At 38.1% G+C, this 72,089-nt stretch overlaps 1 protein-coding gene across 1 annotated transcript; it reads left to right on the forward strand.

The window, feature by feature from the left end:
- Window positions 1-10,745: 10,745 nt before the first annotated feature.
- On the forward strand, window positions 10,746-32,374 carry me1 (malic enzyme 1, NADP(+)-dependent, cytosolic; the record flags this gene model as incomplete). The annotated part of the gene is made up of 9 exons (XM_038270239.1): window positions 10,746-10,849; window positions 26,512-26,621; window positions 28,636-28,733; window positions 28,935-29,048; window positions 30,195-30,300; window positions 30,401-30,543; window positions 30,956-31,129; window positions 31,332-31,430; window positions 31,928-32,374. Coding segments are annotated over 9 exons (1,116 nt in total), but the record flags the coding sequence as incomplete, so codon positions are not given.
- Window positions 32,375-72,089: the final 39,715 nt, after the last annotated feature.

The following is a 72,089-nucleotide window of genomic DNA, read 5'->3' on the forward strand; positions in this document are numbered from 1 at the left end:
CAGTAATAGCAGGAAGATACGGAAACATTTTAAAAGTTGAATGGTGTTTCTAGCTGAAAGTATGCTGAAGTAGTTAAAGGGCAAAGTAGCTGAAGATTTAGCTGAATTTTGCTGAAATCTAAGAATTCTACATGCATTTCAATGGGACAAAAAAAACGCAGAAAAAGCTGAATATCGCGAAAACTACAAAAAATATCTTTACCAAAAGACATAGCAGAATTCTCCTGAACAAGCTGAACGTTTTGATACCAAAATTGTTGAAATCAGTTGAAAACTGCGGGACTAGTTAGAGTCGGAAAAATTAAAAGTGAAAAACAATAAGTGGGAATGCTTATGCATTCCCACTTGACTAGAAAAAGCTGTTTCGGAGAAACATCAAAGTGGGAATGCTTTTGCTGAATGAAAAAAGCTGAAATTACCTGAAGAACATATGAAAATGTGATAGGAAGTCATCAGAAACTTCAAACTGCAGAAAACAATTGAATCATCTGAAGATTTTGTAGGGTAGAATCATTTGTCAGTAAAATGGCAGAAAGAACACGTACAGCTGTAAGCCTTCTACTAACTGGTTGGCAACGAGGCTTCCGAGACACCGGCCACAATCAAACTTGCTTGCGAACCTTCCACCATAACAACCCCGTCTTAAAGATAAATGACCAATCACATTCACTTTATTCACTCGTTTAAAGTCGGGCACCACTCTGGAGAATTCGGAAATGCAACAGTTGGAAAAGCCGTTTCCCTACGACTTTAAACATGAAAATGTCAACATTCTATAAGAGACATTGTCCCGTCATGTAATGAGGAAAAAAAACACATTCAGTCTTTTTATATTATATTTTTAACAGCTAATATTTGGAGATCTAGTGATTAAATCTCAAAGAACCACTGGTATTCGTTAGAGGGAAGACGTCAAAGTCTTTCTGTAAATATGACTTTACGAGGCTTATAGTCGCCTGCTGGTTTGATTTGTGTAAAGAAGAACAGCGACTAAAAACTGTTGCGATGGAGATCATCCAGTGTACCCTGAAAAAAAACAAGTTTGCCAGGAGGACAGAAGTTGGTGGACTACACTGCCCAGTTTCTAACATAGCGACCAAGAGACCTTCACTGTTGTATTGAAATACAGTAACCTTCATGTTTAGCAGAAAGCCTGAAACCTCTCTGTCCGTTTTAAAGCCCCGCCCCCTTATGAATTGTCTCCACCCATTAAGCTACGCCAATGTAGACTCTCAATGTCTCACGATTATCACTTCCTCTTCTTTTCTTGGTCATTTTCTCTTCCCTACCATTGAATAGAGAGAGGCTAGTCCTTTCTTTATAGTGAAAAGAGCAAGTTGAATGATCTACAGTCATCTTTGCTTATTTTATAACCCTCGTCCACAGATTTCATATTAAGGTAGAAAAAACGTAAGGCTAACAAGTTTGTCCCATCTCAGCTACCATAATTAATGATGGAAACCCTGCCTATGTATTTAACATTAGACGTTGGCAGACTATGGATTTATGAGAGCAATATTTGATTTTTGCTAATAAACAGCCAAAGTAGTTCCACACTACCCATTCAAAGACTTCCAGCTTTCTGGTTGTAATTTAGAAAAAAATGAAAAAGTTCATGGTGTCTTTTAAAAGTTAATAAATACTTTAAAAAGACACAATGCACACATACATATGTCTGGTTATCTTTAATTGCTTATGACTGAGGTTCACAGTTTTCTGCCAAGCTGTAGGATGTTTCTTCATTTCTGCCGTTCTAAAGAGATGACAAGCTAAACGGGATGTTTTTAAATAAATGGAGCAGCTTTGCAAGCGTGTATAAGTGTAGCTCTAGTGGACTTTATAGAAAACAGGCTTGGCTGTGGCCTCCTGGTAACCTACTCCTCTCAGCAGAACCGACTCTGCAGGAATAATAGGAGAAGAGCAGGAGGGAGGATATTAGGTCTTGATGGCTTTAGCTAATTTTTAAAATGACTGTTATTACAGGATTATATTTGTCCTTGAGTTATTGCAGGGATAAATGGAGAGACCAAGAAATTCAAGAATTTAAGCAGACAAATCCCACAACATTAAATGTTATTTTCTTCAAACCAATAATTTATGGTCTTAGGACTTATTTACTTTTTTGGTTTTACATTTTATCATAGCAGCAATTGTAAAGTCAGCAGCTGGTTAGCTTCTGTAGCTTAAAAAACAAAAAAAAGGCACACAAGCTGGCAGCAGCCTTTTTTTTTTGCTGGTTCGAAAAATCTAATAGAGGATAAAAATACACTATATTGCCAAAAGTATTTGCTCACCCATCCAAATTATTGGAATCAGGTGTTCCAATCACTTCCATGGCCACAGGTGTATAAATTCAAGCACCTAGGCATGCAGACTGTTTTTACAAACATTTGTGAAAGAATGGGTCGCTCTCAGGAGCTCAGTGAATTCCAGCGTGGAACTGTGATAGGATGCCACCTGTGCAACAAATCCAGTCGTGAAATTTCCTCGCTCCTAAATATTCCACAGTCAACTGTCAGCTGTATTATAAGAAAATGGAAGTGTTTGGGAACGACAGCAACTCAGCCACGAAGTGGTAGGCCACGTAAACTGACGGAGCGGGGTCAGCGGATGCTGACGCGCATAGTGCGAAGAGGTCGCCAACTTTCTGCAGAGTCAATCACTACAGACCTCCAAACTTCATGTGGCCTTCAGATTAGCTCAAGAACAGTGCGCAGAGAGCTTCATGGAATGGGTTTCCATGGTCGAGCAGCTGCATCCAAGCCATACATCACCAAGTGCAATGCAAAGCGTCGGATGCGGTGGTGTAAAGCACGCCGCCACTGGACTCTAGAGCAGTGGAGACGCGTTCTCTGGAGTGACGAATCGCGCTTCTCCATCTGGCAATCTGATGGACGGGTCTGGGTTTGGCGGTTGCCAGGAGAACGGTACTTGTCTGACTGCATTGTGCCAAGTGTAAAGTTTGGTGGAGGGGGGATTATGGTGTGGGGTTGTTTTTCAGGAGCTGGGCTTGGCCCCTTAGTTCCAGTGAAAGGAACTCTGAATGCTTCAGCATACCAAGACATTTTGGACAATTCCATGCTCCCAACTTTGTGGGAACAGTTTGGAGCTGGCCCCTTCCTCTTCCAACATGACTGTGCACCAGTGCACAAAGCAAGGTCCATAAAGACATGGATGACAGAGTCTGGTGTGGATGAACTTGACTGGCCTGCACAGAGTCCTGACCTCAACCCGATAGAACACCTTTGGGATGAATTAGAGCGGAGACTGAGAGCCAGGCCTTCTCGTCCAACATCAGTGTGCGACCTCACAAATGCGCTTCTGGAAGAATGGTCAAAAATTCCCATAAACACACTCCTAAACCTTGTGGACAGCCTTCCCAGAAGAGTTGAAGCTGTTCTAGCTGCAAAGGGTGGACCGACGTCATATTGAACCCTATGGATTAGGAACGGGATGTCACTTAAGCTCATATGTGAGTCAAGGCAGGTGAGCAAATACTTTTGGCAATATAGTGTATTTACTTGTCATGGAGGAAAAGCTACATTTCCATCTATAGGGGGGCAGTTGAGCTGATAAGGTTGCACGCTGTGCTTTTAGGCAGAGGCAGGACATCCGAACAGGTATACAGTTACTTAAAGCTAACCTTGAAGGACACATTAAGACTCATTCACACGGCACAATTTTAAAATTGTCTGCTGATTTTCACAACTTAAAGTCGTAGGGAAGTCATATTTAAACGTCAAATCATTCTGGCTTAAAAATGTATATAAATGTACTCTTTATCAGACGGTATTGTCCCAAAATTTAGAAAATTTCTACTAAAAAAAAATCCTGTCTTAAAATCTGTGGGGAGTTTTTCCCCTTTTTCTTATGCAGGCCAGTTAGTTCTACGTCGGCCTGAACACCTAAATTCGGCCAATCATATATCAATGGTCATCTGTCAATCAAATTTTTTTTTTTTTAAGTCGCAGCTAATATACGCAACGGTTGAAATAAGAATAATTTACTTTACCATTGAGTTTACGTCCCAGTGTTCACGGGGATGGATGTCAACCTCTTTTTCTGAATCCGACATTGTAGCATGGCATAGACCAGGGGTGCTCAAGTCCAGTCCTCAAGAGCTACCACCCTGTAGCTTTTAGATGCATCTCTTCTCTAGCACACCTGAATCTAACACCTCAATTCCCTCACTTAGCTCAGGAGAGGCGTGGTAACGAGCCACTCATTTGATTCAGGTGTGTTAAAATGGTTGCATCAAGAAGTTGCAGGATAGTAGCTTCAGTATCAAGGACTGGACTTGAGCACCCCAGGCATAGACGATTTGCATTTGGAGTTTGAAGAACACCTGCTGGTTTCTGTTGATTTCCTTTAGCTAACCGATGAGTGTTTACGTTATATGACTCATCAATTACACTAGTTTTCACTAGATGTGGATGGCGCCAATGAATGTGAAATAAATATTTATAAACATTAAACTTAGGCCAAGAGTAAGGACTAACGTTTGTTTTAAAAATGTAAGGAATGGAAGGTACTGATACTTGTGTGAAAATGTAATGAGTAGAATTCAGAAGTAGGAGGAAAATTAAGTAATGGAGTAAAGTATAGATACCTAAAAAGTCTACTTAAGTACAGTAACAAAGTATTTGTACCTCATTACTTGACACCTCTGGTCTTCGGCAGGCATAGAGCTAACAGAACTGGCAGCGTTACGAGGCAAGGGCTTAAACATGTACGGCTGTACATCACTTTAGTGACGCCATTATAATGACTTAATACACGTCTGTTAGAAACGGCTCTAATCTACAGAAGCTGACTGACAGCTGGCTGCTTCTCATTGTTACACTGAATTACATTGTTTGCATTTTGTTCACACAGAAATACTGAGATAACACAGTCCTGCTGTTTTTGTTTTTATTTCTGAATTATTACGACGGAAGCCCGTTTCCGCCACATGAAAATAAAAAAATGCCAAATAGAAAGTCATAATTGTTCAAAGATTTAAAGTAATCATTTCGAGTTTCAAAGTCATAATGAGTTAAAATCCTAATTATGAGTTAAAATGTCATAATTATGAGATACAAAGTCATAATGAGTTACAAAGTCACAATTATGAGATACAAAGTTTGACTCATAATTATGACTGGAAGTCAAAATAATGACTTTGAATCTCATAATTATGGCTTTGAAAGTTGAAATTAAGACTTTGTATCACATAATTATGACTTTCTATTTGGCATTTTTTTACTTTCACATGGCAGAAACGGGCTTCCCTATATTACAATTGCAAAGTATATTTAATTCATCTGTTTGAAAAGCATTACTTATCAGCTTTATTCCTTTTTTCTAGCTTGTTCTATATAACTGCATAATGTTTAAAAAAAAATCTAATTTGCTTTATTGTTCTTTCATTACAAACAAAATACATAATCACATGTACAGTATTATATTGCAGCTCACTCCCATGAAACGCAACAAAATTTATATAATTTTTTTTTAATATGTAGTTCTTTTAATTAATTACTTTATCATTAATTAAAAAAAGATGGTATGTTTCATAATTGAGCCTCCAGTTGTATTTAAAGTTCAGACTAGTTGCTTTTATTATGGAATAAATTAGTTTTAACCTGGACACCTTTTTAGAGAAGAAACTAGAAATAATGACTATTTACCTTTTTTTGAGTACCGTTCCTAACTTAGAAAATATCCTACTGCAGCGTGCATCTCTGGTTGGTCAGCACAGCTACAGTTCTCAGCTGTTACGGATTTCTGGCCTTCTGTAACTCCTTCCTGAGATTACATTTATTTTGAATAATGCCTGCTGCAGCGTGTTTAACAAAGACCGCTTCACTACTAAAGCTTTGTCCAACAGCACAAAGAAAGTAGACTCAATGTTAATGATGCATCGTATCAATATCCCTAAATCTGACGTTTTGAGAAAAGTTGTGTAGAGCTTCGCCTCTCATGAGAGATGTAATGGCCTCTGAGAGAAAGAGGCCTGCAGAATGGCAGAGACAGCTCAGTCAATTAACAGAAGATAATCTAGGACAGAAGGACAACTCATGTCAACAGCTCATCACAGAGTCAATAAGATCAGGCCGCTTTAAAACCACTCAGGGCTCTTCTCTTTCAGCCATTAAACAGGTTTGGTCACTGTTTCCAAATGAACCCATAGAACCCACAGCCTTTCTTTGGGCTGTTTCTAGTCTTTCCTCTGCATCTTTTCTGTCTAATTTGTATCATAATCTCACAAGGAAACACAAGTTTTCTTGTGAGATACAAGGAAAAAAAAGGATTTCCTTGCTTTGCCTACCAATGAACTCGGATGAATTGTCCCTTTAACTATCCGTTCAGGACTTTCCAGGAAATGAGTTGTCATCTTTAAATAAATGTTGACCAGAATAAGCCCTTTGAGCTGTTCTTGGATGTGCTGACGGTTGACCATGCCATGGAAAGGTCGCTGTTTGTCTATCTTCATGGAAGCCTTTAATTTGACATCTCTAGAAATGAAATCTGTCCAGGCCAGTAGGGCATAACGAGCTGCGGAGCAGTTCACAGACCTCTGGAACAAAATGTTTATGTGAGATAAACCTTGGAAACGGTTTATCAAATGTAGGATACTGTAATCCCTTAAACAAATATTACAGGTTGTGAGAAACTCCTTCTTTTGTGTGTCTCACAGGTGTAAGAACTGTTCTTTTTTTTTTATCAAACTTTATATGCAACTTAAAACTGACACAAGCTACTTCTTGGATGTGCAATTAAATCAAAGCAATGACTGTATTTTGATTGAATCTAAAAAATTGTGACTTGCATTTATAATTACTCTACTCTGATACCCCTAAATAAAATGATTAGAAACCACCTGGCCGCAGAAGTCACCTCATTAGTAATTTCAGTGTAAATGAAGGTGTTATGTGAAGATCTAACAGCATCATGAGAAGACAGGTCAGGGATTAATTTATAGAGGCATCTAAAGCAGGGTTAGGATTTCAAATACCACCTTAACATTTGGATTTAGCTCTTGTTATTCTGTATTCAATACTGAAATAAAAGAATGGCACAGCTGCAAACCGACCAAGATATTGCTGTTCCCTTCAGTAGGCTATTTAAGTAGCAGCGTAGTGACCCTTGGTTACTCAGGAGTAACTGGAGGAAGAGTCTGTTGACTATCAGCCATTGGCTCCACAAATCAGGGCTTTATAGAAGACTGGCATGAAGAAAGCTGTTGCTGAGGAAGAAGCAGTTGGTTAAAGGCCATGTGGTGGAGACGGTAAACATGGCTTACATGCCAAGGATAGGCGTGGTAAAAGAAACTGTCGAAGCACATTGCACTGAGCAGACTTTCCTGTGACATAGCCAGAAAATGTTCTTAGGTATGGCCAGGCAGGGCACAAAGCACAAAGATCGCAAACATATAGGCGCCTGGACCAGTTTACGGTCAATCTACAGTAATCACACTATACCAACAGAAAAAAAAAATGAAAGAGTAAAATAATCATATTTTCCAAATAAATCACTGAAGAAAGACTAGAATTTTAATAGTGGACATAGTTCTATTGGCTTTGAGTCCCAGGGGGATTATCATAGGATGATTGCCTAATACTAACGCATGTGCCTGCACACTTCTAGTGTTTACTTATCCAGTTAGCTTTGGGTGTAGTGCTCCTAGTCTCACCGTTTCATTTAATAATGGCATAGAGTCACAAGAAGCAAGCTTTATTGTAATTTCATGAGAAGAAGAGGCAGGTAAAACAAAGAAATAAGTCCAAAGAGTATTTGGGAAATTCTTTCACACAAAGGTGGATTAGCAGGTAGGATGGTCTTACACATGTGCAGTTACTCAAAAAGTAGTTTGGGAGTTTCTTCAATAACTTTTTATAGTACTATATGTATGATACATACATTACCACGTACAATAAATGAGTTTAGTTATTACTTATCTATAATTACAGTATTTTCCAGACTATAAGCTGTTACTTTTTTCCTAACACTTTCAACAGTGTGGCCTATAACAAGGTGCAGCTTTTCTGTGGATTTTTCCTGACCTCATGAGGGGGAAGTCACAGTTGTAAATAAAAGAATAACGAGATAATTTTTATTTAGCACAATAACATGCTAGCAGTGAATAGATTGGGCTTAACTCCTGCAGAGCTGGAAATAAGAGCTGATGAAGCCCCATCTTTTAGTAGAAGCTCCTGTCACAACCCGATCCGTCCCAGAAGAACGATCCATCCTGTGCATGCGCGAACAGATATACATCCGGGTGTCCATAAATAATGTAATTATGGTACTAAAATTACTTATTTCTATCCTTAACTTTCTAATGAATGCTAATACATATCTTTAAAAAACGTTTTATGACTTTTGTGAGACAGTTATGCTTTATACATTTTCTTCGTTAAACTGCTTTTCTGACGTCATCATGGGACATGCTCAGAGCAGTCCGGCAAAATATGATTAAGCCATGTTAATCTGCATTTAGTTGTTAGAGCCATATAGAAATTATGTTTATCTCTACATTATATCTAATTAGAATTGAGTTATTGAAATATACTTTATATTTTATTAAGCATTTGGTTATATTTTGTGGTTGTATCACTTAATTAGGCTCCTTTTAATGTCCTGTGTTTAGTTAAGGTTGCATGCACAGTTTTGCTTCAGGGGTGTGCATGGCAGCGCTTTGGAAGTTTTAATAGAGCAGGAGGAGGAGCAACAGTTTTCTGACCGTTAAGGTTATTTGTAAGTTCAACTTTCACTACGGATTTAGTAGATTAGACGGAAAATCTTTTTCTTGTTTTTTGTAAACACTGAGTTTCGTTATAAAGATAATTTTTTGTTATCGCTTCGCTTCAGTTCTTAACAAAGGTTCACAAGTCAGAAACTTCATGTCCTGCAAGAGTGGCGAAGTAAATTTTTATTGTCAGGAAAGAAATTTAGCCAATACATTAGTTGTTTCTTTCTTTAGATTATGCTCTCTATACCATGAAAGGAAAACATAAAACTCAAAAAGACTAGATTTGTGTTTAAAGCCAAAGCTGAAAAAGTTAGCTCCCAGAAGTAACACAGGATCCCATTTCCGATGCAGATCGGGAACAGACGAGTGATCAAACAGAAAGGATTTTAAGGCATTTATTTTCTCAGGAAATGCATTATTAACCTTTAACACTATATACTTTAGTACGCTTACTATTTTTTGGGAGGTAAAAACGTCATTTAGTTCTTTTTAACAAAATAAAATCAAGGCCGACTCGGATGTATATCTGGATGCACATGCGCAAATGAACTGATGGCGCATGCGCAGGACGGACGGGACGGGTAGTGACAGGATTTACCGCAATGAGCCAATAAGCTAATGGGAGCTGCCTTTCTTCTGCATCCCTACGCTAGAGGCTATATGTAGACCCCCCCTACAGATTTATTGGCAGACAGTTCAGTTGATATCACCGGCTTATAGCCTGGTGCCGCCTATAGATGTACTTTTCGATTTTTTTAAAAAAATGTAGTCAGCGTGGCTTATATTCAGGAAAATACACTACACAAACAGAAGCTCATACCTTGCTTTGCCTTCTTCTTTGCCTTCTAAACAATGCTGTTATTTTATGGTTTATACCCTAACAATTAAAACTGCAATCTTGGCAGGTCTTTTTACTTAAGAGTATCACTGCTGCCACCCTATGTCTTGGAGTGGAGCTGCCTTTTTCGGAGGTGATGATTACATAGACATGGGACCAACATATCACTCATGCCCACCCTTGACCACCCATCTAGCTACGCCCTTCACAATATCCAAGTGATGGAGCTTAAATTTCTAAATCATTATGCAGTGTTGGCAACATTGTGCTACGGGGATGCTTTTGTTGAGAGGGAACACTATATTGGACTATGGATGGAGATAAACACAGGGCCATGCTGGAAGAAGAATATGTTGGAGGCTGCCAAAGATTTGAAATTGAACAGAGGATCCATTTTCTGAGAGGATAATAGGCCTAAACATACAGCCAGCACCCCAATGGAATGGTTTAAATCATAGCATAACCATTGTCTTGAGAGGCTCAGTCAAAAAAATGGTCTAAATGACCTTTTGTTCCACCAAAGTCAAAACTGTTGTTTTTTCTTTCCAGATGGTTCACAGTGGTGTCCATTTTCTATAAACTCCCACTCATGGTTTTGCTTTGTCATTCCATGTAATATTGTGATCTTCTGGTCAAAAGATCTCATTAATCTCCCCACCCACAGATTTTCTTTACCCACTTGGCTCAGTTTCCCCCCAAACTAAACTTTGTTTCCTACAGCTAAAATCTAGACACATGGTTAAAGTGATGCGTGGCCTTTTCAGAATAATCAAATATGAAGGATCGAACAGCTTTTTTAGTAATAGCCACACTCTATAAATCATGAACATATTGTTGGACCCAAGGATTTGCTTGAATCTGAGAAGTGTGTGCAGATTGGTGCGAAACTGTCCCAGGAGGAGCCTTTCAGCACCGTAACACATGGCTCACATTATCACAGAGGTCCAAGAACTGCAGAAACACTAGTCAGGGTTCATGTTGGGATGTTTTTTTCTTTTCCTTCCATCTTTATAGTAGGAAAATTGAAATAAATCATTAAAGGAATCACTGATTATTTGAGGCAGATGATCCGCTGTGAACTGCATTTGTTGAGTTCGGCGTGATGTTAAAATGTCAAAAGGGATTATACTGAGCACCCTCCTCTTATGTGTTGTTGTTTTTTTTTTTATTCAGGCACTGCTGAAGGACCCCCTTTACATCGGCTTGAGGCATAAGAGAATCCGAGGCCAGGCCTACGACGACCTGATAGATGAATTCATGAAAGCCGTTTCAGACCGGTAGGACGATCACACCGACTCATCATTTGCCCATTTCCTTCTCCTGTCTGCTATCATCATTTCAGGGCGGTAATCACAGTGGGGCCTTAAAAGAAAAATGTTAAGCAGTTTAGCAGACACCAATCATGCAAACTGTCCAGATGCTGTGGGATTCAGAGTTTACCTCAACACTAACTCTGTTTTACCTCCTTTTCAAGAAGTTTGACATTTTGGTTGCCATGAGATTTTATTGCTCTTTGCAGCTCAGATTTAACTTATTCTGTTTAACGTTAACATTACTATAGAATTGATTGTTTTTAATAAAACAATGGGTGGTGCAGCTAGCATTCCTTTGCCTTTCCTAACAGACCGACTTACACCCCTTGTTTTCAGACTAGTTAGGTTCAGACTCAGCCTAAAACTTAACAGACCAATTGCCATGCAGGAGGTGGAAATTCGCCTGTAGTGTAAGTTACCCATAATGCAACAGTGATTTTCTGCAACCATAACAGTCATGATGGCGATGTTTTAATGAGGCCCTTTATAATGTTCTAAATGAGCTGATATATCTTTAAAACCTCGACAATTTGATGCACTTTTTCTCTAAAAATCAAAGTATTTTTTGTCCGTTTAGTTTCTCCTGTGTCCTGGCTTTGTGATCCACGCTGTTCCCTTTTTAGAGTGATCCGCTGTATGTACAGATCAACTCAGTACAGTTTGCCTGGCTGGCATTCCTACCTGGGTATATCCTTTAGAGCAGGGGTCTGCAACCTAGGGAGTGTATGTATGGAGAGAGTTTTCTTCCATTATTGTTGGAAGGAAACAACATGTTTGTAAATGGAAATCTAGAATAAAAGCTTTTAATAAAATTTTCTATTTTTTTTTTATCCTTTTATTTTCATATATTCTTTTTTTTTCAAATTCCCCTTTCTGAACTTAATTTTTTTTTTTACAGATTTTCTATTTTTAAATTTTAAGTTTTTTCTCATTTCTCTTCTCAGATTGAGGCTTAAGTGAAGAGAATGCAATCTGTAAAACACAATTTGAAAAAAAACTATTTCAAAACTCAAAAGAGAAAATGGAAAAATTTTATTTTGATTATAACTTTAAGAAAATCTGAAAAATAAAACGTAACTTTGCATAAAGGATTTATCTCCAAGGTAGCAGTACTGTTTTTTTAAGATCAAATTTTCTTTCCATTAGATTTTACGCAAAATTATTTTTTTTTTCATCCTATTTTTTGCAAAAGAAAAAGAAAGTTTTACCTTTTTTGATTAACATGTTGGTTTTTTGAAAATGGAAAAACAAAAAAATATATGTAGAAAGAAATGTATATATATATATATATATATATATATATACAGGTGCTGGTCATAAAATTAGAATATCATGAAAAAGTAGATTGATTTCAGTAATTCCATTTAAAAAGTGAAACTTGTATATTATATTCATACATTACATACAAACTCATATATTTCAGATGTTTATTTTGTTTAATTTTGATGATTACAAATGACAACAAATGAAAATCTCAAATTCATCATATCAGAAAATTAGAATATTGTGAAAAGGTTCAAAATTGATGGCCCCTGGTGCCACACTCTAATCAGCTAATTAACTCAAACCACCTGCAAAAGCCTTTAAATGGTCTTTCAGTCTAGTTCTATAGGCTACACAATCATGGGGAAGACTGCTGACTTGACAGTTGTCCAAAAGACGACCATCGACACCTTGCACAAGGAGGGCAAGACACAAAAGGTCATCGCTAAAGAGGCTGGCTGTTCACAGAGCTCAGTGTCCAAGCACATTAATAGAGAGGCGAAGGGAAGGAAAAGATGTGGTCGAAAAAAGTGTACAAGCAAGAGAGATAACCGCACCCTGGAGAGGATTGTGAAACAAAACCCCTTCAAAAATGTGGGGGAGATTCACAAAGAGTGGACTGCAGCTGGAGTGAGTGCTTCAAGAACCACCACACACAGACGTATGAAAGACATGGGTTTCTGCTGTCGCATTCCTTGTGTCAAGCCACTCTTGAACCACAGACAGCGTCAGAAGCGTCTTGCCTGGGCTAAAGAGAAACAGGACTGGACTGCTGGTGAGTGGTCCAAAGTCATGTTCTCTGATGAAAGTAAATTTTGCATTTCCTTTGGAAATCAAGGTCCCAGAGTCTGGAGGAAAAGAAGAGAGGCACTTCATCCACGTTGCTTGAAGTCCAGTGTAAAGTTTCCACAGTCAGTGATGGTTTGGGGTGCCATGTCATCTGCTGGTGTTGGTCCATTGAGTTTTCTGAGGTCCAGGGTCAACGCAGCCACATACCAGGAAGTTTTAGAGCACTTCATGCTTCCTGCAGCTGACCAACTTTTTGGAGATGCAGATTTCATTTTCCAACAGGACTTGGCACCTGCACACAGTGCCAAAGCTACCAGTACCTGGTTGAAGGACCATGGTATCCCTGTTCTTAATTGGCCAGCAAACTCTCCTGACCTTAACCCCATAGAAAATCTATGGGGTATTGTGAAGAAGAAGATGCAATACACCAGACCCAACAATTCAGAAGAGCTAAAAGCCACTATTAGAGCAACCTGGGCTATCATAACACCTGAGCAGTGCCACAGACTGATCGACTCCATGCCACGCCGCATTGCTGCAGTAATACAGGCCAAAGGAGGCCCAACTAAATACTGAGTGCTGTACATGCTCATACTTTTCATGTTCATACTTTTCAGTTGGCCAACATTTCTATAAATCCTTTGTTTTTATTGGTCTTCGGTAATATTCTAATTTTCTGATATGATGAATTTGAGATTTTCATTTGTTGTCATTTGTAATCATCAAAATTAAACAAAATAAACATCTGAAATATATGAGTTTGTATGTAATGTATGAATATAATATACAAGTTTCACTTTTTAAATGGAATTACTGAAATCAATCTATTTTTTCATGATATTCTAATTTTATGACCAGCACCTGTATATATATATATATATATATATATATATATATATATATATATATATACATATATATATATATATATATATAGAGAGAGAGAGAGAGAGAGAGAGAGAGAGAGAGAGAGAGAGAGAGAGAGAGAGAGAGAGAGAGAGAGAGAGAGAGAGAGAGATTTTTTTTTTGTTGCTATTCATAAAATAGCTGTCATCTTCTAGAAATGTAAATCACATGTGCTGCTCTATAGAAGTTTATTTACCTAGACTAAGGGCAAGAGATGTTTTTTGCTGCCTGGTAAGTTTTAGTTTTAAAATTAGCCTTTTGGCAAAAATGCCTCATTTTCCGTGGCATCTGACCACCAACCCTGTCTTTAACATGTTGAGGGGCCAAATAAACACATGATGTGGTGAAGCTTTGTTTACGCTTCAGCTTTGGACTAACAGATTAGATTAACAATAGGCAGAAATGCCATTGGTTTTGTTTGTCCAACAAATCATAATTAACATTTTCGTTTCGTCTTCGCCTTGATAACGAAAACTCCTGCCTCTCCTCATTTTTTTTTTTGTCATCTAAGAGCAATGTTTATTTTGTCATCATCTCGTTATCATTGGGAAAACCAGCTTCATCAATTAAATGTTTTCATCATCATCATAGCTGACGAGAACAACTCTAAGGGCAAAAATGGACTCCTGGATTGTAAATACTTTACAGCACTGGTCCTTCTGTCTGGCATGTTACTTTAAAGACAAATGTTATAACTGCCAGCCTGAAAAACATTGACAACGAAAACCAACCAGTCCTGGGTTTAAACAGTACCCTGACGAGAACCTATTATTGTGCCAGGCTGTGAGCTCTGGTCCGTTTCACAGTCAGGGATGGGTTCCCATCGGCATGAAATGCTTTAGAAACTCTGGCTAGCTTAAGAAGGTTTTTGTTGGAAAAATGTTACTCCCAGGCAAAGAAGATCTATTTTATCATTCCATACCAATGCATCAAACTTTGCTCTATTAGTGATTATTTTTCTTTAATAAGACAGCACCAACCTCTATTAACAAAAGTTAGGATTAGGTCTAGATCAGGCTTGACCAAAGTCAGTCCTCAAAAGCGACTGTTCTGCAGGTCTTAGAGGTTTCCCTGCTTCAGCACAGCTGATTTCCATTGATAGCTGATTAAAAGGACTTTGCTGAAGTGCAATAATCAGAATCAGCTGTGCCGAAGCAGTGAAATCTCTAAAACCATCAGGACGGCGGCCCTCGAGGGCCGACTGAGCAGGCCTGGCTAGATGCTTATTTGTTTTTACTCCCATCTGTTTCTTTTCTTTTTGAGCTAAATGTATTTAAGACATAATGTCTCCTGATCTGATTGCTCTCTTCTCTGCGTTTCTTGCAGTCATGTTTTTGATTAGAACTTCTGTATACTCTTGCTTACCATGCGTGCCATCATGTCTGTGCCTGTTTGTCAGGAAGCCACGCATACCCGCACGCACAAACAGTGATACACATTAGCCCTGTTAAGCCTCATCCCAACCAAAAGAGACTGTAGTGCAGAGAAGAAGTCTGGGTCTGGGTCTCCTCCAGCTGGCAACAGGAAGCCACGACTTTAATAACCGGGTAGCTTCCCAAATGCAGCGAACAGAGATGCCTCGTTTTTTTTTCTCCCCACCGGAGCCAGATTGGCGGAAAATGAATAATTATGGGCTCAGGGTTTCAATGAATGATTAAAGCTCCAAAGTAATATTCATGTTTGGTTTTCTAAGAACTAAATGAGCTAAAATACTCCACACTGAGTCATCATCAATAACCTCAAGACTGGAATAAAATTTGTTTGAGTCCTTCAGTCAAAACATCCCCCTTTTCAGGATGAATGGTTTCTGATGCAGTTTCTTATTTCATTTAAGGCCTTCCAGTAAGATGACTACACAGACTCCCAGTATAGAGAAAACTTAGCCTTTCTGAAGTTCTGAAACTTTTCTCCTACTGTTTGATCCATCCCTTAAACAAATATCCCATGTATGTCAAAATCACACATAACACATGTTCCGCATGTGAAATTAACAAATGGTGTCAAATGTCAAATTAACATCTGTTACTAAATATGAAGCACATGTATACGTGTGGATTTGAAATGTTTTATGTTAAAAGCATGTGATTCACATGTGAAAAAATGTGAAACCATGTATATCGCATGTAAATCACAGGTGAATTATATGTGCTTCTAATGGGAATCACACATGCTTTAAATGTGAAGCACGTGGAACCATGTGCGTCGCATGTAATTCATGTTTTCACATGCGCTTTTATCATTAAACCTCCAAAGCCACATGAACACATGTAATACCATGTGCTACCACATGTACCCACTGCCATTAGACTGCTTAATGTTGAATAAAACGGGGGTAAAAAAACATTGAATGTTGGACAAACTAAAACATATCTCAGTGTTATGTTTATATTTGATCACTATGTTTACATTTTATCACTGCTGCACTTTAAGAAATGGAAATGTCTTGAGAAATTTCGCGCTGCATACACCCTGTGTGTACAAAATGACAACAAAGTTTCTCTAAGTCTTAAGTCATGTTGATTTCAAATGGGGTACCTGAGTTTCACATGTATTTTTCAGGTGTTAAATTCATGGGATTTTTGTATTTTTGAGTAATGGAATAAAGGTACTACACACAACCCATACTAATGATATTCATATGTGAAAAAATCTGTGGTGCACATGTGGAAACAAATTGTGATCACAAGTTCTCTCTCTATATTACAACAGAGTATTAGGACCAGGCTAGAGATTTTTTTATTCGTTATTTTGAGAATAAAGTCGTAACATTACAAGAATAAAGTTGTAATATTACAAGAATTAAGTCATCATACAACAAACCATTTAATAAAGAAAACCTTTTAGCTCCGGCCAACATATGACAGCAGACCACCAAAAACAGCAACCTGAGTCCACTTTGACATTCTGCCCAATTTGATGCTGGTGCTAAAGGATTTCCTTATTTGTAGAACCAGAGCCAGAGTTTAACTTCACATGATGCTCGATGTTCCTCATTTTAGGAAAGAAAGTGTTTCTTGTAAGAGTTTTCATAAAATACAACTTGTTACTCGTAATTTTAGGACTTTATTCTCTTAATATTACAACTTTATTCTCGTAATTTTATGACTTCATTCTCGTAATGTTACAACTTTATTCTCAAAATAGAAGGAAAAAAAATCTCTAGCCTTGCCCTAATAATCCGTCGTACTATATGATCAAAAGTCGAAAGAAACATGGAATACATAAGCAAAAAATACCTCATCATACATGTGACAATGGACCCACATGTGGAAGATCGTAATCACATGAAATTCGTCAATAACATGTGAAATTCAAGGGATTTTCATGTGGAAGATGGGAATCACGTGAAATTCATTAAAGGTGTAGGGAAGTCATATTGAACATGCAATTTAAGAGATTTTCATGTGGAAGAAGGGGATCATATGAGAACACGTGGAATTAGTGGTATTATTTTTAATAAGGGATTGAATCCGTAATCTTCCCACTGTTGGGTTGTTAGGATCTTTATCCTTCTTTATTAGGATATGGAGATTACATTTTTATTGGGGAAACAATTTCTCTCTAAATGCTGCTTTTCTCCAAACGGAATAGAACAGAATTGAAATTTTTTTGTCGATGGCAAAGCAGATACCAATTTTTTTTTATCACATGTTTCTAGAATAGAAACTGACAGATTGGGAGAGTTAGGATGAGGCAGTAAAGTGGGAGTCTTAATATGGTGCTTTCTGTAAAACAGTGCAATATTGTTGTGAAAATATTGAGATCATAATCACAGAATTATACAATAGATAAACTTAGTTTCTTTTTCTTGTTTCCTTTGTTAAAACTATACAGGCCCCAGATAACTGCAGATGCCTCATTTGAATCTAAACTACTCACCACATTATTTAGTTTCTACTGTTATCTGACACATTGTGCTGTCTAAAAACATTCCTGACATGATCATTGAGGCGTTCACCTGCTCACTGCTTGTGTTTGGGCTTAATGATGCCTTATTACTGCTTGGACAAGCCAAAGAAGAAAAAAAATCGAAATTATCTCACTTATTTCTGCTTCTTTCCATTCTCCTTCTGATTGGTTCAATGGCCATAGAGGGAAGCATATAGGGTTTAAGCCTTGGGAGTGTTTTCACTGCACAGATGAGTAATAGAGTGCAGGTGTGTGATACAGTCATTCAGTGCAGTGGGAGCGAGCAGGGACACTGTTGGTTTTCAACCTGCACTGCACAAATTATGAACTAAACTGTGCAAAAGCTGAGTTAGTCTAACCAAGCAGGACTAAACATTTTTGAAAAACAAAGCATGGAAATTATATTAAAGGGTTTAGTCTTAGTAGACTAAGACTAAGCTTTAGCTAAAACAACCACAGGGAAATTGTTTTAAACTGAACCCGTCATCATTAACACAATTAAACATTCCTCAAACCGTAGATTTGTTTTACTGTTGTTGAAAGAATAATGGTTCACTGCTGTAGAGCATTTTTTTCTAGTCAGAAGTCCTTCTAGGCAACATTTCTCCGACAGATGTTCTATCTAAAACAGTAAATATAAATGATAACTTGACCACCTTCACAGAATATTAAATGAGATCTATACATTCCAGATGTTACCTCCCTAATTTGATGAAGGATGTGAAGCTTTTCTAGATCATTTATTTATTTTTTTCTTCATTTATTTATTTTTCTATGCAGATCAGCTATTCTCTGTTATTAGTTTTCAGTTTATTTAGCATTTATTTAGCTATGCCAGATTCCACAACTGTACATAAAGTCATCATCACCTATAAATCTGTCTTTTTGCTCTTTTATATTAAAAGTAGTGTGTTGGTGTCGAGCTTCAGTTAAAACCTACAAAAAATGTGTAAAAAGTGTTTTGTTTTGTTTTACATTGGCTTCTTGTTCAAACCAGATTAGTCCAGAGAGTGAGACTTTGGTCCCCCTGTTTGATTTATGTCATACATAGAAGACTGCTAACATTAGCATGCCTTGCTATCACCTCTCCCCCATCTTTGAGCCACCGAAAAGGGGCGATTCCACCAATCAGGGACTCACCTGCAGGCGGTTGCTACACTGGAAAAACAATCTTAAAGACAAATTTCTTAAATTAAGTGTATTTACTAGTGTTGCACCGATACCGAGACCAGTATCGGGCAGGGCCCCGATCCAGCACTAAAATGGTGGTATTGGTATCAGCGAGTACCAACAAGTAGGGCACCGATACCATTTTTGAGACCCAAAAGTTTATTCAACTATTGTCCCCCATTCCAGGTAGGCAATAAAAAGTTTTACTGGATTCACTTTGTATTAGTCTTTTTCCTGCTTCACAAAGGTAGGCAGCAGCTTGACAAAGCCATGATGGCAATTATTTTACATCCAAGTAGTATGCAGTTCTTCATATATACAGGCACACATCAATTTCAGACAGACGGTATCGGTATGGTATCTGTATCGGCCGATGCTGCACAGCTATTGGTATCGGGCCAAAAAATAGATTGGCGCAACACTCATTTTTACCCTTAATTTGAGTAGGTAAATGAGATGATTTTCCAATAGAATGAGTGTTAATCTTAAAATAAGATATTTATATAAACTTCACTTGAAATAAAACAATGCAATTGCGTCTTCTTATCTTAAATGTAAATTGTCTTGCTCTATTGGCAAAATGTGTCTTTTATCTCCACAATTCAAGAACAAATGCACTTATTTGAAGAAAAAATGACTTGATTTAGATTTTTTTCCAGTGTAAGTGTTGCTGCTTATGTCACTTTTTACCTTTTGTGTAGGATACCATGATATACAGATGTCAAAATTCTTGAGTGTCAACTTGTGAGGATAAAATAGGATTAATTTCTTTTTTTCTCATTAAAATGATTAAAAATTAATTTTAAAGCAATTTCAGAGGGATCATTTAAGTAAAACACTAGATTCTGACTTCTTTAAAGTAGGCTGACCCCTGAAGGCAAAAGCCAGCAGAATATGCTTGTTAGGTGTATAAGTGAAAGATAGAGTAACAGGCAAAAATGGTTTTAGGTGCAGAGCTCCTTTAGGGCTAAATATGACTCTTTCTGGGTCTAGCTGGGGAAAAAAACCTTAAAGTCTGCCGCTACTTCAGTTCTACACAATATTACACTGGACAGTCGGGCTTAGATCAAAGCTCTGTTGCTTAAGGAACCAGGGCGGATTGTGAAACAAGGTCTCCTTTAACCAAAACTTTGACTGTTTTATTCTTGTGTTTGGCAATAAGCTATGAAAAGTAAAAAGGAAAGAAAGATTATACAGCTTTTAAAGATATTAGTGAGATACTTTCCTGTTTTAAATGTCTCCTGTCGCGTTTCGTGTTCCCAGTCCTTTAAGTTGATTTAGTTACATTGCAGGTTCTGTACGCATTGAAACTATAAATAAATGAACAGGAGCTCTGGATTTCTATTTTTTTTAGCTGCCAGAATAATCAGCATCCGATTACTGATACATTGAACCTGTCCAGTTAGAGATTAATTGCACAAATCTCTTTCAGTTACCCGAGTCTGATAACATCACAAAGTATATTCATTGTTTATACACTGGGGAAAAAAATAATCTAGATAAATAATTTTTTCCTTAAAATAAGTGCATTTGTTCATGCATTGAGAAAGTAACAGATACATTTTGCCAATGGAAAAAGAAAATTTACATTTAAAATAAGAAAATGCAATTGCATGGTCTTATTTCAAGTGGATTTTCTCTGATTATCTTATTTTAAGAGTAAAAATATTAATTGGCATTGGAAAATCATCTTATTTATCTACTCAAATTAAATGTAAATGCACTTAATTCAAGAAATGTTTACTTATTTCTAGATTGTTTTTCCAGTGTAGGGGGTAGATATCTTATAGTTTCAATATGTTTTAGGCTACTTTGAACTTAAGTTTATTCAGATAAACATTGGTCTTCATCCAGTGGAAGACATTTTTGATGGATTGGGGATCGGAACATTTCCCCTACAAATCCGGTTGGCATGTTAAGACTCTGCAGGAATGTTATCGGCTATTTTAAAAGTCTTGGCACTGATAAAAAGTGAGGACCATGGAGACAGGTTGATGGAAGGAAGGAGAGGAGAAAGAATGCAGAATGTGTCTCTTTTTTTTAATGACTGCTCAGGGATTTGAGAAATAATGTGTGTTGAGAGATGGTGGCTCTCTAGAGAAAAGGAGTGGGCCAGGGATTTATTAACCAAAAGCCCCCATAGGGACTAAAGTAACACACAATCCCTGAGTGTGTGTGTGCATGCAAAAACTTTGCAATATACACACAGATTAAACAGCTGTGTTTGGACAGAGCGCCCTTGTCTGCGACCTTTGTTTTTGTCCTCCTGTGGCCGTCATGAAGGAGCTCCAGCTCAACGACTCGGTTTCTCTGCACATCCCTTTATGTCACCTCAGTCGCTCCTTTCTGATTTAATAAAACCCGATTACGTTTCTTGAAAGACCCACTTGTTAAGTCCTCAGTGCTTCAGACTAAACAAACATGGAAACGAGGAATGTTTCCACCTTCATATCAACCATAATGTCCAGCAGCTCTTCAGTTAGAAGATCCCTCTGCTGCCTTTACAACAAGCTCTAACAAGTCCTGGATTCTCTCCGTACTCCTGTAAAAAATATTATTTTGGTGAATCATAAATCAGCGTACGGTCAAACTCGATTTGGTGAAAGGACTCGGATTGCTTTGACAGACTGAAGTCATTTTTTTTTTAAACTATCCTGATGGTTTAAATATTTGTGAAATGAAATTGTTTTGGAGCATTTAGTGTTTTATGAGGATTTGAATATTAAGGGAAAGTAATGATTGTAAAGTGTTGGAATGTTTGTTCTATAGTTCTTCATTATAGATTAATATGAAGACTTTGATTAATAAAACCTTCCTGTGTTTAATTATAACAAAATTAGAAATATAAATAAGTCATTTTCACTTAAAATAAGTGCATTTTTTCTTAAATTAAGGAGAAAAGTTAGATGCTTTATCAATGGAACAGGACAGATTACATTTAAAATAAGAAAATAACAATTGCATTGTCTTATTTCAAGTGCATATAATCTAAATATCTAATTTTATGTGTAAAAATATTCATTCCATTGGCAAATCATCTTATTTACCTACTCAAATTAAGGCTAAATACGCTTTATTCAGACATTTTTACTTATTTCTAAATCATTTTTGCAGTGCACTGTAGCATTGGAGGATTTAGTTCTTTCCTGTGTGGACCCTGATGGACTGTTAAAGTGATAGAGACCCGTCAACCCTGGAAGGAAAGAGGCAGTGTGTCTATATTTTTTTCTCCAATATTAGATAAGTAATTAATTTAAAAATAGGAGGTGAGGAGGAGACTCAGATACTCGGTAGCAGAAGTCGAATCTGGATCAACTTCAATGGTTCTCACCTAGAAAAGAGTTCATCAGGAGTTGGTTCAGTCTTTTCCTTCTAGTGAAGGAATCCCGTTACTTTGCTGTTTTGTTCATGAATTATTAGATGATAGCCTAAGAAATGGACAGATTGGGGGCCATGCCTGCTGTAATCTAGAGTCCGCTTCGACCTGTTTATGGAGCACAGAATCAAAGCTCCTCCTTTGTTTCCAGCCATAAACTACAGCCATGACATAAAGATGATGGCAGGAAGAGTAAGACTTTGGATAAAAGCAGATGAGTCTTGGCTTTAGAGATGGGCTGACTTGTTTCTTCTTCTGGTCAAGCTCAGAACAGCTTCTGCACATTAACATCTGTCTATGTATCTGGGGTAGGTTCTGGGTGCCTCCTTTTAGGACCATCACTAACATAATGATGTTACCTTAAAAAGAAGAAAGCACTTGTTTTGCAGGGTTTTCTGACTTCCTGAAACATTTTCTAAAAGGATAACTGCGACTTTGTTATGAGCTAAAAATGTGAAAACACTCATGGTAATCCAGAAAAAAAATCTACGTCTCCCTGAAACAACAGCTTTCCTTTGAACACGGGGGCTTTGATCCCATAATACGTGTTTTGTTGTATTTTTTAGAGGTTTCCTTCACTCAAAACTACCTTTTTTAGTTGCTGCAGTCTCTGCTCCCTCCTCCACTGCTGCTCAGCGATTGGTTTGTTTTGTTGGAGCGTGGTCAGGGGTAATGCTAAGTGTTTAAAACCTTCAGGGTGTGCCCTGGCCTGCTTAGGTTCCTGCCCTTAATGCTTCAGTGAAGACACAAAAGCAAATCCTGCCTTTGCTCTTTGCCATTTTCCTAAATTAGTTGTCACAGGAATATAAAGTGACGTTTTGTGATGTTCCAGGGTCTTCAGTGAAACGTCACTGACACAAAATAAAGACTGCAAATGCAAAGCAGAATGCGTGGTTCTTGGTAAAGCCACACACCTTGTTAAAAAGCTGAACCCTATCTTTACTGATGCGTGCGTCAGAGCCAAGAGCTTCAGCGCAGAGGAGACAGGAGGATGCTCCTTTGTTTTAGCAGCGCCATCACAGACGCTCGTTCTGTTTGTGGTCACCCAAAGCTCTAAAAGTATGCATGAGTTCATTTTGCCTTTATTTCCAGTTGCAAGTAAAGTTTTCTGCCAAACTGTCTATTTTGAGCTTATTAAGTTAAAAGAAAAAAAGTTCAGCCTTTTCCAGTGAACAGAGATTCGCCACATGAGCGCAGCAACAGAAACAAATACTGTTCCTCCTGCAGGCTGCCGCCCTCCAAAGTCCACGTTTCGAGACTGTATTTTAATCTTGAGCCAATGTGTGACCTTGTTTGACCTCTTGTGTCACAGACTGCATAGAGCATCTTTCCTCCCAAAACACAATAAAATATTTACGGCTCCAGTATTTAGCCTAATAAATCCGTGTCTTTGTTGCTGTCTCCCTCGTCTGCCCTCTCTCTGATAGAAAACACATTTCTCTGCTCGGCACGGCTTCGTTGTTGGCAGAAAGTTCGCTCTGCTGTCGACATCTTTATTGGTCCAATCGTGTCACACTGCAGGTCACAGAATAAACGCTGACATGACCCAGAGACGGCATCTCTCATCAGGGCGTAAAGTTTTTATTGCATCTGAAGTGGTCTTTTATTTTTGCAGATTTCCATCCTGTTCCATCCTCCTCCTGTCATTATGACAAAAGGGGGAAGAAGTTTGTTTCTATAAAACGAAAGAGGAAGAAAATTTCAGAGGTTATATCCAGTAAAGCTGGGAGAACAGAATATATGGAAAGAGGAGGGATGTGATAACCAGGGTCCTGACTGTGATTCTGAGAGCTGGGAGGCTCGAGAGGCTTCAGCTACTGTTTGTTCAGCCTTTCCACAATTTCCTCCATCAGTCTGTCACCGAAGCAATGGCTGTGGGGTTTCAAATTTGACTCTTATAATATTTACTTTTGATTAAATCAGAATATTTATTGTGATTAGGCGCATTTGGTAGATTAAACATACATTATAAACAACCTTTAAGCAGACATATAACACATTCTGTGCATTAGAAATGCCTTAAGTGATCGTAAAATGGGGTGTGGGTTAGCTGTAAGCGGACATATAAGGGCCTGAAAACATCAGACTCTGTGTAATTAAACATATCTGTGTTTCACTTACTGAAATAAATAACTTCCTAGTAATGTTATGATTTATTAAATATATGACTGTGTAACGTTTGCATACAGCCAAAAAAGCTACTTTATTTTTTATTTTTGTCGCATCTGAGCAGAGCAGCATCTTCCTGTAGCTTGCTGTTTCCCCTACACAGCTTGTGGCTTACTTTAAATCAGATTTATGTCTTTCTTTGTCCTTAAAATGCATGTGTTTATAGTTTACATCCTACCTAATCTCTTCCAGCTGAGATATTGGTCAGTCCAAGAAATCATTTCTAGATTATTACTTCAACAGTTGTCTGTTAAGATGTATAAATTGTTTCCAGGTACTGCATGGGGGTCACGAAAGTTTTGGTTGATAACACTCTTTATTTAATATTCCCCCCTGCAATTTTTCCACTAATTGAAATGTCTTTAAATACACATAAACATGAATTAAACACACTGTATTAAACAGATAAATGGAGGCAGAAGATGTCTTTCAGTCATCAATGCACACATTCAGCGACACACAGGAGCTCTTTCAAGCTGGGCACCGTTTCATTCACAACACCTGTCCCATCAACCAGGAATCAGAATCAGAAATACTTTAATAATCCCAGGGAGAAATTACTTTCCTTACATTACTCCATCTGTAATTGAGTGACTATAGGATCAGTTTGATAGAACACAATTTCATTCAATATATATAATTAGGGGGTCCCCGCTCCATCTCGCCATCAGTTTGGGGGTCCTTGTCCTGGAAAACGTTGAAGACCCATGTTCTACACCAAACCAAGCTTCTGCCGCCCTGGCGTCCTCTTCCACAACATGTTCGTCCCCGCTTTCCTCCTCTAAATAAAAATGGATGACGGAGGAGACTCATCCACGACCTCTGATACAAAACTCTCCTCCTCTTGCATGTTTCTTCATAGCGTTCCTTGACAGTGTCGTTTCTAAGTCACCAATTTTAGTGCTGCTTGGTCCCAATGGAATTTCCCATTGGGAACCTACTACCCCTACGTTGCTAACTGGTTAGCAAGGTGCTTCCACAACAATCCCAGCCCCCTTGATAATCGACCAATCACATTCACTTTATTCACTCGTGTAAAGTCGGGCACCACCAAGTTGAAAATGCAACAGTTGGAACAGCCGCTTCCCTGCGACTTGAAAGGTGATTTTGCATATTTCATATCACAGAAAAGACAGAAGCTTGTATGATAAAATTGTAGGGGAGTGATGGTGGTTAGGGCATTGCGCATTGCAGTTCTGAGTTGAAGCCCCACTCCCATGGACTAACACTCTGGGTCCCTGAGCAAGACCGTCAAACCCACACTGCTCCCCGGGCGCCGCACAGTGGCAGCCCACTGCTCCCCAAGGGAATGGGTTAAAAGCAGAGAGTTCATTTCATTACTCTTTACTTGGGACAGTGTAATGACAATAACAAAAATAAAAAAATAAAACGAAAGGACAGAAGAGAATCCTTTTGTTTTTCTCTATTTAATTTGAAAATCTTTACAGATCAAGGAGCTGCTTCTGCATCACAAACATCCAGCAAATTCCTCAGCTAACGCTACATCTGTTGAAAGGCTTGAAAACCTGGGACCCCTTCACGTTGTCAATAAATCGAAGTTACAGACTCATAACGTTAGGCTTGATTTTCTGTTTTTTACGAAAAGCTTACAGGTATTTACTTCTCTGCTTGACTCGGTTAGGTGTGGATGGTGGTCTAACAGCAAAGTTGTAAACAAAAAAGAAGGCTGCTGGTTTACTGCTTTGGCTCTTTTCCTTTAAATTAGATGTTTGTTTTCTGGGTTTTTATTGGGTGTTTGACCTCCTCTGTTGAAACTCCTGCTGGTTGTTGTCATAAAAGAGGGACTAGGCGCCGATTTTTCAAATGACAAGTCTGTGTTGCATTTATCAATGTCGCATTTCCATAAATCTATGTTCAATGAAAAGGTAAAGTTCAACATCTGCTCCCTTCACCCAAGTTGCTGTCCGGTGTTGAGTGAGAGCACCATCCTGTGGACTCGGTGATTTGTAAAAGCATCTGTTTTTCTCTCCCTGTGTGCTGACAGGAGCGTGGATTAAAGTTAACTCATATCCTCTCCTTGCAGGTATGGAATGGACTGCCTGATTCAGTTTGAGGACTTTGCAAACATTAATGCTTTCCGCCTGCTGAGCAAGTACCGCAACAAATACTGCACGTTCAACGATGACATCCAAGGTAACTGAAAATTAAATCCCGAGCCCCGATGCTAACAGTTTTGTTTTATCACCACAATCGGGGGTTACACTTTAGAAACAGCTATCAGAAAGTCTGATTTTCTGCAGTAAAACCATTTATAAGCCAACTTGAGCTGAGAGGAAGAAGTTCAATCCTGCATTGACGCGACATGTTTGATTAAAGTAAGGCAATAAATGCTCAATCATAGCATTATTAGATTTGGATTAACTACAGGTTCAACTTCATGTAGTGTTTTGTTGTTGGTGGAACATTTCACAAAATGCAGGCGCTGCTCATAAAATTAGAATATCATGAAAAACTTGATCAAGTTCAGTAATCCCATTCCAAAAATGAATGTGGTATATTATATTTATTTGTTACACACGGACTGATATATATTTCATGTCTTTTAATTTAGATGATTATAACTGCCAACCAATGAAAACCCCAAATTTCAGCATCTCAGAAAACTGAAATGCTGTGAAAAAGTTCAATATTAAAGATGCCTGATGTCTCACTCTGAGCTGATTAACTCCAAACACCATGAAAGGCCTTTAAATGGTTTCCATTTTCCATGAAGGGGCCTGACTGCTGAGCTGACAGTTGTCCTAAAGACGGCCACTGACAGCAAGCAAAGGAGGTCAGGACACAAACGATCATCAATAAAGAGGATGGCTGTTCAGAGCTCTGTGTCAAATCACAGTAAGAGAGAGGGAAGGAAAAGATGTGATAGGAAAAAAAAAGGATAAAATTAATGGAGATAACACAACAGGGAGAGGATTGGGAAGCTAACCCATTCAAAATGTGGGGAAGTTCAGAGAGAGTGGACTGCAGCTGAAGTCAGTGCTTCAAGGTCAACCAGGCACTGATGAATGGAAGACATGGACTGCAGCTGGGTGGTCCATAGTTATGTTCTCTGATCAAAGATCAAAGTTACATTACTCTAAGGTTCCAGAGTCTGGAGGAAGAGAGGAGGCGTACAGAATCATCAATGCTTGAGGTCCACTGTAACCTTTCCACAGTCAGTGATGGTTTGAGGCACCATCTCATCTGCTGATGTTGGTCCACTGTGCTTTCTGAGGTCCAAGGTCAACACAGTTGCTACCAGGAGGTTATGGACTCCGTTCTCCGTTCCACCAGGTGGCGCTCTTACCAGATTCCAATGGTTTTTACTGAGCTGGGGAAGAAATCCTTCTCTTACTTTGCTCCATGGTCCTGGAATAATTTGCAAAACTTGCTCCATTTAAATGATCTAGTCCCATTGAATAAATTTAAGGCCATGTTAAAATGTCATGTCATTCAAAAATGTAACTGCCCTATGTGACCTGTCTTTTCCTCTATGTGAGATTTTGTCTATGTTGTATTTCTGTTTGTATTTTAACTGGTGTGCCGTCTTGGCCAGGTCTCCCTCGAAAAAGAGATTTCAATCTCAATGGACTTCCTGGTTAAATAAAGGTTAAATAAAAAATAAAAAATGGACCACTTCATGCTTCCTGCTGACCAGCTTTATAGAGATGCAGATTTTATTTTCCAACAGGACTTGGCCCACAGCGCCAAACCTACCAGTACCTGGTTTAAGAACCATGGAATCACGGTTCTTAACCGGCTCGGCACACTAACCTGAGCTGAATCTACAGGTAAACCTGAGGTATTGGAAAGAGAAAGATGTGACCTGACAATGCACAAGACATGAAGGCCACTATCGGAGCCCAGCTTGCTGTAATAGTGGCCTGAGCAGTACCTGGGGGGGGCTGGTTGACCTTTGATGACCTCTAGAAACATTTCTTTATATCTTTAAAATGATATCGGCACTGCTAAATTACAGCAATTTCTTCCAAGGATTTTCCCTCAGCAGATAACATTCCTTGCCTTTTTAGGTACGGTATTAACACTGCAGTTGTTTTTATTTCTGACTGGATTCCTTCTTTTGTATTGAAAGCCAAGAAAAGATTAGTTTTATAAACTATGTTTAGATTTCTAGGAACATCTGATTGATGCAGCTCTATGTATTCAGGCACAGCAGCAGTAGCCGTAGCAGGACTGATCGCCGCCCTCCGTATCACCAAAAGCAAAATGAGCGACCACACCGTCGTCTTCCAAGGAGCGGGAGAGGTAAGGGCATCACTTTTTCTACTTAAAAAAGAATCTTGGTTAAGATTATATTTTTTTAAAAAGTTATTTGTCCAAGAATTTGAGCAGAAATATGAGCTTTTTTAACACCTGTAACACATTTACAGTTCACCCAGAGCGTTCCGTTTACATAAACCTTTTTCTCTTCTGCTTTTCTCTCCCTCCCCTCACTGTTGCTCCCAGGCAGCGATGGGGATTGCTGATCTCATCACCATGGCAATGGAGAAGGAGGGACTCTATAAGGAGGAAAGCTTGAAAAAAATCTGGATGGTTGATTCAAAGGGACTCATCGTCAAGGTGTCTTTCTTGGCCTGCAAACACACACTTTCACAGACAGTCATGAATAAAACAAATCAAGCAGACAATATCATATTTTTTAGGATTTGCCTTAAGTTCCTTTTTTGTAGCAAGAGCCAGATTGGTTTAAACCAACATATTAATGATCGACGTTCTTCACATATTGATGTTAATGATATAAGGATCTGTTCCAGCTCAGATTTTTAACATAAAGGGAAATATTGTAAAGTGCAGTGCTATCTCTTACAACATTAACTGAGGTACTGTCTATATTGCAACTAAACGTCTTTAAGCTCAGAATTCTGAATTTAATCTCTGAATTTTCTGACTATAATCTCAGAATTCTAACTTTAATGTTAGATTTCTGGCTTTATTTTATAATTCTAAAATGTTCTCAGAATTTTTTATTCATACCATTTACCATGCAGACTTTTAAAATTATTGCTAAATTCTCAGCATTCTAAATTTAGTCTTGGAGTAATGACTTTGATCTCAGAATTGTGGCAAGATTCTTAAATTAAATCTAAAAATTTAATACTAGAATTAATCCTGAGAATTCTGCCATTTTTTTTCTCACAATTCTGAAATCTTAGAATTTGTCTGAGAATTCCAGCTGTTAAATGTAATCTTAAAATTGGACTTTGATCTCAGAATTACGACTTGAGTTTAACTCGATGCAGATGGGAAAATGAAATGCAGGAGGAGAATTAGCTGTCTGGAGGAACATGTTGGATTTAAGTGACTTTGAACTTGGCTCCGGGTTCATTGACGATGGCCATGAATCGTTAACAAGGACTTTTTTTTTTTCGAAAGCCTTAATCCTCTTCTGTACCACTTTCCTTAGTAACTAAGTTCAATAATTAAGTCATTTGTAGACATAATAAAAAACCACGGTGGCTTTATGGTTGATATAAGTATAAAGATGTATTTGGCAACCTGGGAGTTTATGCTCAAAGGATTTTAAGGATTGTTCGGACTACCTTGTACGTTTTAAATCAATGGGTCTCCTTATGACCACTCGTTTTACAGGATGACAAAGAGAACAGTTTGTGTAGATAAACTATGCCCCTATATTTCTCCCATTATAACTGTTTAATCAGATTTTGGGATATTTTCAATCTTGCTCCCCTCATTCTGCATCCATAGGGTCGAGACCACCTGACCCACGAGAAGGAGAGATTCGCCCATGAGCATCCTCCGATGAGAAACCTGGGGGATGTAGTCCGGGATCTGAAACCCACAGCAATCATTGGTAAACAGCACTTTTAGTAAATGGTGACAACAGAGATCAATTCCCAAATTTTCTATAAAACATATTGATCAGAATTAACTGAAATATTGTTGGATCTCAGGTGTTGCAGCTGTAGCGGGAGCTTTCTCTGAGCAGATCATCAGGGACATGGCTTCCTTCAATCAACGACCAATTATCTTCGCCCTCAGCAACCCAACCAGCAAGGCTGAATGTACTGCTGAGCAGTGCTACACATTCACAGAGGTACTCGGTGCTGCACGGCTGAATTTCAGATACCACCATTTCATATCTTAATGCAAATCGTCAAGGATTAAACACTTAAACTGTTAATATTAGCATTACAATGTGCCAATTAGGGCTGAAACAATTAATTGGATTAATCGTGATTAATCGAATAATGTAATAATCATCAACTAATTTAGTAATCGATTCCTCGTTAACTGGAGACTTTAAAATATGCCATTAGCTGACAGAACAACCGATTAGATCAAGTGTATCAAAATTGTAAAAAAAAAAAAAAAAAAAAACATTTAAGATTTTAAAAAGTTTTCGTCTGTCAATATGCTGTATTCAGAACTCAAGAGGAAAAGTTTTAGTTTTACCTGGTAAAACCGATTTCTGAATGCATTTGTGTTCTTCCATTTATCTTCTACAGGGGAGAGGCATCTTTGCCAGCGGCAGCCCGTTTGACGCCGTCACCCTGCCCGATGGGAGGACCTTCTATCCCGGTCAGGGTAACAACGCTTACATCTTCCCCGGTGTGGGCCTTGGCGTCACCGCTTGTGCCTTGCGACATATTACCGAGGATATCTTCTTAACAGCTGCAGAGGTGATTTTTTCTTTCCAATAAATGTCTGATCTTTCATCTCCTGTTTGAAATCACTACTTATTTATATTATGTGAGCAACTGAACCTGCTTAGACCGGTGGTGTAACTTACAATTGTTACTCTAAATCCCTCATTACATGATAATAGACAAAAGTTTTCTGATTTTCTCTTCTATACTGACAAAAGTGTTTTTTTTTTCACAGGCTCTTGCCAACCTGGTGACTGAGAAGGACCTCGCCGAGGGTAGACTGTATCCTCCTCTCAGCTCCATCAGGGAGGTTTCTCTTAACCTGGCAGCTAAGGTGAGATCCTCAGCGCAAAAATAAGATCCAATAATCACCCTGCTGACTAGGGGTGTAAATAATAATAACTGTTTTGTATCGTTGCATCGATGCAACAGCCGAAGATCCGACGCATCTACGCGTCCTCCTGGACGTAATTCTGACTCCCGTGCTGCGGTGGCGCTAAACCTATTTTGCCCTCCTACCTCGCTTCCTTTCCACTACCCTCTTTCCGCTTGCACACACACACTCACGTAAACACAGAGGCATTATTATTTTTCAGTGAATTAGGTGTAGTACAACTGTGGTACTTCTTATTTGCTGCTGTTGTTTTTCATATAAAATGCATAACGATATTACAGCTTTCATTGATTTATTGCGAATTTGAAACATTGTGCAGCCTGTAAAGTAAGAAAAAAATTATCGAATCGTGGTGTATTCTTTAGTATGTAAAATAATGGAATCGTTGGGTCAGGAAATTGGGAGTGTTGTAATTTCCAAACATTCTTGCTTTACAGATCATGGATTATGCCTACAACCACAAAATGGCCACGCTTCGTCCAGAGCCTTCCGACAAGGAAGCACATCTCCGCTCTATCTCCTATAGCACTGAATATGATGACTTCACTGTTGACTCCTACCAGTGGCCAGAGGACTGCACGGCTGTGCAGACATGTAAACTGTGATGTTCTGCTCAATAATAAAAAAAAAAACAAAATGGAGCGTTTCTACTGATATGCAATGTTATCAGGAGACAAGAAGTTGGGATGTAAAACTGGTGTCTATCATTGTACTTTATCAAGTTGGGCATTACTGGTTATGCTGCACCAGTTAATAGTAGAGTACACAGGAAGGTCTTGTATGGTTTACCATTTATTGTACTGTAATAGGCAGTTACTTTGACTGTGTCAATTAAAATCCAAAGATAATTTGCCAAATAAATAAATAAAAAGCTTTTGATTAAATGTTTTCTGAGTGGTTTGATATTTCTGTAAATTTAAATTTATATTTAAATTTCAGCTTGAAGAAATAATGTGTAAAGTCCTACATTTCCTGTTGCTCTCAAACTTAGTATGATGATGCTCTGGCTCCATCCAGAGGTTGGTTAACGTCACTGAAATAAGAGGATGACTTCACTACTGACTGTTTATGCTGATATAACTTAGTGGTTTTTTATAGGTATTTTTCAGAAACAAATATCCTGTTTTTTAAGGCTCTATAAAATATATAAAGTAAAACTAACAGTAGAAAAAGCACATTTAATAAGATGTGTGAAAGAGACATGGAAAAATAAGGTAAATTGAACTGTGTTGTGATCCTCTCATATATGATGCAATGTGGATAAAATTGTGGGGGAAGTAACATTATTTAAACAATCAATGACTAGTCAAACAGTCTGCCGGCTACCAGAGACTTTTGTTTGTCCCACTGCAGCAGCGGCGTAGGAAGCGGGGGGGACGGGGGGGACATGTCCCCCCCAATATAAAAGCCAGGTGGATATGTCCCCCCCAAAAAATTGTACCGCAAAATATTAGATTTTGACAATTTTTTAGCTATCGTGCTTTTATTTTGAAGGCGCAGCATAGCGTTACGTCACTGTACTCCCCCTCCCCTCTGTGAACTGTTGAGTGTTTGAGCACTCAGAGGGAAACAGCAATACAGAAAGTCAGAAACTTGTGAATGAGGTAAAATGGTCTGTCGGGAATGCTGCTATGAATATTGCTTATTTATAACGTCTTGTTGTCAGTTCACTTTCATATATAGAAACTGAATCTTTTTGGTTTAGGCATCTTAGTCTTGTAGGAAGAGGATTAGAGCCACTGAAAAACGTTAACTGATTTTTAAATATTTTTTTAGTTTAACATTGGTTTAGTTTGACTTTTTTTCTGACTTTTTTTCCCAGATTTCTGACTTTAATCTCAGAATTCTGACTTTTTTCTCAGAAATCTGACAGATGATTAATATTTCTAATCAGTTTACAGTTTTTTTTTTGGTGGGGGGAGGGGGGACTATACAGATATATAAAAACAAGAAGGTCTACCTAAAAAATAACCAGAATATATGTTTAGAGTAAAGATTGACTACTTGTGTTTACACAAGCACACAATTTCAAATCTGCTGAGCTTGCTGTGCAAGAAAATGTAAATATACGTATAAAGAAATATAACAGGAAGTACTGCTAAAACATAAACTAAATGTTAAATAATGTAGATATTGGTTTAAAAAATTCTTCAGATTTGGAAATTTGGAAGGAATACATAATTTTGAAATTAATCCACAAATCTGGTAAAAAAAATAAATAAATAAATAAAAAAGTTTTTACTTCCTTTTTACTTGAGGAATTTGTTGAATAACTTCATAATTATGAGTTTAACTAGTTGGAGGTAATGCTACACTTCTCTGCTTCCTGTCCTGCTCATAAAAGGTAAACATTATAAACCCACCATTCATTTTCTACACTATTTGGAAAACACAACACAAATGTAATATAACAAAAGTATGTTTAACAACAAACATGTTAGCATCAAGCCATAGGCATGTCTATTTTAGAGACTAGCTCTCTTGTTTTAATGACCTTCTGCTCCTCCATTAATGAGGGGACCCCTCGGGCACGTAAAAAGTTGCCTAATTCTGTCATTTTCCACCAATGTGTCACTGGCCATCTCAAACAACTCACATCTTTGTCAGTGAAGCTGAGTGCTCCACATCTCTGCCTTCATGGTGCCTATCTACATTAAGATCCAAAATTCTGAGAAAAAAAGTCTTAATTCTGAAAATAAAAGTCAGAATTCTGAGATTAAAGTCAGAATTCTGAGAAAAAAGTCTTAATTCTGAAAATAAAAGTCAGAATTCTGACTTTTTTCCCGTATTAAACTGAAATAAAATGTAAAAATCACTTAACTTTTTTTTTTTCCAGTGGCCCTAATCCTCTTCCGTAGTCTTGGTCTGATCACTCATCCGATATTTAACTGCTAACTTTCTCTAGACGTTTGCCACGCTAGCCAAAATGTTTTTTTTATATATATTTTTTTATATCTCATTTCAGTACAATGCCACCACCAACTAAAAGGCTGAAACAGCAGTAGGACTTACTCAGATTTTTAAAAAAGAGAAACGTCAGTGTGAGTAACAGTCACCTAACACAACTTGTGTTGAAATTAGCCCGGTCTGGGTGTGCGTTTTACGAGGATTTTTTATTTTTTGCATGGTTTTGATTCCCCCGAAATGGACAGATGTTATACCTGCCGCGCTCCTGATCGTTAGTTAACCACAGGGAGAATTAATTCTAATTCTTAGCAGCGGCGGTCGCATTGGTTGTGCAACCACTAATTAACCAACTAATTAACTTCTGCACCTTTATTTCCTCAAACTGCTGGCTCCTCTTTTTAGACTATAAACAGATTAACACAACATTGACAACTCTGTAGTTTTCTCTGTTCTGTACTGCAAATTGGAATTAAAGGCGCCATTTCTACCAAAGGTCTGGACAGACTGGCCACCTGTCTAGAGTGTACCCCGCACCAGCACCTCCCGACCCCACTAAGGAACAGAAAATGGAAGGATAGATGGATTTCTACCAAAGATTTAGAATGCGTTTTTGAACCAGATGCTTCAAAGCGCCCTGTCCATAATTCTTCACCACACTGTCAGCTCCCTCTGTCAGTCGACCTATATAAATTCATTTTTGACCATTATTGCAAGTTTGACAAAATAAAACATATCAAACTTTGCACTTGTGTGGCCTACTGAATTGTTTTGATTTTCTAGTGCGTATGCGGACACTAAATATGCCAAGGGCTGAAGCCCTTGAAAGACATCTCCCTTTGCTTAATAAAAGACTCCAGTCATTTTGTTTGGTGATATGCTCACATCTTATGAACAAATGCATTATGTACATTTTAAATGCATTATTTTTGCAAACACATTTATAAAGGAATAAAGTAAAAGATTAAATAGCCTTTTTTTTAAGTAGCGTACTTAAGATATGTTTCTGTTGAATATTTACGAATCTCAGCTTTCCGACATGTGTCCCCCCCAATTGTAAACATATTCCTACGCCCTTGCACTGCAGCATCCAGGCCGGTCTGAAACCAATGCATCCATAACCAAACGGACCAGTCAGGATCCAGTGCTTAGCGTCCCACCTGAGGCGATGCTCTCAGAGAGCTGTTTGTTTCTCCCAATTTCTTTCATTCACTGAGCCATTAAATCCCCCCAATCAGCCCGGGGCCCTGACTAGTTTGTCACCATGATCAATATGTCTCAATGTCAGCACCATCCAGGGGCCAGTTTAAGTGTGCAGGCTACAGGACGCTTTAGGTCCTTTGAAAAATTGGACAACTGCTGTAAGCATATCAATTTGTGCAGAAATCTTAAAAAAAAAGGTTACATTTTGTTAGTTGTTTTTATCTCACCCATTTAAACTGTTTACCTAGTAGCTATAATGCTAGCTGTTTGAGCTGTAATTAGCACACAATTAATTCTTAAGGGAGTTAGGATTATTTTGTATGATTCTTGTATTTGCCTGTTAAACCCTAATAATACCAGCCTGTTACATGTTAAAGCAAATCTTTTCCCAAGAAGTTAATTTAATGAGGGGATGATTTGGAAATAAAATGGGAGCAAAGACAGGGTGACTAATTCTTATAAGCTAACTCTCTAATTGTGCATTTGCAGTTTCCTTGGTCTAAGAGCTTTGTAATATTTTGATACAGCTGAAGCTCTGCACTGCAAAAAATTTCAATCTAAATAAGTTATTTTTTCTTAAAATAAGTTCATTTTTTTCTTGATCTGAAGAGGTAAGTGAGACGTTTTGCCAATTGAACAAGACAATTTACATTTAAAGTAAGAAAAAAAAACAATTGCGTTGTCTTATTTCAAGTGAATATGATCTAATTATCTTATTCTAGGAATAAAAATACTGATTCTATTGGCAGATAATCATATTTATCTGCTCAAATTAAGGGTAAACATGCTTAATTTAAGACATTTTTACTTATTTACAGATTGTTTTTTAAGTGTGAAGTCTCTTCCTGTACAAACATATAATGATGTACAGTAATGATGTGGCAGGCTGTGTAGAAATGATTCTTTAACTGGGCCGACTTTCTAAAGAAGCGACCCCAGTGGTAAGCGCTGCCATCTGTAACCTGAGCCATTTCTGTAGTAAGTAAGTGAAAGAAAGTAAGTGAAAAAATTTAGCCTTGCCAACAATTTTTCAAAAATAAATACTGCAAAACACCATGAAACCCTATTTGAAAATCTGTATGAACCCTCAGACTTTGTAGATTTTGTTGTGCCAAAAGTGGCCAAATTGTGCCAAATGCACTTTTCCTCATATAAAAGTGAATGTGGCCAGACAAATATGTTGATTTGATTTACTGGAGACATTCTGCATAACACAAAGCCTTCCCAGGGATCGAACTGGGTACTTGCATCCTTCTCAGAGCACAAGCTCACTGCTCTAACCACTAAGCAATCACTCCCAATTTCTTTTCAAATCTGTTGTCATGTCTTATAGTTATTTAATATAAAAACATTATGAAGTTTTATTTAAAAAGTTTGCTTTGAGGGATCTCTTCTCAGGAGAGAATCAGGAAGAGAAATCTTAAAGGGGGGTACACACATAAGTTCCCATTCATTAGACATAAAATGATTTTAATGTTGGTAGAAGAGTCTGTAAATACTCATACCAGGCAACTACAAACAGTTGTTAAAATTGTGTCCACTGGACACTATGCAGCAAGCTTAAGACTTCAAGGATTTTCTGAGCACTTGTGCACCGCTCTCTTTGTTTTCCTCTCAGCCACAAAGAGCAACATTTACAGGAGCTGATGGTGGCTGCCTGAAAAGTTGAAACATATTGTTAAGTGCAACGAGTAAACATGAAGGGAATGCAGCCAGCATGCAACTCTCCGGTGCTCTTCTTCAACTAAACACATTTACAATGAGAAAAGATAAAGAACTCAATTAAGACATAAACTGGTGTTTGTTTGCCTCCAAAATCTATAAAATCTCCATTTACTAAGTTGGCAGCTCTCGGCTCTGTACAAAGAATTACTTCCTTTACAAAAAGCAGAATGTTGCAGAGTTGAAAGAAGAATCATGATATAATTGATCTCTGCTTCATACCTTCGAAAACTAGTGTATAAAGAACCTTTAAAAATTATCCGAAGCACTAAACTTTGTCATTTTCTGTCTTAATTCAGCTGTTAACATCAGTAAGTTTTTGCTGGAATTCTATAAGGTAACAAAAGGTTTTATATAATTTTATAGAAATTTTATAGAAAGGGAATTACTGAGATGCCTTTTTCAAATTAACACTCATCCTTTATTTAGAATACATTACTATTATTATGATAGTATTATTATTATTTAAAAAAAAACAGCCTTAAGGCATAGAGCTTCGAATCCTGAGGTTCTGAGTTCGAGCCCCATTCCCACAGACTCCCACTCTGGGTCCCTGAGCAAGACCCTTAACCCCACACTGCTCCCCGGGCGCCGCACAATGACAGCCCACTGCTCTTCGAGGGGATGGATAAAATTTTCCCAATGTGAGATCAATAAAGTTCAATAATTATTATTATTCAATAAAGCCCAGCAAAACCAGTTTCCCTTACAAGCTGGTGAGATCATTACATGTCTGTAGGATGTATAATTCATTTTTAATATATATCCTGCTTTTCTGCAAAGGCCTCCAACATGATTATCAACAAAATGGCAGGTCAAGAATAACACTGTAGTCAAATTAAAATTAAGTTAATAAACTAATATTTTGAGGCTCACGTTTGAAAATCTCATTAATGTAACATGGTGATGGCAGAGTTATGCTTTGGGCTGTTTCTTCAGCAGGGACCTTGAGGAAAATTCAGACATCCCCAAAATAAAATCCCTCAAAGGCTAGAGAAGAACTGAGACATGAGGCAAAACTTCCAGCATGAAAACTAACCAAACCGCCTCAACAAAGCACACATGTAATGTAATCAGGGATATGTGGAAAGACATGAAAATTGTCTTAAAATAATTACTTTTCAGTTTTAAGTGATAAAGAAGATATATATTGGTGTCAAACACAGGCTGACTTTGTGTATATTTACATTAACAAAGGAGGTATGGTAAAGCACATGTGTGCAAAACGTAAACAAGGAAGCAGCCTATTGCGGTTAAGCCAATTAGCCCCAGCAAAGTTTGGAAAAAATGAAGAAAAGTCCGAGATCCAGTCTGGAAAAACAAATGCAAAAACTAATTAGATTAGGGCTGAAACAATTAATCAAATTAATCATGATTAACCGATTATTGAAATATTCATCAATTAATTTTGTAATTGATTAATCGTTAACTGGAGTTTAGAGGCTGTAAATTATGCCTTTAGGTGACAGATCCACCAACCCTTTAGCTACAATTATATCAACATTGTAAAAAAATAAAATAAAATATATATATATATATATATTTTAAATTTAAGATAAAAAAAGGCTTTTTCATATGTCACTCTGCTCTATCCAGAACTCCTCAAGTGTAATCGTTTTAGTTTCACCCGGTTTAATTTGGTAAAAATTCTTCTTTAAGGAAACTTTGGCTATCTGATTATTAATCGAAAAAATTATCGACAGATTAATCGATTTGCAAAATAATCATTAATTGCAGTTTAGATACAAGATACAACTAATTTTCCTCTTGTATCTAATTTAGATACAAGAAAAGTGCTGGGATGAACGTATGAATGTTGGTGTTCACTGAAGTAGATGCTAGAGCTGCAGAAGGGTTCAGATGCTAAATTGATGGAGGTGTCACTGACCCCCATTATAAATAAAGATACTAGTGATGGCGATGTTGTTCTTAGTCTCTATGGTACAAATTATAATATCAATAGATTGATTTATGGATGGGTTCTTGTGTTAATTCTGCGTCGCTGTTGCCGTTTGTTGGGAACAGGAATTTTCTTTCTCCTAGATGTTCTGATAGGAGGCTCTTGGGATGATTGACTATAACTGAGAGTCGCTGTTGATCAGTTTATTTCATCAATATTAGTTGGTCTTTGACCACATTACGTTGTCGCCTTACTGTAAGCTATGCAGGACGTTTGGACTCTATTTAGTAGTCACCATCTGACTTTCGGATAGTTTAGCAGTACTGCCAGCAGATGGCGACACATCTGTTTATATCTGTTTGTTTGGCCAGTGCTTGAATTCTATTTAGGCTCAAAAAAGACTATGTAAACATTATTGTGATGTATGTTTGGAGTATATGACCTTATTTTATCAAGATTTAAACATTTTTGGTCATTTCTGTAAAGACATATAACATGACTATGCACCTTTAAATCTAAATTTCAAGTTCAAAAAGAAAATAAAACATCTGTATGTGTCTGACATTCATTCCAACAGCTGCTTCTTTCCGTCCCATATTTTGTTTTCATTTCCTGTCATTTGTCCTTTTAGTGAATTCTTCCCCTCAGCATTTACAGTCTCTTCACGTCCTACTTAGTTCAGCTAATTAGAGGCCTGAACATATACCCCCCCCCCCCTAAAACCTGACAAGGACAGAATGACCCCTCTGGAAGGTAGAACACTAATGTTTCACAGTGTGTGCTGCTCATGAAATACCCTTATATAATGCTCTAGTTTTATTCTAGGATAGTCGCTAGATGGGGTGACCCTATTCCCTGATCCAGTGCTCTGCATGGCTGGTGGTAGACAGGAATGAGGGCCATTATTAAGAAACCCCCTCTGCTCAGCAGCTTCTGACTGTTCAGCCTTCCCCTGTGAATTATTCTGGAGATAATTCAGATAGACGTTCCCTGTCTCACAGTCAGAACAAGAGGCCTGCACGTCGCACAGGTTTTAGCCTGAAAGGCTTTGGTGGGCGCAGGTTTCCGACAGCCTGTTGTTTCTCAGGCGGGTACCACGCGTAGATATCAAGCAAGAACGCCAACGCCTTGACAACTTTTTCCATAATTAGACGAGGCCCTGCACCCAGCGTGGAGACTCTGGAGCTGAAATCCAACGTGACATGTGTTATCACGACCCAGAGTCGTGTTTAATTAATTTGTGTTGCAGCACATGGCGTGCCGACATCAGTCCCTGCAGCTCTTATCATGAATACAAGAATAAAGAACATAATCAAAGTGAAACAGGACACTTCCTTGCATTTTAGATGTTAGTTTATTGGTAGATTGTGTGTTTTATATGAAATTCAACAAGTGGTAATGTAGGTCTAGGCTTTTTAGTATAAGGACACATTGAAACTTAATTAGAAATGCAAATATATAAGAGGGAAAAATACTAAGCATCTTGCCATTAGAGCCTTTAACTACTGAACATGTCTTTGTGCCTTTGCAGTAAAAGTACATGGTAGACAGGCTTGTGTCTGCTGCGTGCTCCAGATGGATCAACACATGGTGAAAATGTGAGAGGCAGGATATTTGCATGTTGCCTTAATTGCTCTTTTATGCTCTTAGATGCAAACAAGGCTGCGTAATATTACCATTGTTTCTGTTTTTGTGAACTGACCAGCAAGGGGACTAAAATCAACCCACACACCTTAGATTCATCAGTTGAGGTAGTCATAGCATTATATCAGTTTTCTAATAAAAGTTTAACTTTGTATAATGGATCTTATAAGTGATACAGCAGATACAGACCGATTGGCAGCTATTTTGTATAAGGATTTCAACCAAAACCACATAGACAGAGCACCAGCAGTGCAAATATTACACACATTGTTTCCTACCATTAATACAGATTGTATGACTTGATCTTGAGCTCACCAAGAAATGGCATTTGACTAGAGTTCAGAAAAGTATAGTTTCTTCAGTAGCAGCTATATTTAAAAACACAACAAACCCAGAAAAGATGTCAAAAACTATTGTGTTAAATCTTTCAGGTTAATGTGATGATTGTGTCTAATAATCTGGCTGAACTTTCACGAGTTACACTTTGTTTATGTATAAAGTAACCTGCAAACCTTTAGTGCTTTAAACTTAAAATTTGCACATGTTTACATTTTTATCAATTAAGAACCATTTAAATGTGAAAATGCTTTGATTTACAGATGATCTAGCTGCTTTTACAGAGAGTGTGTGTCTGTTTAGGGTTCTTCAGCAAAGCATGAAAGAGAAATCAGTGCACACTATTTACTATAACGTATGTTTTTGAAAGTCGAAAACCCAGAAATGAGATGAAAGTTTTGTATCAACACTAGCTGCAGGATGACAGACCAAGTTCTGGAGCTACTGTAAGTTACACTCTCTGTCATGGTGGGATTAAGGGACCTAACCCACATGCTGAACACACTCAGACACGGAAGAAAGGTTCAACAGTTTATTGTTAACACAATGAATAACAAAGACTGATTCTGAAAGACAGGTCCAGGACTGGTCACAACAGGGTTCTTTGCAGAAAGGGACAGTTCGGTTAGCTGAGATCCAGGTTCAGTTGTTTGTGGAATAATGCAGGATCTGTACCTGTTCTGTGGTTCAGGCTGAGCGGCAGAGGGAGGGAACCAGGAGGGTCCAGAGGCTGAAGGTGAGCAGAGGGCTTGACAGTGGCAGGGCTTGACTTCAGACTTTCAAGTGTTCCGATCAGAGGTTTCTCCAATTCTCTTCTTGAGAGCGGGCAGGCAGGTTCAGACCAGTTGATCATCCAATGCTCTACTGAGAGCAAACAGGTTGTAGCAGATGAAAGAACTCTTCCAGAGTTCCAGGATTCAGTCAGGTTATTCCTAAGAAGCAGAGAGGACAAAACTGGTTAGGTTCAGGTTCAGGAATCAAGAAAATGTTATAAAAGCCTGTTGTTTTTCATTCTGCTCTGTAGTTTCTAGTAAAACAATTACTACAATTACTACTTCAAAAACTACTTTATGCATGTGTTTTCAGAAACAAGAAAAAAAAAGACATTATTTAGATGTGGTTGTACTCTGATCCGAATACAGAGGGTGGCTTCCTTGATCAGTCGAGGCAAAATTCTGACCATAATATTTGACATGGAGCTCCATAACCATGGAAGGTACAAATTTAAAGGTAAATTATTAATACATATTTCATCAAATCAATATAATCTACCCATTTAAGAAAAAAAATAATAATATATACCTTTTTTAATTTTTGTTTTTCTAATTCAGATTATTTTTTCTGTGTTATGTATTTACTTCAAGATTTATTTATGTACAAAAAATGATATTGTTATTTTGTAAAGTTATTTTATTTTTCATACCAATCTAAAAAACAAAAATCACAAATAAATGAATGTGTTTTTAAATTAATAAATCCTGAAGTAAATATTTATATTTATATGTAAATAAATACTTCTTATTAAATAAACTAATAGTACAATAAAATCGATCTTGATAAGCAGGCAGTGAAAATAGATAAAACTTAAGAAATAAATCTTGAAGTGAATGGATGACAAAACAAACTATGAAACACATTTTTTGTCATTGAATGTAGGAATGTATTTATTTTGTGGGATATTTCGTATTAATATAAATATATAGCAGTAGTTTTTTTTATATATATTATATTATATTTGCAGACAAGATGACAAAAGCATCTGTGATTTCATGTCCGACAGCCAATGGCAGTAAAAGAAAAAGTCTTCTTTAACATTGACTCATGTAAAAACAATCTGAAACAAAGACAGCCTGGCTTAGTAGAAAGCCCACTCACCACTACAAGGTGCAGGCTATGAGCAGGGTTATTTATTTGTTCATTTTTTTTTGCATCACAATTACATTTTTTTTTACATTGCATTTACATTTTCTTTTACATTTTTAACAAACATAATTATTTACAGACATTTAGGTTTAGGTTTTATAAAGGGCTCAGAAGAACTGGCTGCTTGATGCTGAATTGCTTCCTGTTTGGGCCTGTTCACTTCCTGTTTGGATTAACTGAGTGTTGTAGCTGTCCAGAGGATCTCCATCTGAAGTTATTTTTTCTGTAATATCTCTGTATCTAAGTAACTCTAACTGACCACAACTACTTTAAAACATGGCGCCTTCTGCTGCACTTTTCTACTGAGCACTTGTCAGTTTCACACGGTTTGATTTCTAATAGCAAGGAGTAGCTAGCCTAGGCTAGCGCTAGCTTAGCATTGCTATGGCTGCTCTCTCTCCCCCCTTGACTCGTTTCCAACTCTTTCTTCTTACTCTCCTCTCTCCTGCTCTCTGTGTCAGATGTTCAGTTATTCCTCTGCCTCCTTTAGTGATAATGGGATGTGTAATAAGTGTAGTATTCTTGTAGCTTTGGAGGTGAGGGTGTCACAGTTAGAATCCAGGCTTCAGGCTGTTGAACATCCAGGAGTTAAAGTAGGCCCCCCACGTAGCTGTCCTCCAAAAGTGCCTGAGCAGCCAGGCGATTGGGTAACTGTATGCAGAAAGCGTAGTCGTGGATCTCTGCCCACTGGTCACCACCAACCCGTTCACGTTTCTAACCACTTTTCCCCACTCAGTGACACACCCACTGAGAAGCCCACTCTGGTGATTGGCAGCTCCATAGTCAGAAACGTGGCATTAAAGACACCAGGGACCATAGTCAAATGTTTGCCGGGGGCCAGAACGGGCGACATCAAATCCTTCCTGAAGCTGCTGACTAAGGATAAGGTTAAATACAGTTAGATTGGTATTCATGCTGGCGGTAATGACACCCGGTTACGCCGATCGGAGATAACTAAAATTAGTGTTGCTTCGGTGTGTAAGTTTGTCAAAAAAATGTCGGACTCCTTATTTTTCTCTGGTCCCCTCCCTGATCAGACCAGTGATGACATGTTTAGCCGCATGTCGTCATTCAACCGCTGGTTGTCTAGGTGGTGTCCTGAAAACAATGTGGGCTACATTAATAATTGGCAATCCTTTTGGGGAAAGCCTGGTCTGATTCGGAGAGACGGCATCCATCCCACTTTGGATGGTGCAGCTCTTCTTTCTAGGAATCTGGCCATATTTATTAGTCCTCCAAAACCCTGACCACCCAGGGTGCAGACCAGGAAGCAGAGTTGTAGTTTAACACACATCTCTGCAGCTTCTCTACTGTTACCCACTCTTTACTCCATCCAGACAGTGTCTTGCCCACGACCAAAATCTAATAAATTAGCAAATATTCCCAAAGGAATAAATCATGATAATCTAATTAAAATAACTCCTATTGGGGAAAAAGTTAAAACGATTAAATGTGGTCTGTTTAATATAAGATCTCTTTCCTCTAAAAGTCTGCTAGTTAATGACCTAATTTGTGATAATCACATTGACTTATGTTGCCTTACAGAAACCTGGCTGCAGCAAGAGGATTATGTGAGCATAAATGAGGCAACTCCTTCAAGCTATTTAAATTTTCACATACCCAGAACATCTGGGCAAGGAGGAGGAGTAGCAACAATCTTTCAGTCTGACTTACTGATTACTCCCAAAACAGTTAATACCTACAACTCTTTTGAACATTTAACCCTTAATTTCCCTGATCCAAATTTCAAAGCAAGAAAACCTCTTCTTTTTGTAACTTTGTATTGTCCACCAAGTCCTTACTCTGAAATTTTAGATGAGTTTTCAGAGTTCCTTTCTGATTTGGTATTAAATACTGACAGGGTCATCATAGTGCGAGATTTTAAAATCCATGCTGACATTGAAGGCGATAGCTTAAAGGAATAGTACACCCAAAACATGATTAGCCTTCATTTTCTACTCACCCCCATGCTGAACAACACTCTGGAGTACTTTTTTGATATCTCAAATGCATCTGGAGATCTGGGAGGCTTCTTGCTGTCTGCTGACATTCAAATAATGGAGGTCTATGGTGCCCGAGGCAGAAAGGTCCATAAAAGTCCACAAAAAACGTGTCAATATTCCTCCATACTGCTCGTCAAATGTATTCCAAGTGTCCTGAGTGGGTAGCGTCCATAATTTACTCGAAAAGTAGTAATTTAGAATGTTATTAGAGCATAAACAGTAGTGTATAGGAATTCCTAAAAGCGCGTTCACGAGTCTACGGAAACCGCGGCAGACCAAACCAGATGAAAGTGCGCATTCAGCGTCTGCTCTGCCGATAATGCAAGCGTAAAGGAAGAAATTTGCTGTTTAACTGTGCAAACAAAGAAACAACGAAAGAAAAATGTCTGAGGACTTCAGTGTTGAGGAAGAGCATGAGTTCTTTGCCATTATTTGAATGTCAGCAGACAGCAAGAAGCCTCCCAGATCTCCAGACATATTTGAGATATCAAAAAAGTACTCCAGAGTGTTGTTCAGCATGGGGGTGAGTAGAAAATGAAGGCTAATCATGTTTTGGGTGTACTATTCCTTTAAGAGCAGCCTTTAACGCTATCTTAGACACTATTGGCTTTGTTCAAAATGTGAATAGTCACACATTCTCATCTTCATACTTTGGATCTTGTGCTGACATACGGCATAGAATGTGAAGACATAACAGTATTTCCTCACAACCCTGTCCTCTCTGACCACTTTCTAATAACCTTCAGAATTACTTTAACAGAGTTCTCCTCCCCCAAAAGAAGGTTCAATTTTAGTAGATCTTTATCAGATAGTGCAGTTATACATTTTAAAGAATCTGCTTCACTTTCTCTCTCATCTGTGTCACTGAGCAGTGCTGCAGAGTGCAAAAGCTTAGCTTATTCCCCTTCACAGGTTGATGATTTTGTTGATGGGGTTGCTAGTTCTCTGCGTACTGCCTTAGACAGCGCAGCTCCTTTGAAAATGAAAATCGTTAAAAATAGAAAGCTTGCTCCTTGGTTTAATGCAGAGCTACGCACTTTGAAGCAAAATGCTAGGAAACTGGAGAGAAAATATCGCTCCACAGGCCTGCGGGAGTCCTTCCTAGTCTGGAAAAATAGTTTACTGCTGTATAAGAGGACCCTTTGTAAATCAAGAGCAGCATACTTCTCCTCATTAATAGAGGAGAATAAGAATAATCCTAGATTTCTTTTTAATACAGTTGCCAAACTCACCCAGAGCCATAGCTCTGTTGAACCGTCCATTCCACCTGCTCTTAGCAGCAATGATTTTATGGGATTCTTTATAAATAAGATTGATCTTATTAAAAATAAGATCATAAGCACTCCTCTATCCGCGATTGTACCTGAGGTAGTCATGGAATCTGAACCGGATTTAGACTGCTTTGATCCAGTTGAACTTTCTGAATTAGCAAAATTATTGTCTTCATCTAAGCCTTCAACTTGTATGTTAGATCCAGTTCCAACCAGGTTGTTTAAGGAGGTATTCCCTTTGATCTCCTCCTCCATTTTAGATGTGATTAATCTATCTCTGTTACAGGGATATGTACCAAAGGCTTTTAAGGTTGCTGTAATTAAACCTCTGCTTAAGAAACCGTCTCTTGACCCAGATGACTTGGTCAATTATAGACCTATATCCAATCTTCCTTTCTTATCCAAAATTCTTGAGAAAGTAGTTGCCAAACAAGTTTGCGATCACTTACACCATAATGAACTTTTTGAAGAGTTTCAGTCTGGCTTTAGAGCTCATCATAGCACTGAAACAGCTCTGGTGAAAGTCACTAATGATATTCTCATGGCCTCAGATAATGGACTTGTATCTGTGCTCGTCCTGTTGGATCTCAGTGCTCCATTTGATACAGTTGACCATAATATTCTTTTAGAAAAGAAAGACGAGTATTTTGTTGGAATTAAAGGAACAGCACTAGAATGGTTTAAATCTTATCTATCTGATCGAATTCAGTTTGTACATGTTAATGACAGATCTTCAACATGCTCAAAGGTTACCTGTGGAGTACCACAGGGATCAGTGCTAGGACCAATTCTCTTTACTTTATACATTCTCCCAATTGGTAGAGTTATTAGACAGCATGGGATTAATTTCCACTGTTACGCTGATGATACCCAGCTATATCTGTCTATAAATCCAGATGAAGCTAACCCATTACATAAATTACAGGCATGTCTTGAAGACATAAAAACCTGGATGACTCTTAACTTTCTCCTTCTGAATGCAGACAAAACAGAAGTTATAGTCTTTGGACCAGAGTCTTTGAAAAATAAGCTGATTAGCCAGTCACTTCATTTGGATGGGATTAAATTGATTTCAGATAATAAAGTAAAAAATCTTGGTGTTATTTTCGATCAGGACCTGTCATTTAAATCCCATATCAAAGAGGTTTCTAGAATTTCGTTCTTTCATCTGAAGAACATTGCAAAAATTAGAAACATCCTGTCCAGGGGTGATGCTGAGAAACTAGTCCATGCATTTGTTACTTCAAGACTGGACTATTGTAATTCTTTACTATCAGGAAGTCCACAAACTGTAGTTAAAAGCCTTCAGCTGATCCAAAATGCTGCAGCCAGAGTTCTGATGAAAATTAAAAAGAGAGATCACATCTCTCCTATCCTGGCTTCTCTTCATTGGCTTCCTGTTAAATTCAGAATAGAATTTAAAATCCTCCTTCTCACATATAAAGCCTTAAATGGCCAAGCTCCATCTTATATCAGAGATCTGATTGTTTCTTATGTTCCTAACAGAGCACTTCGCTCTCAATCTGCAGGTTTACTAGTGGTTCCTAGAATTTCTAAAAATAGAATGGGAGGCAGATCTTTTAGTTATCAGGCTCCTCTCCTGTGGAACCAACTACCAGTTTTAGTCCGTGAGGCAGACACCCTGTCTACTTTTAAGGCTAGGCTTAAAACTTTCCTTTTTGATAAAGCTTATAGTTAGAGTGGCTCAGGTTATCCTGAGCTATCTCTATAGTTATGCTGCTATAGGCTTAGACTTCTGGAAGACATAGGGACTCCTTTTCATCATTCTGCTTCATTCTCCATTCTCCTATTCTGCAGAAACTGTTAGTTCAATCTCTAACCTTCTGCTCTCTCTGCTTTTCCTCAGAGTAGCTTTGCCTCGTCTGTTCCTGTTTGGCTGTGACGGCATCCTGGAGAGAAACATCAGCTGTGCTGCTTCCATCAACACCCTTGTTTATAGATGCTGGAGATCGGCCTGTTTTCCAGTGTGGTCCTGTTTCTCTGACCGTGACTGGCTGGATGTGCTCTCTTCATCCTCTGACATGGGAGCTGGCTCGGAGCTCGTCTGCCTGGCTGTGTGTTTCCTGGACGGGGCCGCCTTTTACAGCTGCTTTTGTATCTCTGCTTCTGTCTCCTTGAACCCCAGTCGGCCTCGGCAGATGGCCGCTCACACTGAGCCTGGTTCTGCTGGAGATTTCTTCCTGATAAAAGGGAGTTTTTCCTCTCCACTGTCGCTACAAGCATACTTAGTGTGAGGGACTGTATTTGAGTCAATGAGTCAATGCAATCAACTGGTTTTTCTCAGATAGAAAACTTTGTATCAATTTGACTGTATGATCTGGTTGAACTGTAAAGTGCCTTGAGATGACGTGTGTTGTGAATTTGGCGCTATATGAATAAACTGAATTTAATTGAATTGAATGTACAATACATTCATTTATCTATACATTCTTAAATACAGGGTCACATGTAGGGTGTGGGGTCTCATTACCCAGGGCAATCAGTTGTGTGCATTTTACATTAAGTAAATTTTACATAAGTTTCATGTCGGTCAGAAGTTACTGTCAATCAGATGAACCTCTTGAAAGTAAACGATATCCGTGTATTCCTTTGTCGCTGCTCTTCCCTCTTGGTGACACAGAAAACAGGATTGTTTTAAGTAGTTTCCTGATTCTAGGTGCAGGAAACCTAAAGTTTTGCAGAGGGGACATTTTCTTTACTGATTTTTCTTTCGGTCATTAAAGAGTTTTTTTTTTATACTTTCACAATTTTTTTTTTGGTTAATAGCAAACCTGCCTGGTGGCTTTATTATTGGGATTGGCTCTGTGGTCCAAGTACAGCCCAATATCTTTATCGCTTAGTTTGTGGAGGCAAGCATGATGTCTTCTCCACTGTGGAACACTTGGAGCCAGTAGATTGTTTGCAGGGTTTTTTATAAGTAGGGTTTTGTCCACACCTTGATTTTTTCACTGGTAGTTTTGGGTCAGTAGAATTGCATGTGGAAGGCTGAGTTGTCTTCACTTGATTCAATGGAGAACTCTTGGAGGTAGTAGATTGTTGTAGGGACTCTTCCTGCTCATCGCGTTTTAAATGGCTTACATTTTTTGAAGCTCGTGTTTTCTTTGGACGATTTTCTGTGGGAGGCTGGGTTTCTCCCACACATTTCCAGGGTGTCTGCGATGTCTGCTCCTTGGAGGAACCTTTGGAGCCAGTAGATTGTTTGCGGGATTGTTCATAAGTAGGGTTTTGTCCACACCTTGATTTTTTTCACTGGTAGTTTTGGTTCAGTAAAATTGCATGTGGAAGGCTGAGTTGTCTTCACTTGATTCAATGAAGAAGTCTTGGAGGTAGTAGATTGTTGGAGGGACTCTTCCTGCCCATCGCGTTTTAAATGGCTTACATTTTTTAAAGCTCGTGTTTTCTTTGGACGATTTTCTGTGGGAGGCTGGGTTTCTCCCACACATTTCCAGGGTGTCTGCGATGTCTGCTCCTTGGAGGAACCCTTGGAGCCAGTAGATTGTTTGCGGGGTTGTTTATAAGTAGGGTTTTGTCCACACCTTGATTTTTTCACTGGTAGTTTTGGGTCAGTAAAATTGCATGTGGAAGGCTGAGTTCTCTTCACTTGATTCAATGGAGAACTCTTGGAGGTAGTAGATTGTTGGAAGGACTCTTCCTGCCCATCGCGTTTTAAATGGCTTACATTTTTTGAAGCTCGTGTTTTCTTTGGACGATTTTCTGTGGGAGGCTGGGTTTCTCCCACACATTTCCAGGGTGTCTGCGATGTCTGCTCCTTGGAGGAACCCTTGGAGCCAGTAGATTGTTTGCGGGGTTGTTTATAAGTAGGGTTTTGTCCACACCTTGATTTTTTCACTGGTAGTTTTGGGTCAGTAAAATTGCATGTGGAAGGCTGAGTTGTCTTCACTTGATTCAATGGAGAACTCTTGGAGGTAGTAGATTGTTGTAGGGACTCTTCCTGCCCATCGCGTTTTAAATGGCTTACATTTTTTGAAGCTCGTGTTTTCTTTGGACGATTTTCTGTGGGAGGCTGGGTTTCTCCCACACATTTCCAGGGTGTCTGCGATGTCTGCTCCTTGGAGGAACCCTTGGAGCCAGTAGATTGTTTGCGGGATTGTTCATAAGTAGGGTTTTGTCCACACCTTGATTTTTTTCACTGGTAGTTTTGGTTCAGTAAAATTGCATGTGGAAGGCTGAGTTCTCTTCACTTGATTCAATGGAGAACTCTTGGAGGTAGTAGATTGTTGGAAGGACTCTTCCTGCCCATCGCGTTTTAAATGGCTTACATTTTTTGAAGCTCGTGTTTTCTTAGGACGATTTTCTGTGGGAGGCTGGGTTTCTCCCACACATTTCCAGGGTGTCTGCGATGTCTGCTCCTTGGAGGAACCCTTGGAGCCAGTAGATTGTTTGCGGGGTTGTTTATAAGTAGGGTTTTGTCCACACCTTGATTTTTTCACTGGTAGTTTTGGGTCAGTAAAATTGCATGTGTCACCAAAATGACTGAGAATATTTGGTCTTGCAGGGAGCCTATTTGACTGCTGGCTGGGGAAATTCTGACAAACATTTGAGTCACTGAAAAAGGAGTTTTCATTTAACTTAATTGGCCGCTTTTTTAGTGGCAATTTCTCTGCAGCAGGCGGACTGGCTGCTCTCCGTTTCAGAGATGGAGGTGCTACTGGCTGGCTTGATGTCTGCTCCTTGGACGAACTCTTGGAGCTGATGGGTGGCAGCATTGGGTTGGTTGGGGGATGTACAGCACCATGTTGACTTGCCGTCTTCGGCTGCCTGGAAAAACTCTGACTAACATCAGAGGCAACCAAACCTGGTTTTTTATTACAGTTTTTTGAAATCCTTGGGCGCTTTTTTAGTGGCAATTTCTCTGCAGCAGGTGGACTGGCTGCTCTCCGTTTGAGAGATGAAGGTGCTACTAGCTGGCTTGAGCACGTGCTGAAAGTTAACTCTTCCCGGACCTCAAACTGTAACTTACACTGATTGGGTGATGTTTGATTAGCTGTAGCACCAACCTGACTGAGAGTATTTGGTTTTACACAGAGGCTACCTGTCTGCTGCTCAGAGATACCATGACCAACATCTGATGTGATAGAACATGCCTTTTCATTGGAAATCACTGGAAACTTTGATTTCTGGGTTTCGTAAGCTGGGTTCCAAAGCTGTGTTCCAGAATAACAGCAAAGGCAACAAAAGGAGCACACACATTCGCAGCAACGGTGTGGGATAAAGCCTGGCTTTGGAACTCGACGACATGCAAGAAATGGATCAGACCCCTTCAAATGTTCAATCCTTGTGAAAGTGAAGCGCTCGTTTTCAAAGAAACAAGAACAAAATGTGGAAGATTTCTGTTCGGTCACGTTCACAAAATGAGACCTTGAGGTTTTGGAACAAGATGGATCTGGAACAGTGGTTTTGGACAAAGCAGAGCGTCTGGCTCTATAGTAACAAGTGCAGTTGGTAAATGAAGGGGTTTTGTCGAAAGGCACTTTTCTTAACTTAAGCGATAAACGTTTTTCATCTGGATCATTTGGGATCACAATCCAAATACCATATCTTTGCTCAATTTCAGCACAATTGCACCTACAGAAAGCCTTTTTTATGCAGAACTTCTCAGTTTGAGCTTCAGGTGGGCTGGGAACAATTGCTAAACTTTCAACCGAGTCCCGGTTCTTAGAAGATAAACTGAGTTCTTGTTTTAAAGACATTGTACAAATGTGTTTTTTTACACAAATGTTACCTGCTCTAACCTGTAAAATACACAGTATTTTATATTACTAAAGCTGGAAAAACTGCTTTTTTTATTGGGAAAGTACAGTAGTCATGGCACAAGTCATACGGCATTCGGTATCATACCTACATTTAAAAAATATATATATATATCGGCCCCCCTATCGGTATCGGCCTGTATCGGCCTCAAAACTGAATATCGGACATCGGCCACCCCACCGATATTTAACCCGATATTTGATCAGCTTCGGAGTTTCTAAAGTCTAAAAAAAAAAAAACTACTTCTTCTTCCTCAAAAACTTCTTTTTTACAGACTTAAAAACTTCTAAAGACAAGGGAAAAAATATTAATACATTAAAATATCACAATATCTTCATATGCTGATATATTGCCATTTAAAAACACCATATCAATCTCTTTTACTAATGAAATATTGCTATATGTCATCGTTATGCTACGAAATCCCCCGAAAATTCATGAAAATTTGCCATATTTTTATATGTTGATATATTGACACGGAATCGATCTATTTTACTAACAAAATCTCACAAGAATTAGCAAAATATCACGAGAGTTTGTAACAGAACGATGAAATTTCACAAGATTTTGAAAGTAAAATAGATCGATACCGCGATTTTAAAAATCTATTTAATATCAACGTATGAAAATATATTTGAGTATATTATTTTTCAAAGTGTCAGAAACGGAAAATAAAACTGCTATTTTTAATGACTACTTATTTTTGTCCAGCTTTAACATCGGTATCGATATCGGTTATCGGCTATATGAGTTTTAAAATATCGGCATATCGGATATCGGCCAAAATCCCAATATCGTGCATCCCTAAAGGTTTCAAGCCCTGCCAGAAGATGAATTCAGCATCTCCACTCCTTTAACCAAATCCCTGGTTCAGTTTTCATTTTACATAAATTTGTATATTGTATATAGTGGATCATGATGCACTGAATCCAGCCTTGTTAACTCCTTGTGAAGTTTTTGAATGGATTTTGTGTCAGTCTTCACCAGGCTGTCTGCAATTATCCATGTCCACATGTCAGTTCAGTGAACCATTTGTGTCATCATGCATTGTTGATGACACATGAATTTTAACAAGCCTAAAAATCTGTCACCAAATCTCACTACTATTACCTTTAAACATTTCCAGAATAAAAACTTTCCTATCATGGTTCTTTTTCTAATAGGCTAGATTACTATTATAGCCTTGACTAATCTTTATTAGAATTAATCAGGTATTTATCATAGAGTTGACCATGAAGACCCATCCAGTCATAAGAGAACAGCTCACTCTCTGCTCTCAGAAGTTAACCTTGAATTACTCTGTGTATCTATGGTGAAAAACAATAACAAAACTCCCCTTTCTTAGGAAGGGGAGTTTAGGGAAATACCTTCCTATCGATGGCTATTGCTTAGATTAAACATCAAATCTCTCTTCTTCTCTAAAGACTCTAAAGAACAAGCTGGTGTCCATGTTGTAGCTGTCTAAAAGAACAAGCTTTACATATAGATTAATAATAGAGATTATGATTTCCACCTAAACACCATAATTCCATGTAAAGTTCCATAAACAAATCAAAGAATCCACCTTTGGTAAGGGGAAGACTCAAAACAACTGTATAATGCTTTTCTTAAAGAGATCAGAAAATTGATGTTTCTAACAGCACTTACATTTATTGAATATTATCCAGAAATAGTACTGTTAGAAATAGTACAGTAAAGGTTTCTAACTAAAGACACAATACCTTTTGAAATATAATGCTTAGCCGCGCTATAATACTTTTAAGTTATATACTTTTTAACTTGTAGGTTTCAGATAAAAGAAAGAAAGAAGCTATGTTTATTCTAATATTTGATATTATATACTGTATTTTTGTCTCTAAACTCATAAGGGGAAATATGGAGGCGGCATCATCATTCAATCAGCAAGAGTATGAAGGCTGGTCAGACTTGATTGATAGATTTAAAAAGGAAATCCTGGCAGAAATGCTGTGCGAGATTGCAACATGTTCAGGATTAGGACAAAAGTTTAATTTGTAGCAGCACAGTGAACCTGAACATAAATCACAGTAAAACTAATAGAATGTTTTAAAAAAACAAAAAACTCTTATACTACAGACATGCCTTAACAAATCCAGAGATTGGAAAAAAAAAAAATAAATAGATTGTTTTCTGTATCTAAAAAGATATGTTTGGATTGTTTCTTAAATATTAACCTGGTGGGTGAATTCAAATGCACACCACACTTTTCAGATTTTCATCTGTGATAAATAATTAAAGCCAATCACGTTTATGATTGACCACAGCAATGTATGCCAGTAAATAACAATAATATTTTTGGTTTGCAATGTCAAAAACAGTGAAACATTTTACATTTGTGAACAAACATTAAAGGCTATCAACCTCTCTAAAATTTAAACCAATGCTGAATATTTATCACAGCAGAATGTTTATGTAAAAAATAATAACTGGTTTGCTACAGTGAATGCAGTTTCTGTCAACTGTCCCTAACATCAGGGCATTCTAAAAACATATTTAATTTTTCTATAATATAATTTTACATACCAAATGCAGGACAGGGAATTTTTCGCAGAATTTTATTTTGTTGTTTAAGTTCAGAACTTGCAGAATGCAGCAACCTGAAATGTTTTATTGTTTATCCATTTCATTCCTTGTCAGCTCTAGAATTTTTTTTAATTCAAAATATTATATTTTTTAAATTCTTGTAGAATATTGTAGTTTGTAACAACATACAGATGGTCTACATTGGACACGGGACTTGATAAGTTTTGATGTGCTAATATGTTCAGCTTAGTTTTGAAGGTATTTGTTATGCTTTTTCTGTTGGAGGTCAAACACACACTGTGCCCCTCAGCCAAGCTCCTACATATCATCTCAAAGGGCAAGTTTTAGAGGCGCTGAGATGTTGGGTTTCATAAAAGCACAGATAAGATCCAATGGATTCTCGACCTTGCCTCTTGCCAGTCCATGCATGAGATGATCTTAAAGAATGTTTTATTTCTTATTTTTTTAAACCGCTTTCCTTAGTTGGTAATCATCTTTGCTTCTTAAAAAAAAAAGTAGTCATCAATGAAAGAGGAAAAGGTTGTCATGCAATTATTTAAAGTTTTCTTAAGCTTTGGGAAATGCAGCAATGCATGTCACTAAAGGTAAATCTGATTATTTTCAAAACCTTTCTGTTCTATACAAAGTTTCTTGCTTATTTATTTCTTTAGCCTAATAAATTTAAAGACTATAAGTTGTTGGGATCTGGAGGTCTGTCCACCTTTCTCCAGCAGAGGGCGTTCTAGGTCTCCTGGAGCTGAAGCTACCACCACACCTGCGGCTCATGAGCTCATCAGGAGACCAGCATTTAAGGAGGGGCAGAGCCATCGGCGTCGCCAGACCCCATTTACTGGGGCACGTGCCCCAGTATAAATGAGCTGTGCCCCAGTATAAATCTCATGAATATTTGTAACAGTGATACATTTTTTTAATGCATCAAATTAGATAATTCCAACGGAAGGAGACGTATATTTCTACTCAAATGCGCAGCAAGTGTGTTGTTAACTCCAAATTGAGAATGTAATAGCGCCCCCCACTTCAGCGCATGTCCCTGCATGAACTGCAGGTAAACTAACGCACTGCTCTCAACTGAGTTGGATGGGACACTGTGCGGCCGCAACGCATTTTTAGTTCTGGTAACGTTTCTTACCTGTCAATTTTATTATTTTCCCAGTGAAACCACATGATTTATTTATAGGCTGCTAACTGAAAATGACTGCACTGGTTTGTAGATGGATATCAGGAAATTCCTCACACGAAGCAGAGAAGCAGTAAAACAAGATGAGAGAGAGGGAGGTAAGGTCCCGTAATGAATTAGTGATTTAAGCTAACTAGTTACATTAGGAACGTTATAAGCAATATGACAGATATTAACATAATTATAAATTTAAGTTTTTTAATGTTTGCTGTAGAGAATGAGAATGAAGGTGCTGGAGTAGGAAAGGGAGGAGGAGGCGAGACTGACAGGCAAGAGACAGGTGAGAGACAGGAGAGACAGGTGAAAGACAGGAGAGACAGGTGAAGGACAGGAGAGACAGGACCATGAAGGTTATGAGGATGCAACAACCAGCGTCCACAAACAAGAAGGGGACATTAGTGACTTAGGGGGAAAGCAAGATGACCCTAGACAAGTGAAGTTGTCCCACTGTCCCCAGAACAAAGTTGGAGTAAAAAAAACTTTCATTTAATTCAAAATGGTTTGAAAGCTTTTCCTGTTTGAAAAGAAAGCCTTGTCATCAAGGATATGCAGTGTGTTTTCAACTTGCTTGATAACACCATGTTCCCCACACTAACGCAGGTCATCCAGATCTCCCTCACAATCAACAGCTGGAGTTGTGAAAAGTCATTCAGTGAGTTGAGAAGGATCCACACTTGGCTGAGGTGCACAATGGGACAAGACAGTCTCCATCATCTTGCTATTTTATCAGTTGAAAAGGAAGAACTTTCTAAGCTGAGTCACAAGTGATTGACCGCTTTGCAAAAATTAAAAATAGGAGGTACACTTTAATGCTCAAAAAATAAAAGAAAAATTTAGTTCAGGTTGAGTTAAAATTTCCCCTGAACTAAAACTCTGAAACCTAGGAATTAATGATTACTTCAGAATGTGTATAAGAAAGCTTTTTATTTTTAAAGTTGGTACTCTTTTTTTATAGCTGCATGTTCATGTTTGTTAAAACAAATATGCTCTTACACTCGCTAATATCTCAACTGGTAATTTTGGTAGGAATGTATCAGGGTGGGGCAGTGTGCTTGTCTGTATTTGTGTATGGCAGGAGGGGCATATGCGGTAGGGGGCCAGTGCCCCAGTAAAGCTTTGTGCCTAGCAACGCCCCTGGGCAGAGCTACAATCCGATGCCAGAGTGTTTGCCAGTTATGGTTAGCGAACCTGAGCCAACCTGCCTGTCTGAATCTCTGACTCCTCTGAAGCCTGAACCTAATCTGCTTTGTCCTCTCTGCTTCTCAGGAAGAACCTGCCTGGAAACCTGAAGACCTGGAAGGGTTTCTCAAGCGTGAAACAGAGCTGTCTGTTCTCAGAAGAACCCTGGAAATCCAACTCAGTCTGAAACCTGCCTGCCCGCTCTCAGCAAGAGCTGAGGGAGAAGCTCAGAACCTGCTCGGTAAGATTAACTGCTCTGCCCTGCCTCTGCCTAGCCCTCTGCCTGCCTTCAGCCTCTGGACCCTCCTGGTTCCCCCCTTCTACCGCTCTGCTCATCTCTGATCAGGTATAGACCTGCAAACACCCAACCTGCAAGTTCACTAAAAGACTGCTAACCAATCTGTCCCTCTCTGCAGTGAAAACCAGTCGTGACCAGACCCGGACCCAGTAATCCCAGAAATCATTGTTCTTGATTGTGATTTATCTTCAATAAACTTTGTGAACTTTTTCCCAGCCTCTGAGTGTTCTGCATGTGGGTTTAATCCCTGAAAGCAACATGACATAATTCCTCTCAATTTATTTAAGAGTTTTATATAAGGAATGTTAAAGTTTAAAAGGATATGTCTGATTTATCTGCGCTTTAAATCACACAATAACTAAGTATAAATGTTCAGGTTGTTTTCTGATGAGATTCAGATGGTGTGGATGTCTAAATAAATGGAATCGAGCTGCAAAAATGAGACCTGTGCAGTTTTATGAGGTCCCTGATGGGTGCAGAGGAAAAGATGAAACATGCTGATAAAAGTTAAACTGAGCACATGAAGTTATATGTCCCTCATAGGAGAAGATTTTAAAGATTAACTACATTTTATAGTGCTCTGAGGCGCTGGGAGTATTTTACTTAAAAGGAAACAAAGCAGCTAAAAACATTATGTGCATTTAACATTTCCTCAATTATTGAAATAAAAAATTCTCTTTCAGAGCTGACTAGTGGGCACCAAACTGCCATTCTGGGACCGTCATAAGGTTTAAATGTTTATTACATAAAGGTATAATTTGAATAACTGAAGAATATCTTTAAGTATCACAGAAATACATAAACTTAATCCCCCAACTGTTTTTTCTGCTATTTTTTTATTAGAAAATGGGAAGTAACTATGCTTCCTGAAAAATAAAACATATGTGATCAATGTAAATAATGCTTCAGTAGACAGCAGGAAATAAGTGGCGTTTAACGGCAAACCAAAAATATTAATCACTCTATAATAGTTTGTAAATGCAAATTAGGTACAAATTAATTTGAGTTTTTCCATTTCTCATTTAGATAGTAAAATAGGTTTTACACAGGATACTTTGCATTTGTTTTTTTCTGGAAAATTCCCCATAAACTTAAACATCTCTCAATCTACGCCTGACGTAAACCCAAACCCAAACATTACTGTAACTAAAGCATGAGGTGTTTCAACACATTCTGTTTAAAAAACTACTTAAAGATCAAACTTATGGAATCATCTCCTTTGGTGGAACAGATGGAGGGATGAAAAGGCAGACTGATGTTAGCGTTGGGCTTTTCTGGTTTACCCAACACATAAGTGAAAAAAAAAACACTTTCAAACTTTTAGGTCCTGGGTAACAACATCTACAGGTTATGTAAAAGACACTGCCAAAATGTAGAAGGACTCTCTATAAGGCACGGATCAACTTTTTCAGATCTACTTGAAAATGCAGCATGTAATGGAAAACTAAAACTGCAGCTTCACAATGGTGGAACACAGTGGTGGCAGCCTTATACTGCGTGAGGAGGACTTTTTATCAGCTGCATCAGGGGAGGTTACAGAAGAGGCAAGCGACAGAAGAAAAAACATAATTTTTATTTTGTTGTTGTTTTTACGTCAGAGTCTCTTGGTGCAAAACAAAGAAAAAATTGAATCTGGAAGTCTTTTATCCGTTTCACCCAGACCACCTGTTGATGTGCTAAATCATCCTCTGGCTTATTCCACCACCACTGTCCGGTAGAATGACTACTCCGACCCTCTTCCTAAGTCATCCAAGCACATGTCAGTTTGCAGAATCCGTCTTCTGCCAGAGTTAGCGCCAAGGAACCTATAAAATTGATGTCAATAAAATCTTAATAATTGCATGTACTATCTGGGTTAATTTCTCTAGATTAAATAAACCTTAATTTATATTTTTTTTAACTTACCTTTTAAGACAGAAGAAAAAATGCATAACGTTTCTTATGCAGTTTTTTTTTTTCTCACTTGGCTTTCAGGGCTTCCATAGAATCTGGTGGAATTTTATGGAAAGAAGGAGGTAGTTAAACATGGAGAAAACCATGAAGAACACATTTTTGTGAAATGTGTGTGAAATGCAAAACAGTCTCCTTTGAGTTCATTTTGGGCCTCCTCCCACCACGTACTAACAGCTTGCATATGAATGTATGAATACACATAAGGGCAGGTCGCCGCTCCATCAAAGAAGAACCTACATGCAAAAAAAAGAACTACCTGTTTAGATTGGTGTGATAATAAGATCTATAAGTACTATTAAGCACCTCATTAAACTCAAGGTGATACCTTAACCTAAACACCAACATCTTTGCCTCCTTATTTGGTTTGTGTTGCCTGTTTTTTTTGTTTTGTTTTTTTCTCTGTGATATAATCACTGAGTATGAACCTGCTCCAAAATAAACAGCACTCATTAACAAAGAAAGGTAAGCCCACCAACACACTCCATGCTCTCATGACCGGTAGGAGAGCATTGATGTTAAGCCTGAATGCGCTCTGTAGCTCATGATTGGCTGACATCACATTCAACATTCATGCGTTTTTAGATATTAGCATGCATGTATTTGCAGGAATAGCCTTTACAATTGTTCTTTTGATCTTCATTAATTCTGTAATTGTTTGCCGCCAGTGATTTTCTGCCAAGTTTTGTAAACATCAAAGCACTTTCCCCTTCTCTCTGAAACCAGACACAGCCCATTAAATTAACATGCATATTGCATCTTGAGCTCAATAAGTTGCCTAATTAATTGTGAGAGGCAGCAACAGCTCCTGGTTGTTATGGGTCTAAAAAGTAGTTTGTCCCTCTTAGCTTGTGTGGTAGCAGTGGACAGAGATGTTGAGCTGCATGTGATGATAATACAGCATATCCTCTTGCCTATTAATGACCACGTTCTCTTTGATGTGGTCAGCATCAGTTGTGGCATGTAAATCTGCCTGCTATGTTATCTCCTTATCTGCTAAAGTGTCCACCTGAGTCCATCTACCTGATGGATCAGTTAAAGAGCCCCCCCCTGCAAAAAATAAAAAATAATAATTTTCTTATGGGGAGGAATTTGCTCCAATGCTACTGCAAAAATATGGAGTTAACGTTGTTACATTATGGTAGCAAGCAAAGAACATGTTTTTCTACATGAAAATAAAAGAAACACACATTGTCAGGATTAGGGGATATTGTTTAAATGTAACGATGAAGTAAAATTACAAAAGCCATAATCCAGAACTGATCGGAAAGAAACTCCAAAATCAAAAACTAGGAGCCACTAGGGAGGGATAAACCTAATCACTGCAAAAAATCTAAATCTAGATAAGTGATTTTTTTCTTAAAATAACTGCATTTGTTCTTGAATTGAGGAGGTAAAAGAGACATTCTGCCAATGGAACGAGACAATTTACACTTAAAATAAGAAAACACAATTGCATTGTCTTATTTCAAGTGCATATTATCTAATTATCTTATTTTAAGAGTAAAATTACTCATTCCATTGGCAAACTATCTCATTTACCTATTCAAATTAAGGGTGAATACACGTAATTTAGGAAATTTTTACTTATTTCTACATCGTTTTTGCAGTGTGGAATGAAGAGAATTCAGGAGCTGCATCCTCCGAAGGTTAGATTCGTAGGCCGATTACGTCATAGCTGGCACCGAGGCCTGTTCGAATTGGAAGACTCCTCGCTATGCGGCCGATCAATTCATCCTTCTATTGGCCGGTTTTGAAGGATGGTCCGGTGTATCCTATGTAGCCTTGGATATCCCATGATTCATTGCGAGTCCAAGCAAGCCGGCTGCTTCGTGCTCAGAGAAAAAAGGTACTGGGTGCCGAACAGCGGTGAATGGTTTAGTTTAATATAATACAAGTATGTGAATAGTTTGGTCTGAAATTAATGAAAATTGTTCTTTTAATGGCTAATGAGTCAGATATGTGGTGGGTAATGTTTGATTTATCTAAATGTTTTTATCTGTTACTGTGTAAATGGGTTTAGCTGATGTTTAGGGACAGATTCTAATACTGTATATCTGCAATTTTGGGGACTATAAATCTAATACGACGCAGTAATTGAAGCTCCTCGAAAATGTTAACATCAAGAACAGCAGTGAGAAGTTTGGTATTCTTTCTTTTCCTGCTCTGTGTCAACTGTCACGGTTGTTAGGCAACAGCGGCGACAGCGGTAAAAGCCGCGGAAGGCTGGACCTGTTTGAATCCACAGCCAAAACTTTTCCGGTCTCCTTATTTTCACAAACCGCAAAGGACCCAGTTCAGATAGAATGGGTCTTTGGAGGATGCAGCCTTTAAAAACGAACACACCTAGTAACAGCAGAGGAGGAGTATAAATGCAAAAAAAAAAAAAAATTAATGGAGGAATCAACTGATTGGGAGCAGGTGTGGACAGAAGGATCTGGAAGGGAGCTAGGGGAAAGGAGACTGGCACAAAATGATTCAGTGCTTAAATATAACTAGAAAATAACTTGGATGACAATGAATGGAAATGAAACAAATGACTTAGAAAGCATAAAATGACATCAGTCAAAGTGAAAAGTAAAACAGAACCAAAAAGTCCATAAAGGGCATAATCATGACACATATTTTGTAAATAAAAATGAGGGAAAAAAATGCTATCTAGAAATAAAACTCTATAAAATGTATTTTTTTGAGAGAAAGTAACTTTGCTGTTGTCTTTATTAATTAATTTATTTTTTTAATATTTTATTCTTTCCAGTTTTACTTTTTTATTTCTTCACAGTTTATTTCCTTGATTTTTATTGAAGTTTAATTCTTTGAATTTTTTTTTAAATAGTTTTAAGAATTCCGTTATTTTGAAACAGTATTTTCCAGACCCCATTGTCTTCACTCTTCAATCGTCCTTTTAGTGAAGACACAGTCGAGATGCATCCTAATGGTCAGCATTATATTAGCTATAATATTTCAATTGGTCTGTGAGCTGCAAATGTTTTTGTCAGTCAGCTTAGACACACACTGAGAAGCATCTTTAATGGTCTGTTTCAGAGCACATAAACTATTCAATTCCGTTTATTTCTTCTTTGTTCCTTTTGTAAGTCTGTGTGGTGGATCCTTCTACCTGCACCACAAAGTGTTTGTATAGTTTTTCATAAATTGTATTTCATTCCACATTTTGTTTTAGCTTGTCCATTTAGGTGTATATTTTCAAATGGGTTTCCACTTTAGTTAATGTTGGAATGGTTTCATTGACACTTGTTCTTTTCTTTTAGGTTCTGCAAACTAGAGACTGAAATTTTTTCGGGAATCCCACGGGTCACGGGATTCCCGTGGGATTCCCGTGGGATGGGAGTCAGTATTAGTAACGATCACGTGATTGGGACGGTACAGGATTAAACATTAACGGGAGCAGACGGGAGCGGGAGCAAACCAATAATAACTAAAAAAACTAGGATCGATGCCAAAAAATAAAATAAAATAGCAAGAAAGAAAAATCCAGTACTGGCGCGGCGCCGCCATTTTGTAGTTTTTTTGAAGCCTACACTATAATGCGAGTCAAAAAAAAACTACACTACCCAAAAACCAACAGTGCTTCCGCTCTGAGTTTTTCACCCGCGCTCAAAAAAAAAACAAGAATGGGAGTGAAGCAGGAGCGGGAGTCATTCTGAATGGGAGCGGGATGGGAGTGGGAGTAATTTCACCAGGAATGGGACGGGGCAGGATTTTGATTTCTACTCTGGCCCGGGATCGGGACGGGACACAATTTTTTTCTGTGGGAGTGGGACGGGACAGGAGTGAAAATCCACTCCCGTGTCAGTCTCTACTGCAAACACAGATCAGCTGGAGGTGGAAGCCAGGAACAAACCACTTTCCCAAAGAACTGAGGGGGGAATTTTCTTTATGTTGATTTTAGCTATTCTTCCACCTTAATAGTCTCTTATTATTTGTAGTAAGTTATAGAGCTGTTTTATTTGTTTAATATGTTTTAGTTTTGTATGGATTTTTTTTATTTGTTGTTATATTGTGCCTCCCTCGTGTGTCAAGTTTAGGTTATTCCACCCCTATGTAAGCAACCTCTGCTCTTTATCAGTAGGTCGGTTTTTTGTTTGAGTCAGTGGGTCAAATCCATGTTTTTTTATTATTTAAGCTACTTTGTATAGAAGTTTGATCCTTTGTTAACTGTTTTTTTTATATATTATTAAATCCAATGTTTTGTTTTTTCATTTGTGAACACCTTTTGTCCTTATTTAAGTTTGGTCCCTCACAGTCTGTCTTCGTTCCCCAGTCAGACTCGACATAAGGCCGCTCACACTGAGCCTGGTTCTGCTGGAGATTTCTTCATGATATAACAGAAAACTCCCTCTCCCCATGAGCTGCATGCTTGGTGCATGCATGCATGCTTGGTGTGAGAGATTGCTGCAGAGTCAGAAGAACTTCTATTATCGCTAAATGCTCATACAGGAGTCAACGATTTGATGCAATCATCTTGTTTTCCTCAGAAAACTTCTAACCAATCTGACTGGAAGATTGTATTGAATTGTCTCCTTAAAGTGCCTCGAGATTACATGTTTTATCTAACTTTTTTCAAGATATAACTAAAATAAGTTTAAAAAACAAGAATAGTGCCTTTGTGTGAATTGTGATAAAAAGCTGTTGCCCAATTTGACTTACATGTATGATCTGATTTCTTCAGCAGCATCAGATTTCTCCAACTCAAACAAAGCTGTGATAAATGTTAGTGATCTCTTTCCAGATTCTAGAGCCTTTCTCTCTAAATGCCATTTTGTTTCACGGAGAGAAACTTAAATAAATGAAAGGCTAAAACTGGTGGAATGAGTCAATAAATTCACCAAATCACCAAAAATAAAACCACTTATGTTGTTGTCATGTGTGTAACATCGGCGTGTTGTCTGTTTGGAAAACTTCCCAAGGACAATTTATAAACTGTTCATTATTTCGCACAGCAGAGAGGATTCATCATCTGTTTTTTTGGGTTTTTTTTTTTATTAATATCAAACCCTCCTGAGCGTAAAAACCACCTGATCAGACTCTTGACATTGTGGTGAATGCCAACTGTAATATCCTAAACTCCAAACAGAAAATATCCATATAAACACCATTGGTAAAAGCAAAAAATGATCCGCAATAAAATCCTAAAACTAATCAGAAAAGATCGATCAGTACGACCAATAAAACCACTGGCTGCTTGTTTGTATCCTTGTCTTAGTGAAATCATTCAGCGTGTCCATCCTCTGCAGTCCGCCTATGGGTGGATGGTTCATTATCTTTTGTGGACGGCAACAATGGCCTGGAGGCCAGGCCACACTGGTCCCTGTCAGCACAATACCTGTAAACACAGAGTAACTAATTGAAAACACAGTCACATAATGGAAAAGCTGATGAATGGGGAGCCGGCTTTCTAATCGGGAAAAACTGTATGTGCTGAGAGGTAAAAGAATAATAATAAAAACGGAAGGACAGCTTGGCTGGAACATTTATATGCAAGGGTTTAATATATATTTTATCATTTTATTGCAGCATTCATGCCTGAGTGGTTGGTTGATTTTCATGAATCATGGTTCTGATATTAAAGCTAAGGCTCAGACTGTCCTCTGTGTTAACAAAGTTAAACAAAGAGTGGAATGTTCTTTTATATACTGCAGGCCCCTGACCCTGTATTCATCCATCATTTTATGGACTTAGAAATAACCTTTACAGAAATATTGCACCTCCCTACCAAACCGTTTTATAGTTAATCTTGTTCAAGTATATCTTCAATGTATTCTGCTTACCTTTAAGTATATTTTATGCAATTTTTTGTTTTATTTAATGAAAGAAAGAAAGAAAGAAAGAAAGAAAGAAAGAAAGAAAGAAAGAAAGAAAGAAAGAAAGAAAGAAAGAAAGAAAGAAAGAAAGAAAGAAAGAAAGAAAGAAAGAAAGAAAGAAAGAAAGAAAGAAAGAAAGAAAGAAATATGTTTAGGCCCTTGACACATGCACATCAACTAATTTACTCAGTCGCAGCTAAATTAAATTTCCCATTGGGATCAATAAAAGTATTTTTGGATTGAACTGGTGTAACTGGGTCAAACCCACCTTTCCAGCTCTGCTCACAAATTTTCTTTCAGACTGACAACAGTGCTGTCACAGTCTTGGTTCTGTCATGTTTTTTTTTTTTTTTTTGAGTATTAAATTTTACTTTGCTCCATGTTTTCTAGTTTTAGTGGTTTAATTCTTATTTGTTTTTTGTGTTTTCTGGTTATTTTCAGTTTTCAGGTTTTTATTTGTTGCCCTCTGCTGCCCTCTTGTGTTCTCCTTTTTTCCTAGCTCCTTTCCTGTCTGCTCTGCTCACACCTGCTCCCTATCTGCTCGTTAGTCCTCTCTTTGTTCTGTCTCCCATAAATACATTCTTTGTGCAGTTCCTCAGTGCTGGTTCCTTGTCAGTCTTCGACCTACACAGTCTTACTGTGTCTTACCCCATTCATGATTGTTTCCCCTGATGTCCCCATGGTTTCTGGTTTGTTTAACTTTTTTCTTGTTGGATTTTTTGGATTTTTGGATTCCTGCCTCAGTTGTTTGTTTACCACGCATTAGATCTACAAAACTCACCTCTGCCTCCGTGCCTCTGCATTTGGGTCCACAAACCTCAACCCAATCCTGACAACTGCGAAACATTAATTTTATTCTTCTACTTAAATTACTTAGTACCAGAGGTGTCAAGTAACAAAGTACAAACACTTTGTTACTGTACTTAACTACACTTTTTAGGTATCTATACTTTACTCCATTACTTATTTTTCTCCCTACTTCTGACTTCTACTCATTACATTTTTCACACAACTATCTGTACTTTCTATTCCTTACATTTTTTAAACAAACGTTACTTTTGGCTTCAGTTTAATGTTTAGAAATATTTATTTCACATCATGTTCGGCATTCAATGCAGATCATTGGCGCCATCCACATCTAGTGAAAACTAGTGGAATTAGATGAGTGATGTAACAAACACTCATTTGTTAGCTAAAGGAAATCATCAGAAGCAAGCAGGTGTTCTTTAAACTGTTAATGTCAATTGTCTATGCCATGCTACAATGTTGGATTCAGAAAAAATATTTTGAAATGTCTGAAAAGTCAGACACAGGCGAGAGGGTATCGGGAGCTGGAGACGGAGACCAACAAGACCTCCCTCATCCTTGGCCTTATATCAAAGAATTTTTCCAAATAGTTGAAAAATTGAGCTTTCATTTTATATAGTGACATCTGGCTGTTTTTTCAAAGGTTACTTTATACTTTCATAGTTTAAATAGTTTTTGGAGTATATATTTTTTCACTTTTACTTGAGTAAAGAGGTCAAGTTGATACTTCAACTTTTACCAGAGTGTTTTTAAACTGCAGTATCTATACTTCTACTAAAGTAACGAATATGTGTACTTTTGACACCACTGCTTAGTACGTTTTCACACGTGATAAACATTATTATCATTTGAAACACACTTCTTTCCTGTAAAAAAGCATCCCACAGCATGATGCTTCCACCTCTGTACTTTTCAGTTGGGATGCTTTTTTACATCAATGTTTTTTTTTTCTCCAAATGAAATGGTGCTTATGATGGCCGAAACCTTAATTTTGTGTTTCAAATTGGCAAGAAATTAATTTATACTCACAAGGGATCTGTCCCAACATTAACTTATTGAAAGAGGGATTTATTCTCTCTCAGTGTTCCTTTCCTGGGTCCATGAGAAGCAGTTTAATGTTCCTTATTTAGAATCTCTTCAGACCCAAAGTCTTTTTACTAATTCACAAGGAAAAGATCAGTCATCATCGCTCATTCTTTTTTTTGTTTTGGAAGAATAAGAAAAGTCACATAGGAAGACATCAGTCAATCAGTTTTCTGTATCAGTTCTGGAATGAAAACACTTGTTTTTATCTTTGGCAATAACTGTTGAGCTATCGGCACATATCAGAGATTCAACAGGGACAACATAGAAGAAACACAGTAAACATTCCTCTGTATATCTGGTTGTAGTCACTGGTGGTATCTTTTGCACAGGACTTAGTAAGTGACAGCAGGTCTTAAACAAGTTGATATGGTTTTTGAACCGTACGTATTCCATGTACATAGATGAGAAGTAAAATAATCAGATCTAGATCCCTTTGTCTCGTCTCTACCTGTCTCCTTCAATGGTCTTCCTAATCCAATGTTGACCCCAAAACTGGACCATTAATTGCAGGGATATCTTACACATGTTCCTCATTTTATATTATTCTGTCAAGGGAAACAGTTGTGGCCAACTATCATGTATTCTAGCTTGCTGGTCTTTTTTGGGTCAGTCAGCCTCGTTCAGCTGATGCTGTTTCTGTTTCCCCAGGCAGTGAAAGCAGGTCCACACAGCCTCATGACCCGAGGCTATGGGTAAACTCAGGCAGGTCTTGGGCTCAGAGGTGCCGCTTCATATTTGCAGTTCTGCGGTCTGAAGGCCCTCAGTGATGTGCCTGGATGTGATGGGATAGGAGTAGCACTAATCCAGTGGACTGGTTGAGGCGGGTTGGGACTCTGGTGTCCCATTAAGTTTGGCCTGGAGGATCATAAGGTTACAATTCTGAAAGTCTGGACTAGCCCTGGACAGTGTGAGCCGAAGCACAGAGATATCAGTTAAACTACCAGAGAGTAAAGAGCCATTATAGTATCAAAGCGACAGCAGAGGAAGGAATACAAGAAAGCCGGCCTGGAGTCTGCTTGGACTAAAACTCGACTAAAGTGAACAGGTAGAGATTCTATCCTGTAACTGGAGTGAGCAGAACTCAACACTCATATGGTTGTCTATATTTTTTTTTCAATTGGTAAGTGATCTCCTAGCAAGGGAATGCTTGATAACTTGAAATATTTTAGGCTTTGCATAAAAACAAACCATTTGAACAAGGTGGAAACTTGTGCAGATCACACTAACCTAATTTACTGATTTTTTTTGGCAACTGGTATGACCAGACAACACCATGAAAAAGTTAATGATTAATACGGTCCTGTTATTATTATTATTCAATAATGTTGTATAGACTGGAAGAGTGGCTCCTTTAGGTGAATTGAATGACTAGAATCAGTACATTAAGATAATCTATTCTAAAGGATTTATCCACTGGTTTAGTTTTGCAGTTAATTGAGCTGCTTTACACAAATATTGTGCAATTTGCAGAGCTTCAACTGTGTTTTCTGCCCCTTTACATTTATTATAGGCAATAATCAGTAATGACTTTAGTGACATTGAGAGGCCTAATCATAGAAATTTGGAACATACTTTTATATTTCTGAAAAGCTAAAACAGGTATTAAATATCATATGAACTGGTCAGGCCCTCATATTACCCTGCTTTAAAGTTCTGGTGAAAGGAATAAAGTCAACTCAGATGAAAAAATATGACTCTATTGTCCATCAATCCATCCATTTGCTTCCCCTTAGTTCTTGTCAGGGTCATGGCTCATGATATCATGTATGTATTATTATGTATTATGTGTCTATCTCCTACAATCTACGGGCGAGAGGTGGGGTACACCCCAGACAGGTCTGATTTTATTGTGACTTTCAGATTTACAAAATATACAGTAACTTATGAAAAAGACCAAGTTCAAGTCCAAGTTTAAATCTGAAGAAGATAAATTATCACATAAATCTATGTATTATCTATAGCAAATGAACTTCATCCTATCTCAGTTTAGTGATATAGTATGTGAGCAGGTGCAACAGTGCCACTTTGCATGGTAGACGTACTGCAAGAGCGAGGGCATGACTTATTCAAGACACAACACAGTCTGACAGTGGAAATGAATCACCATGTCATTTGTAGACTGGGTGAGAGGGAATCAGCAGTACGGATCACTCCTGACCCTCAGAAGGACGGTATTACAGTCTGATTTGTACAGCGAGTGTGGGACTAAAGCATTGCTATCACAGCAGCAATCACCACTGATTCAAACAGTACCAAAGAAGGTGAATCAGCAATAGTTCATGAAATTAATATTTGGTGAACCACTCCTCAGCAGCATTGCTCTGTTTTTAGTAGGTTCCGTTACCTTTATCCAGCTTTTGCCACTAGCTTGGATGTATTTTAGGCTAGCTTTTGTCATGATTACAGTAGCTGATCTAATCACTCACTTCATTCACCTGCCATTCCCTCCCTGCTCTCTAATTATCATTTATCTTATTCACCTGCTCTCTCTGCTATATTTATGGTTCAGCCCAATTATCAGGGTGTCTGTTATTCATCATTGTTTTTTTGAGTTTAGTAAAGTCCCTGACTCTTAGAGACCAGTGGATTAAGAGGGTTTTAGTGTTTGTCTCCTGTCTTCTGATTGTGTCCTGGCTCTTTTCCGCTGAGCTCTCAGGGTTTGGGCTCGGAATGCAGGGGAGGTCAGTTTTAGACCCGGTAAACCTGGCTCAAAATTGAAGACCAGTTTAAAGTTCCTGCAATTATCCGGGTACCATGTCTTCTCTCTGTCCCTCAACCACTGAACCTGTGCTGTGTTGCCCTTCTATGATTAATGGAGATGATCTCGGTGGCACTATGCCCAATGACACTAGTGCAGGAAATTTTTGTGCTGCAGTCTTATAGGATCTAAGTGTCGGTTACACTGTATAACGGTTGTATTTAATAGCAGTGTTTTAAGGCAGCTCAGCCACTCACATTTTAAGAATGGGAAACACAGGTTTTATAAAAGATATTCTAGGCACTTTAGCTGTTAGTTTAAAATAGCAGATGTAGTCACAATCGGCTTGCTCTGACAAAGTAACCAATTAGCTAATGTTATGTGAGTGTGAGTATGTGAGTATGTTCCAGCGTTTTGGTTATTTCAGCACATTCATGACCTATTCAACACAAGTAAGCTCTAAAGGCTGGTTTCTGCAAAAAGAGCTGTTACCTGTAGATAATGTCTCATTAAATTAATTTAGATAATTAGGTTTTGCAAACTTAACTTTAATTTTAAACTAGAATTGTTACTGTTGTTAGTGTTGCACTAATACCAATACTAGTATCAGGCGGAGCCCCAATCCAGCACTACAATTGTTATATTGACAAGTATAACAAATAGGGCACTGATAACATTTTGAGAGCCAAAAGTTTATTCAACTATTGTCACCCATTCCAGGTAGGCAATAAAAAGTTCTACTGGATTCACTTTGTATTAGTCTTTTTCCTGCTTCACAAAGGTAGGCAGCTGCTTGACAAAGCCATTATTCTACATCCAAGTAGTATGCAGTTCTTCATATATACACACACATCAATTTCAAACAGTTGGTATCGGTATGTATCGGCATCGACAAATATTGCACAGCCAGGTATCGGGTATCGGTATTGGCGCCAAAAAATGGCATCGGCACAACACTAGTTGTTGGTTTGCTCATTTAGGTAATGAATTTAAATGTTTTTTTTAAGAAATTCAGCCAACCCTTCTACAGTGTGCAGAACATTGTTAGGACTTAAGACAACAATGGCTAACAACCATGAAAGCAGAGTGGATGGGATAAAAGTTGTCTTAGTACCTGAAAATAATGTCTTCCGCTGTTATTTGTCTCCTTTTTAACGGGACAAGTTCAAGCCTCAGAATCAGATTATGTTTGATAATTCATCTACTGTCTTGTTGCAACCTCAATGACAAACCTATTCCCTGCAGGCACAACTGCTCAAATGGGAGCTGATGTAATCAGACTCAATGATGTCCTCGGGAAATGTCTGTGTTATGGTTTCCTTTTTTTTTTTTCTCGTTCCAATGTTGTAAGGTATTAATTGCCCCCACCCCTGCCATCTTCATTGAATATGACACTCAAAACAGGCCTTGTCTTTGTATCTAACAATATTTAGGCTAGTGACGAGGGTGTGGCGGGGGTGGGGGGTTGGCAGCAAGGGAATAATTAAATTCAAATTACTGACCAGTGAATTTGGTACCATGTGTAGAAGTGTGACAATTTACACGAGTTTTTTGACACTGACCCCTTTTAGCATTCAGGGAGAGTCTGAATGCAGGAGCAATGTTTCCCATGATCCCACTTTTCTCCACACAATACTTACACATTAAAGTGAAGATCTATAGAATCTAAACAATGTGATCTCTGGAGCAGCGGTAATAGGGATGTAATGAATGTCATAAGTGTTTCATAGTAAAAAATAATGTAGAACGACACTGGCTTGCAAAACCTGGTGCCATGGCCATGTGTATAATATCACCCAAGCCATGGGTGAAACTAAAGGACTGGTAACACAAATGTCCTCAAATGTTCAGTAAATGTACTTCGCAGTGAAGTAAATAATCACCACATTCTTTAGGAGATAAGGATACGGTTCTGAAAAGTATTAATTCTCTTAAACCTTTTTATATTTTGAGAAGTTACAGCCATAAGCTCCAACAGTTGTTCAATTTGCTATTGAAAAACTAGCCCATTGTTCAAGTTGGTAAACGCTTTTATGTCACATTTTCTTTGGGAGGGGAATGTTTCTAAGTTGTTTAAGACCTAAGTCATTGGGGGATGGATTTCAAATACTACAACTACTGGGTCTGAGGTATTAGAGCATTTAGCCTCTAAATTATCAATAAAAATAAAAATAATAAATTCAATTAGATGCAAACACTTGGTGTCATTCTCTTCATAGTAGCTTCATTTGATCTCCTCTTGTTGCTTCCATCAACATTTTCAATTATAGATGATAGAATTTGGCCTCTTTTCAGAGTTTACAACTGTTTCTATCCTTTAA

Source organism: Cyprinodon tularosa, unplaced genomic scaffold (assembly GCF_016077235.1).
Source record: "Cyprinodon tularosa strain WSP-4 unplaced genomic scaffold, ASM1607723v1 ctg758, whole genome shotgun sequence".
NCBI classification, from domain to species: domain Eukaryota; kingdom Metazoa; phylum Chordata; class Actinopteri; order Cyprinodontiformes; family Cyprinodontidae; genus Cyprinodon; species Cyprinodon tularosa.